The 72,089-nt window shown below is 41.7% G+C and overlaps 1 protein-coding gene across 1 annotated transcript; it reads right to left on the bottom strand.

The window, feature by feature from the left end:
- Window positions 1-21,600: 21,600 nt before the first annotated feature.
- On the bottom strand, window positions 21,601-55,494 carry LOC106575263 (inactive dipeptidyl peptidase 10). Its single transcript, XM_014151676.3, has 26 exons — window positions 55,235-55,494; window positions 47,261-47,375; window positions 46,883-46,978; window positions 41,743-41,837; window positions 38,828-38,902; window positions 36,975-37,027; window positions 36,705-36,786; window positions 35,779-35,899; window positions 34,960-35,114; window positions 32,527-32,624; window positions 31,861-31,984; window positions 31,706-31,744; window positions 31,400-31,507; window positions 31,167-31,258; window positions 30,926-30,973; window positions 30,588-30,709; window positions 30,217-30,264; window positions 29,612-29,710; window positions 29,368-29,437; window positions 28,903-29,097; window positions 28,407-28,461; window positions 28,223-28,319; window positions 27,878-27,936; window positions 24,784-24,880; window positions 24,585-24,658; window positions 21,601-24,198 (listed from the first exon to the last, which is right to left on the bottom strand). The coding sequence occupies exons 1-26, from the start codon at window positions 55,259-55,261 to the stop codon at window positions 24,058-24,060; spliced, it is 2,385 nt and encodes a 794-aa protein (XP_014007151.3). The 5' UTR covers window positions 55,262-55,494; the 3' UTR covers window positions 21,601-24,057.
- Window positions 55,495-72,089: the final 16,595 nt, after the last annotated feature.

Genomic DNA, 72,089 nt, shown 5'->3' with positions numbered 1-72,089 from the left:
ATTGTTTACTACACAAACAGGAGCACATGCAAGAAAACACACCCATACATGTTAGTTTGCATGCAATCACACATGCAAGCAGGTATACACACACACATATACATGCCATACGCAAACACATGCACGCACACACACACACACACACACACACACACACACAGAGAGAGAGAAAGAGCTGTGCATATGCACATAAGCTTACATGTTTTATATAAAATGCTATTTTCCATAAAAATAAAAATATATCTTTTAATAAAGCATCTTCTTATGGCACTTTTATCAAACCAAAATAGTTTATTCTACAAATCCAAGAGTAAGATATTTTACACATTACATTATCCATGATTACAAGTACTATCCATGATTGGAGTCATTTTTTTCACAACCAATACAGGAAATGCAATTCAATTAACTTAGACAGTAATGTTATCATTGTCTGAAAGGTATTTTTTATACACAGTATCTAGGTTTCAATTCAGATAGTTAAGAGGGTCTCAATTATAGTATCAACCAATATATAAAAATAACATAACTTATTCTGAAATACTAGTCCCTAAAAAGGAAATGCATAAAATAATATTTTCCTTATCCCGAAATACAATTTAATGCAACATACATTATTTATAATGTTGATAGTACACTGGGAAATAACAATACTATGGGATTATGGCATTATGCTTTTGCCATGTATCTAAAAACACTTACATATAAATATTTCAAGCATGCAACATTCTTAACCTATTTTTAACGCTTTGTGTTTTTTCCTCTCCCCATTTTCAATGTTTGAAATGCATTTTCAAAAGTGATAAAATGGTCATAAAAATTGGAGTAGTTTCCCTGTAGTCTACTGAGGAAGCCAGCAGTCCTCTGACCATGGGAGTGGATTACTGTTCAACATGGGCCTCAGTGTACCATTGTACATATTGGCTACAGTGATTTTGTGCCCCCTTCTGGCTGTTCATAATACACCTTTTAACAACAATACGAGAGAAATCGAAGGCCATTGAGACAAAAGTATATAAATATGATCAACATTATGCTGAATATAGATTTGGACATCACTGCATACACAAATTATTGTGTATCACAGTAGGTATACACAGACTTTACTGGGACCTTGCATTGTCTTAAGTGTAAGAATGTATTATTCTTCTACTCGTCCTATGTGTTTTAGTCTTCGAGTTTAAAAATTCTAAAGGCAATCGCACATCTGAGCTGTCTTTGTTGCAGGTGCAAGGTAACAGTTGAATAAGATGAGAACAAAAAGAAGAAACCTGCCCACTGCTCTTGCTAGTATCACTGCTCTTTAATAAGATTTACGTATCACGCCAAGCTTATTAAAGAGCAGTGATACTATCAAGTGCAGTGTGCAGTCTTCTAGTTTTGAATTGAACTCGAATGTGTCTGTTTACACACTGCAAATTATACACTGCAAAGGTCAATGAGGCGGATTCTGTCCAAAGCCTATTTTAATGTGGCATTTTAATTAAGGCACTGCAACGCCAGCCACTATCAATCTATCTATCTATCTATCTATCTATCACACACACACACACACACACACACACACACACACACACACACACACACACACACACACACACACACACACACACACACACACACACACACACACACACACACACACACCAAGGCCATTTAACTGTGAGCGCCGAAGAGGTTGTTGTGCATTGGGCCCTCCCTCCCTCAGATAACGATTCCAGCCTCCTTGACACCCTAATAGAATGCCTCTCCCCCAACGAGTGCAATTGAGCTGGGCGCTGGAGCAAAAATCATTAGGTAAGCAAGATAATCAAAACCAAATCAGCCATTATCCCCAGTGCATCTGTGTATCCTGTGCTCTGACAAGCTACCGGTCTCTTAAGTCTCCCACTCAACATTTTTCTCTCCCCTCCTTCACACCTCGACCCACCATCCACCTCTCATCCTCCCCTCGTCTTCTCAGCCTACCTGTCACATTCCCCCATATTCATTTCCGAACGAGTAAAAAAGAGATGCTGACTTTGCAGCCTGCGCAATCTGGGAATGACTATGACCCTCAGAGTGGCTGAGGAAGAGCGGCGAGCACTATCGGGGCCATAGAACTATGTTATCACCGCTATTAGGGAGCTTTAAACAGTGGCTGGGAGTGGGGAGACACAGGCGAAATTGGAAGCTTATTGTGATTGATGGGTTCCTATTAGAGGCTGTGTTATCACTATGAGGGTGGGGCGAGATGGGGAGAGAACGGGCACTGAGTTGTAACACAACAGATTACCTGAACCTCCAGTCGCTCCCGTCTCTCCCTCAAGGATGTTTAAATAAAACAGAGCGCCCTTTTTGTTTTTACCGAGACGCTCATTTTCACTCTCTCGGGCACTCAAACTACTTTACGTCAGGTGCGATTTGCCGTAGCCACTCAATAAACTGACACAGGATTCATATTTTCCATTCATTTCCTTCAGGTAACAGCTAGCCTATTTCTTCAGAGGTGTCTGTAAAATAGTCACAGCCAACAGGAATTGTGTTAGGGTCCAAGGTGCTTCACTCAGATTTTTTCTTCCCCCTTTTTCCTTATTTCTTTCAATTTTTCGGTGCACAGTTGCCAAAATGATTGATTGTGACTCGCAAACTGGGTGTCCGGCATCATCCAACAAATGACTTTGGCCCGTACCGGCAGACCTTGGCTGGACAGAAATCAATAATTCACCGTTAAAATCTATCAAAGAAGAGTTAAGGCTCCAGCTGTCTTGGCCGCTTTTTTTGCGGCACTCCGACATGAAATCCGACACTTGTAGTACATGAGTAATCAATATATAGTGGTTCACAGATCATCTGTGGTCACCTCGTAGCCAGTGATGGATGCCTTGAGTAGTAGTGATTCATTTTGTCACCGCATTAAACTGGATTCTGTCGAGTTCTTCCCCTGATTTCACTTTAGAATAGAGGCAGACGGGAAAGGAGAGAATAGAGAGCAATGCTTTCACTTTTTTCAATTTCCCTATTCCAATATGTCAGGTTATTGAGATTTTGTAGCTCACAGAGTGTGAAAATCCCATGGAGGTTCGAACAAACATGCTTTCGGAGCCTCTCACTGCATGACTTATGCTGAGTTTGAAGTTACTTATGTGAACACATTTACCTATGTACTCGCAGCGTGCCTAACCCATTCACTCTGCTCAGAAGATATACTTTTACACAGAGTAAAAATACAAGGGGGTAAATGGGTTCTAAGAGCTATACCTATTGTATATTTAAAGGTTGCTGAGTACAATTTTCACACCGAGAAGTATGCTACACTACCGCAAACTCTATCCTTCTTGTAAAACAAACATGCTCAATGTAAGACCCCATAGCATCATTTGCAGAGGGCACCGTCTGTTTAAATAAAAAATGACCACCTATTAACAACGAACGAGGAAACGACAGAAAAACAAGTGTGTTGTTGATGCAGAGGAGGACATTGGTTTCTCTCTTATTTCTCTCTTTCCCTGAGTGAGAGAGAGTGAGTTCCTTTCCACCGCTCATTTGCTTCAAGGACAGACCGTGTGTGTGTGTGTGTGTGTGTGTGTGTGTATACCTGCTTGCGCATGTGTGTGTGTCCTTCCCTGTCTGCCTCCCTGTGTTGGACCGCAGCCCAAAAACACACTGAGCGTGCTCCGTAGCTCACTGACTCAGCTACAACAAACAGCTGCTGGAGTAGTTGTCCTCCATCAGCTCACCCCATATGTTGGTCCTCAGCTGCTGCTGGTGCTGAGAGGATTATTAGGTACAACCCTTATTAAAAATGGATTTGTTTCACCCTAACTGGGGGGGCCGTGAGTGTGTGTGTGTGTAGGTGTGCGTGTGTACCCACTCTCTTTCTAGGCCCACGCCCTTTACAAAATCACCTACCCAATTCCGAACACATGTACGCTCAGCCCTGTGCATGTTGACATACTCACACATTGACACAATAGCACACATACATACTGTACAATACGCCTCAATTGACAACCTCTTTAAGTAACTGTAATTCCCCTTTGTCAGCTGAATGTTCCTCTCTAACCAGTCACGTACAGTATCCCGTCATGTAATGATGGCATAGCAGAAGCATCTCTTCTCATTGTGGAAGCACAACATGTTTAGACGGTTATGTAAATCATCCACTAGATTAATACGGTATGATGCCTGAATACGACGCTTGAATACGATGCCTGAGAATGATGCCTGAACATGATGCCTGAAAATGATGCCTGAACATGATGCCTGAAAATGATGCCTGAACATGATGCCTGAACATGATGCCTGAAAATGATGCCTGAACATGATGCCTGAAAAGGATGCCTGAACATGATGCCTTAATATGATGCCTGAGTTGAGCCCTAGAAGAGATCTGTGTGATGTTGTTGTGAGCTCAGTATGTACAAATTTATCATGACCCATTCAGTTTTTAGTACTAGATACTGTACTGGCCCAGTAATGAGTCTGCCTATCATCGTTGGCAGCTGAATAGCTACTTACAAAGATTGCTTTCAATTGAATTGTTTCTTATTAAACACATTCTTTTAATTTGTATTTCCGAAACACTTCACAATTGTGTTGTGAAAGAGATGATACCAGACAGAGTGCCAGTTTAATTCTCTAAGTAGATGCAAATGTAAACTTACCCCATTCACAACCAGCAGGAGGGCTAATGGCTTTTCTGATTTGGTCTAAATGGCAGAGACTCTGATTCAAACGAGGAAAAAAATATATAATGTTTGCAGTCAAATCTGTAGCGTGCAATACAGCTGCATCACCAGGGTTGAAATGTCATACACCAAATGTTTTTTTAAGAAAAAGAAGACAAGAGAAAGATACTCATTTCTTCAAGTACACCAAAGGTTTTAGTGCAAACACCTTCTCCTTGGCATTGACCCTCATCTACTGAAAATGATTTTGCAGAATGTCAAGAGTGAAACATGATTCATATTAACTAATAACCTGTAATAATAGACTGTTTAAGCTTTTCAAACGGTGAGCAGCAGCGTCATACCACTTACTGTATTTCACACTCCTGATGAAAATGCCTCCACAAAACAACTACCCTTGAAACTTGACACGTTATCTGCTTTTCCAAAGGGGAGAGGAGATAGGGGAAATGGAGGATTATGCCACACACAGAACAGCCCTAAATGGAGAATATTCATCTTAATTGCTTGTGGTGGTGGCAGCCAAAAGGAGGCAGGTAGCATTAATTTGCATTAGGACGGGCAGACAGAGGACAGGACACTTAGGCTGAGTCCCAAATGACACCCTATTCCCTATGTAGTGCATTGCTTTTCACCAAGGGCCCGTGGGGCTCTGGTCAGAAGTAGTGCACTGCATATGGAATAGGGTACCATTTGGGACGCAGCCTCAGTGCTGATTCATAGTCATTTAGGCTGCATGTTACTAAAGTGATAATACCGGACCTTGAATAAAAGATCAGGGGATTTATTAATCCACCTTCCAGTTAGTGTTAGAAACTGTGAATGAGTGTTTTTCATAAGCATTGGAGAGGTGACGTCACTCTATTGCGGTTTGGTTTGATTTTTTATATTTTTATTTTGCTGTGTTGGAACATGGAGGACTGAGTGTGTGTGTCACAAAGGCCAATCAGTGGACTGTGTGTGTGTGTGTCTCTGCGTATGTGTGCATGTGTCTGTTCTCACTCGCATGTGCATGAGCGTGCATGCATATATATATATGTGTGTGTGTGTGTGTGTGTGTGTGTGTGTGTGTGTGTGTGTGTGTGTGTGTGTGTGTGTGTGTGTGTGTGTGAAGCTGTGTGTGCACCGGTATCATCCAAGGTGGTATCTCTGGGTGAACTGGAGCCTGTCTGCCACACATGATGAGGGATGGGCCGATAAGGTCACACAGAGACACAATATTAATGTAATTAAAGGTAATCCACTTAGCTTAGGTTTTATCTGCTCGCAGGCTCTCGCTCAATCTAGGATTTACATAATTTACTGAGCCCCAATGTCAAAGAGCAAACTCCAGCACTATGCTGAAATTTGGCCCGGATCAACAAAAGGGATTGGGGGGGAAAGGGACAATGTCACAGTCAGAGAGAACGAGAGAGGGAGAAGAAAGAGAGAGGGAGAAGGGGGGTTGAGGGAAGTAGGGGATGGTTATTGTCATAATGTCCATATTTTGTATTATTGTATTGTTAATCAACCTTTGAATTTACGGATGATTGACATCATACAGGAAAATATCAACTACTTAATAACAGTTGAAATGTGCTAAATAAGACATAATGACGGGGACAAAAATGCTAAATCATAAGCAAAAATCACACAACACTGTCCATACTGTTGTTTTCTATTGGAAATGTTCAGCGTTTTCATCATTCAAGGTTACCCTACTTGGCTCCTTAGGGCCACTGCATTAATTTCTAAGACAGGGTCAGACTGGAGGTGAGGTGGAGTGACAGCACGGCTCTGGAAGGAGCATCAGACAGCTAGAGTAGAGCAACATGGAGGACGTTAGTCGTGGGAGGTCTGTCTGCTGCGCTGTTCTACTGGCGTTCCACAGACAGTGTTTGGCACCTGCTGAGGCTTGCCCAAAAACTGGGCTATGGATCATGGAGGAGGATCTCAAAATCCTTATTAAAAAGCACATCTTGTGTGACGTTGTTGATTAGAAATATTCAGGGTTGTCCTCACAATATTCTGCTGTCATTTTATTTGTTAGGTTTATTCTATTTATTTTTGTATTACATTTCTTAATTTAATACAAGAAAATAATCCCAATATGCTAAAATATGATGTCTTTATTATAGTGGGATTATTTTCACAGTAAGAGTTTTTTGCAGATTACGTTTCTAATGAATGATATGACTTGATTCATTGCAGCAAGAAATCAAGGCGCCAAGCGGTCAGTCTGACCACAATACCAGCCAAATTGATTACAGGGTTGGAAAAAAAAACATGCAGGCGAGCACTGGTTCACACCAAACAATACACAGAAGCATCAGATGTGTGTGTGCTAGCGTGTGTGTGTTAGCCTTCCAGTGTGAGAGCGTATGAATGTGAGTGCCCAACTGCCCATCATTTTAACTGTAACAATATCTTAACAAGGCATGGCACAATCTGCCATGGGGCAGTCTATGGAGAATGTGTCAAATACAGAGAGGCAGGACACAAGTGAGACAGTTGTGCTTTTGGATGCTACAGATGTAGAATCTTAATTTGAGCCAGTTTGCTAAAGCTGGAAAATAATCCTGCAGATACAGGAAATGTGAGTTATTACGTGGATTGTAATGAATGGACATTTTTGTTGGGGTTGACACATTTTCTGTTAGGGCAAATCAAGTATGACATTTCAAAGTGGAAATGACAAGCTTCAGAATACATTTGAAACCTCAAATACACTACAAGTTTTACATTTCCTACAAATAGGTTGATCAAATTAAGATCCTACACCTGTACACTGGCGGCATGATAAGTAGATGGGGCTCCAGCAGTCAATGTCTGACAGACAGGTGCACATTTTCTAGGCCTGTTCACAGTGGATCAGGGTGCTTGGTCCTGCTCCGCACCACTCCACACCGGCCAGGGGCTCTCCAGGGGCTCGCTACAACACCCCATGGCCAACACACTGCTGCTATTGTTGCCCCCGTCAAATGAACTGCAAACAGCTCATGATTTACCAAGCTGTCTGGCGTTGTCTAACTGCATGACTCTGGCCCTAATGGAGTTTTCAGCTTTTGGATTTCACATCTTGAGCTGAGCCAAATACTCAAGAGGATGAAAACAAGTTGGTCTCGCAAGAGTTCAGCAATATGATATTGGCACTGCAGTCCCTGTAATGTGAGAGTACAGGGCTTACAAAAAGACACGTACTGGGCAAAATAACCGTAACGTTTCAGATAGATGGGATGGCACCGTGTCCAAGGTGAGTTCTGAATACTCTAACCAGCGGTTAGACCTATATAACATGGAACAGAGTTTATGTCAGTCATGTACCAGCCTGCTCAATGTAATGTACTAGCCTGCTCAATGTAATGTACTAGCCTGCTCAATGTAATGTACTAGCCTGCTCAATGTAATGTACTAGCCTGCTCAATGTAATGTACTAGCCTGCTCAATTTAATGTACTAGCCTGCTCAATGGGGCAGTCAAGAAGAGCATCAGTAGTTGCTACATGTCTACCAGGCCCTATTGTGTGTTGTTATGACACGATGCCTGTGTCGACCGGTTGAACTTCCATCACCGCCGTGCGACTCCCTCCCGCTGCAGCTGCCCGCCAAATGCCGCCTTTGAGAAATCGATCATTTCACACCTCGTAAAGCATTTTTCCCTCCAAAAATGTGGATCAAGTCTGCAACCCCCCCCCCCCCAGCCCCCCTTAGTCCCAGTCCCTTCAAAATGCATAATCTACCCGACACCGCAGCAAATCCAAACTCATATGAGTCTCAGGCTCCCAGTAAAGTTTAGAATTGAGGTTGCCTACACAAAAGTGGCCATTCCTTTGGCGGCATCATTTCATGCATTTGGCAAATGGATACCCCTACACTTGGTAATGCAAAGTTTTACAGTGTACTGTATGCCTGACCCATAAAGTCATAGGATAAAATATTAGGAGTGTACAACTCAAAATGTGTCACATGACATGGAAATTAGATTAGCCCAAAATCGTCTGCTTTGAGCAACTCCAAATGCACTGATCCCCGTACAAGCCTCGTACCTTGTATGAGTTTCTATAAGGATTCTAAACCTTTAACCATGCACAATACACACTGTGTAATACCCTCTAAAGTATAAATGGCAAACTCTTGGAGTGACTAATTAAAGCAGGAATAAACTGCAGAGATTTCTTTAATCCACCTTGATTTTTTTTTTTTACTTAGCAGCTTAGCTTTAAATCTATTAGGCCTCATGCTTTGGTAAATCATGTGTGTTAAGTGAGTAGTTATGAGAGACTAGAGAGGAACAACAATTATCACACACACACACGTTTGTCAGGGATTCCGTGTGCTCTGCTGTAAACAAGGTAGGGCCATTCAGATTAAGTGGAGCCAGGCCCACATTCAATAAAACTGTCCCTATGCCTTTCTTTTCGGTCAATCCAAATACTGAAAATGTTCCCACTCACTGTCCTGTAAGTTGCTTGAAGTCAGATAAGAGCGCCTGCTAAGTGGCATATAATTCGTATTTCCTGGAACCCTAGGAAGAAGACCGCAAGACACAGGCTGAAAAATAGTCACGGTTGTATTGTAATGGAGGATCCATGTTCAAAGCTTTCTCATCCTCTCAACAGCACACATCATGACCTAGCTTGAGAGGCAAGTGCAATCAAATGATAATGCAGCATTTGCAATAAAGAAAGCAGAGCCCCAGGTCCTTCTCCCATATAATTACAGTGATACCGCGGCTCCTGCTCTTCAGCGGGAGGCTCAGAGGTGTTGTTCCTGTCCATATATATGAAGGGGTTATCGCTGCTTAATGGCATCATTGCTTGTAAATTAATTCAGGACTGTCAGCAGCTCACCGTGCTTATCAGTTAATGTGAACGAATAGGCTGGGGGGGCTGGCGTTCTATCTCTAGGGGATAGAGGGAGGAAAAAGGGGGATAAGGGAAAGGATGAGATGGTAGAAAGAAGGAGAGAGAGAGAGAGAGAGAGAGAGAAAGAGAGAGAGAGAGAGAAAGAGAAAGAGAGAGAGAAAGGGAGGAGGAATACAGAGTGAAGAGAATGAGATAGAGGGATAGAGGGAGAGAGAGAGAGAGAGAGAGAGAGAGAGAGAGAGAGAGAGAGAGAGAGAGAGAGAGAGAGAGAAGATGGGTGGAGGGATCCCTATTAGGGTGTCAGATGGGTTGGTAGTAGCAGTAGCCTCCTCCGGATGATAAGTGAATACGACCTGGCACCCGATTCATCATCCCGGCCGGCCCAATATTGAGGGTCCTTCAGTTATCAGCACTATTTGTCCCAGTGTCACAACCCTGGTATAAATCTTCTACCGGGGGCCCCTCTTGTTAAACTGATCCCCCCCATTATGAGTGTAGTTGCCCCCACATGATCAGCCCCCTCCAGCCCCCCCTGACCCCTCAGTTGTTTCTTATTAACCCTTCAACCTCTGCATGTAGGTTCAATTCCCTGACGAAGATAAAAAACCCTTAGCCCAGATCCCATTGACGCCGAAGCTCCGGTGACAAATTGGGGCAGACAGTGACAAATTGTTGGGAAAACACTCACTTACTCACTTCAAACACTCATTTAGCATGGTGGAGGAGCCATTGGGAATTGGATTATATGGGATAATGTTTATATAGAATACTGCAGAAAATTCAGAGATGTAAATGTGAGTTAATTAGCATTAGCTGGTATGCTTTTTTTCTTTCACAAATCAATTTACAATAAGAAGATAATATGAAAATAGATAGAGCATTACGAAGTCTTTATCAAAATGAATTTAAAGAAAACAATGTCAGAACTACTTGAAGTGACTGTCCACACACACATCTGCTTCGGTTTGGAAGCGAGGCACAAGGCACAAGTACCATATGGCCAATTGTTTTGGTTGCCTCACATCCTCAAGTATTTTGTTGTTCAATAACATTTTCCACCCTTTTTATGCAATGGAAAGTGGGAGATATATGCGATTGCCTCCAATCTCCCACAGAGTAAGGACAGACCAAGAAATCGTTCTAACTACTTGTGACAAGTTGTGGAGACCAGCTAAACATCTGCTGGGCAGCGTCTGAGCCAGGGAAGAAGCAGTGAAGGAGAAATGACAGGTCCAAATGAATAGAGAAATATGACTAATAGGACTATATCTTCCCAGGAGTCTCCAGGGGAAGCTACATGTATGCATAGACCTAATCTGATCTAGCGTCTCCTTACCCATATCTATCCTGTTAACATTGTGAAGGCACATAGAGAATGGTATTCCCTCTCTAGTCAAGGTGTTTGGTTCAGAAACCACAGACGAGACCATCTTTAGTCGAAGCGTTTACTTGAAAAATCTAAATTGTCCTCTCGTACTTCCGTAAATTGCTGTCTTTCTGTATTTAGATAATCAATGTATTCACTGCTGTGCGGGACATAGTAAATACAAATGTCCACTCAAATACATACCAACATATATGACGGTATGAATGGCTGAAATATATTCACAGCAAAACGTCAAAGACTACACAATGCTGGCTTTTTAGGCACTGTAAAGACAACAATAAGGTACTATGCATCATCCTTTGTGATGCATTCTGTGGGACCATTATATGTCACGATCATCGTACTAACATTCACACCAAAGCTCGGCATGATATGGGTTCCACATGTTTATTGAATGAAAAGCACAAAAACAGTAAAGAACGAACGAAACGTGAAGCAAATGAAGTGCTCACAGGCAACTACACATAAACAAGATCCCACCAAAACACAGTGGGGAAATGGCTGCCTAAATATGATCCCCAATCAGAGACAACAAAAAACAGCTGCCTCTGATTGGGGACCATACCAGGCCAACATAGAAATAAACAACCTAGATTACCCACCCTAGTCACACCCCGACCTAACCAAAATAGAGAATAAAAAGGCTCTATGGTCAGGGCATGACGGTAACCCCCCCAAAGATGCAGACTCCGGCCGCAAAACCTGACTCTATAGGGGAGGGTCCGGGTGGGCATCTAGCGTCGGTGGCGGCTCCGTTGCAGGTCGTAACCCCCGGGCATCATACACCAACACAACTCTCTCCGTTCACTCTCCTCCAATTTCTCCATCTTCTCCCAGACTGGCTCTGGTTCACTCCTTGGCTCCGCCGACCACCTTGGGTGCTCCCCCCCAGAAAAAGTTTGGGGCTGTTTTGGGGGATTTCGTTGTGGCCGCGAACCCCGGCGTCGTTGCTGACCTTCCTTATCTCCTTACGTCTGCTTCCAAGGAAGGCTTTCGTGTCCCTCCATGATTTCCTCCCATATCCAGGATATCTTCTCCTCCTTGATCTCCTCCCAAGCCCAGGATACCATCTCCTCCTGGGCATGCTGCTTGGTCCTGGTTTGGTGGGATCTTCTGTCACGATCGTCGTAATAACATTCACACCAAAGCTCGGCGTGATATGGGTTCGACATGTTTATTGAATGAAACGCACAAAAACAAATAAAGAACAAACGAAATGTGAAGCAAATGAAGTGCTCACAGGCAACTACACATAAACAAGATCCCACCAAAACACAGTGGGGAAATGGCTGCCTAAATATGATTCCCAATCAGAGACAACGATAAACAGCTGCCTCTGATTGGGAACCATACCAGGCCAACATAGGCATAAAACAACCTAGATAACCCACCCTAGTCACACCCTGACCTAACCAAAATAGAGAATAAAGACAGCAACCCACAAAGCATTAGAGAGAGATAATATTGGTAGTGATTTCTGCACATTCTGCTTGATTCTAAAGCAGCATTTCAGGCATGAGCAAATGAAGCCAAATGAATAAAGCAGTCAAGCTATAAATGTATAAAAACCATGCTGTTTGTTTAACATGTGGAAACCTCTGTGGATCGTCACGATTGGAGCGCTGGCCTCCTTGTGCCCCCTAGTGCTAGTGTTTGAGCACACACACGTGCACACACCTCGATTGAGAGGGAAAAACACAACACAAATCAGCTCAAATAATAAATGTCCCAGGAACAACAGCAGAAGGCCGCCACTGCAGTGGTTGCAGCCGTTTCTCCTTCTGTGTGCAGCAGGTTTTCAGAGGCCTCATCTCAGGGTTGCCTCTACTGTTTGCTGCTCTGCCAGCTTGAAACGCCTTGCTAGCCTTTTAAAGGCATTATCTGTTATGTAGTAGCACCGACTACTCCCTGAGATACGGTTATATAGACTGAGGAAAGGAAATACTTTTTTTTGTTCTGTCTACTGGCTGGCGCATTTAGGTACTACAGTCCACGCAAGCATGACCACTAGTCAGTACATTCCCCAATCTCAGTTTTCTAATTAGCCCAGACCCGTCCATTAAGAATACTGGGCAGCAGGCCGGCAGCCATACACGTATTACGAACCATACTAACCATGCTACTTAGAGCCCATGAAGGCAATACATTCTACTCTTAAAGCTACGTTCTGCCCGCCTGCACCTATAATGCTCGCTAATTGAATGAAGAAAGAGGAAGTCTGCGCGCTTGAGAATGGTGGGTTCTGATTGGCTGGCAGCGTACGAGCCTTTCGGTTTCTCCAAACTGTCAGTGTTAATCAAGTCTCATCTCTTAACACTGGGCTGGTAGTTATCAATGAGGTTGAGATTAATATTCGGGGCGAAACAGATGATAAATCATTTGTGCGTAATTAGTGCACACGGCAAGGTTACAGCTGACATGAATTTTTATCTTAATTACGTGGGAAATTTGTTCCATTAATTTAATTTGGCTTGCTCGAATGAGTCCGACACCTAACAAAGTTAATCTTACACCTGTCATTGGCAGCAGGAGAGGAAAGGGCTATGTGGGTTTGGGAGGAGGAAGGAAATAGGTTCTTCATATTGCTGGCTCTTGTAAGTGGTGTGTGTGTGTGTCTGTTTGTGTGTGTGTGCGTGCATGCGTGTGGCCATAAAAAGCCAAACAGGAGCACGTCTGCCCATCTGTTACAGTATTTCCCCCAATTCACCGACTCTTTAAGTTTACAACTAGGGCATCATGTTGTTGTTAAATTATAACTTTGATTTGTAGAACTGACGTATCGAATCCGACATTTTGCAGCGGAGGGTTAAATGAGCTCCGTTTTATGGAAGTCACAGAGTGTGACAGTACATTGAGTGTATTATTATTTCTGGTGTCACCAGACAGTGTCAAGACTGTTCATTGGCTCTCATCAGGGAGAGGAATCCTCCACAAGGCCCCTGTCATGGATAGCTGCTTCATATAATTTGCATTCTTGATTAAAAAGTAGGAATAGAACAATAACCCTGTAATTATTCAATCAGATGCCTCATTTTTCTCGGTACCTAAGAATAAGATAATGTAGTAGCAATATTGCAACAGTTTTCGTGAACATAATATATCAAAATGAGCAAAACCAGAAAACAAGACCAAATAATATGACTTCAAATCAAATCATAGTTTTAAAGTGATTGTCCTTTGGTCAGAATGTATTATTTTAAGTAGTACTAGTAGTCTATTATTGCCATAATAGCAAGTACAATAGTACTACGGGAATTAACTGAATTTAATAAACTCAAAACCATCTACCGATTAGAAGAGAAGGGGGAACCTGAAGAGAAAATCAGACATCCCACTCTCTGAGGGTGTCTCAGGAGTTGGGATATGCAAAATACCCATATTTCGAATTCACACATGCTATACTACACACTTGTGTGAAATAGGACAAATATAAGCACCCACAAAATGATTTATATTATTATCACGTTCGACATTACGCCACGATAATTACACGACCAATCCCGTGACACTGAAGGTTAACCGAACAGGAAAGCCCCGAAAGTGACGGATAAAAAAAAAAAACAAAGGGGCCTTAATCGAATTCACATGCTCCTCAGTCATTCAAACTGGCAACTCTATTACCTGGCCGTGATTCACAGTCCATGATGGCCTCCGCCATTCTAATAGAACGTCTATCCCGCTGTAATACAGACACCTCAGGCTTCGAGCCATTTGTCAAGCCTGTGATTTCACCTGGAAACTAGGTTTAACCCCACCGAGCAGCTCTCAGATCCTCAAACACTTATTTTGGCACGGAGCAGCTCTCAGCTCCTTACACGTCACTTACCTTGGCACGGAGGAGGGCGAGCTAATGATCGACCGATTCAGAAAGAGACACTCAAGAAAATAAAGGGGGAGGAGGGATTGGTAGGTTCAAGTTAACATTACTGTCTTGATATTATATCAAATATTGATGCCTAAAGGTGCTGCTGCTGGTGATGATGATGATGAGGGGGAGGAAGAGGATGCTGAGTATCACAAGTAATAGTATTGATTTGAGGTTTTTCACACATTTTACCTCAGACTGCAGCTTCAAGACACCGTGTCAGCATATAATGCCATAGGGAGTCCCCGAGCTGCTCTTTTGACCAGGTGAAGTCAGGTTGAAGCCAGGTGAAGGAGGCTCCCTGATTAGAAATAGACTACTGGAGAACATCTCCTCTCTCTTGTTCTACTTCATTGGCAGGGTGATGACCTCTAAGAGCTGGAGAGAACATCATTATGGAGCTGCCTCAGTAATAAGAAGACAGAAGGAAAAGAGAACAGAAGGATCCTAGTCTTGGCCAAGTATCCAAGGATTTCAGTCTCTGTAGGATAGTATTTTTGAAATGATTTTTTGAAATGTAACCCTTATTTAACTAGGCAGGAACACCAAACTCTGGTTTTCACAGCGGTGCTACATTATGATTATATAACATTTACAATTAATTAATAACTGCATACAAATACATGCATGTTGTTCCCTTCTGGTGAATGCATAAGGATTACATTACAATACAATTTGACTTGACACATTAGGCTATACAGCATTTAGCTGGGGCTTGGACAACAGCGCTCTCGTGTGGTGAGCCAAAAATACTCAAATGCACCTGTCCAAAACTAAAAGTTATGTTAGACCGCCACCTGCAGGTGAAAAGGAACAGTGTCCATATAATATGTTCAGTACTATAATTTCACCCTTACCTACAGTATTATTCGCTATTCTATTCAGTGTCATGCAAGACAGCATGCATGTATTGTAACACTGCACTCATATCGCTATTTCATTCATAGATTGTTCCATATTTCTAAATGTTAAGAACTTAGTTCAGTTGTTTGCAAATAACAGCAATGGTTGATGAATTCTGACTACTGAGCTGTCTATCTAAGCATCAATCCCCATCACTGTGCCCAGTTTCCACCCTGGCATTGTTCACACCATAGTTGAGGTGGCACTGGCAGATGTATCCACCATTACGGCTCTGGCTCTATAAATCCCTGGTGCCTCCATTGCTCATTAATCTAGCGGTGTGTTTAGGGTGACTGGGACACAGATGGCATTGAACTAGAGCCACTGGAGCCATGCTAGCTCTTCAGTAGGCCTGGCTAGTTCTCACCAATGGGGTGTGAAGGTGTTTAGAGCTGAGCAGACCTCCAGACCTGCATGTCCTGCAGAGTACCAGATAAGCAGCCTCTTTCTATCTCGCATTGGGGGGAGCCTGGAGGGGCTGTCTAGGCTAATTGGAGAGCCAGGAATCAGTGGTTATATTACACTCACTGTACTAACATCATATGCATAGTAAGCTGTAATCTATCAACTGGAATGAAAAGAAGGACACACCTGTATGGCAGGAACTGGCTTATAATGTTGTCTGTCTCTCATTGTAACAATGTAGTTGGAATTAATTTCTATTGAATCAACAGAATGTATTTCATGTTCAGTGGCTATTGTACTCGTGTGTTCATATACAAGCCTGATGACTGTGTAGGTCTAAATCACTCATTTGTCACACAGTTTGTGTCAGGTGGTTTGGGCTTTCAGCAGCTGAAGTACTGTTCCAAGTGGACTGTCTGGTTCTCTGTTTCTGGAATGACAAACAGTAGCAAGAGACCTGATTGGCTGACTAGAAGGAGATGGCTTGATGCAACCTGGGCATAACAGGTGCCCCACTAAACGCTGCAGCTATTCAGGACTCATGGAGGTCCCTCCCTGGTCCCTCCCTCCCTCCCCCTTCCTTCCCACCCACCCTCAGTAGCTGAGAGCAGCTGCTCCAGCATGCAGTAGAGCTGATCTGCAGTAGCCACGGCTCCAGATGTCTCTGCTGGGAGGTATTAGTGGAGGGTCATGCTCTGGAATTTACTGCAAATCTTCCCCATCCTTCACTGCTACCAGAATGTGCGGACCCCCCTGGAGTTTGGCCCTGAGACGAGTTAGGGGGAAGCATTTCAGCGCGACACCTACTGCATTTTTGTAGACCCTAGCATTAGGCCTAGGCTATATGTGTATGAGGTATGCTGAGTTAAGGGAAAGCATTGATTAATAATGGTTTACTGACCGTAGTGGCTCCCACACGTGTGACAGGTGAGGAGACAAAGTTGAGATCCGTTTTCCCCATCCAGCGGAATAAAAACCTTGTTCAAGCTCAGCTCTGTTTGCTTTTTAAAGCCAGCTGGTCATGGCAACGGCCACTTAAAGGTCAGAGGTCAGAGGGTGTGGGGCATCTATTACTCGACACTGACGTGCACTATTTCCACCACCAGGTGCGGTGAGCGCTGTGACAGCCATTGTTAATGGATGGTATGCCATTAATATGGTGCAGATGTCTTCGCATATGGTTCCCCCACCGCCACACCGTTTCATTGGAGTGAACGAATTAGGCAGGTGGCCGCGGAACGGAAACTCAGACACGACTGGAGCGTATTCATTAGGACACATCGTAGCGAAACGTTTTGCAAGGACAATGATAAATATCTTATTGGAGGTGTTCAAATAGTCCCTCCCTGTTTAAGTCCGTTTTCTACCGTTTGGTGCCTAATGAATACAACCCGGGTAATCAAAAGTGATAGGCTTACTTCCTCTCTCAGAACTGTCTGTATGGATATTCCGTGAGAGAACCTATACCAACATGCTGTTTAGAGGCGGGTCTCCATTATGGAATGTATGATTGGTTGAACAGCTGAGAAATATAGGCCTACATCAGGAACATGATTGTGTCCAAAATGGCACCCTATTCCCTATATAGTGCAATACTTTTGACCAGAGCCCTAGTCCACTACACAGGAAATAAAGTCCTATTTGGGACACAAACCTGGTTTGTGGAGCATTAGCTAATGACAAGAGCTGAGCCTTGGTCATGGTGAAAGGATGCAAATTGTTGAGTCATAAATCCTCATCTTGTCATTCTCTCGATTTGTCTTCTCTGAGATAAGAGGGTTTGCAGAGAAGCACGCCATCAGCCCCAGAGAGTTTTCATTCTCCCCCCTGTCTGGAGAGCCACAGCAATAGGACAAATTGTTATTCTGTAGGGAAGACTGATGGTGCAGCAAGTTGAGCATTGCTATCACAATATCAGAAAGGAAGATATATTGAGCAACGCATACATGTATATGACTTGGCTTTATGTCTGTACGACTTACATTTTGCTTTCGGCTTTGCTACCCCCATCTTTCCCTGAGGATGGGATTGGAAGCCTCTTCCTTATAGGAAACATATTTCTGGTCACAAAAATAACTTAATCTTTAATAGTATTAAAAACCTCTACCACAATAATACATCTGTTAGCCGTCTGCTGTAAAGCGTTATTTGTAAGGGTTATCATTGGTAGGACTATTTACTTGAGATGAGGGTACTTCAACACTAGATGGTGCTCTGGCCTTACTCTGAAGTCAAAACAAATCAACAAAGTTGATATTACTCACAAGTCTGTAATACTGAACCAACATTTTGGCACAAAGCCTGCATTTACACAGGCAGCACAATTCTGATCTTTTTTTCCTCATTTGTCTTTTGACCAATCAGATCAGCTCTTTTGCCAATAATTGGAGAAAATATCTGAATTGGCCTGCCTGTCTAATTGCACCTATAGTGACTCAGGGCTACGACTTAGTTGAAACAGGTTATTTGTATGCAGTGCAATCAGTGTAACCAATGACCATAGTGAGAGGTAATGTAATCTTAGTGGTATACTCAGTGGTTTTTAAACAATTCATATCTGGCTTCCATTTGATAATATCCAAAAGCATTTCATGAAATACCCTTTTCTGAGTGTTTATTGAGTGTGGTTTGTCTGAGGCTGAGGGAGGAATCAACACGCAGCCAACTGAGCCACATTCCCTCTCCCACTCCCCACCACAGAGTGAGACATCCAACCAGGCAGGATTACAGCCTGACAGATAGAAGCATTAGGGAAGGCTGGGGCCCTGTACACTGACATCTGAACCTTGGAAGGACATTGGGGAACTACTTGCAAGCCCATTGATCCCATTTGTTTAGATGGCAGGCTTATGAGCTCTATTTCAGCAATTTCTTCAACATAGAAACATAGCATAGGTCTATGTCAAATCCTCTTCAGTATAATGTGTGGCTTCCATAGTGTTCATACGTATTCAAGTTAAAACTCTGCAGTGAAAGGCCTTCAACACACTCTTAGAAAAAAGGGTTCCAAAAGGGGTTCTGCGGCTGTCCCCATAGGATAAACCTTTTTGGTTTCAGGTAGAACTATTTTGGGTTCCATATGGAACGTTCTGTGGAAAGGGTTCTACATGGAACCCAAAAGGGTTCTACCTTGAACCCCTTCACCTATGGCGACAGCCGAAGAACCCTTTTTGGTTTTAGATAGCACTACACTTTTAGAAAAAAAGGTGCTAACATCCTTCTTTGAGCCACGAAACCAAAACATTAGCTTACTTAGAAAAATGAAGAAATTGGTAAATGGAATGTACAGTACATAATGTTAAGTGCATGTAAACAACAATATTGTGTGTCTACTCAGATTTAGATAGTACAAAGGCCTTGGAGATATTTTCAAATGTTTTCCCCTCAAGATAATCTAGCCAATATAGACTGAATAAGCCTTTTGTATGCATGCATGTACACACTGCCAGTATAGGTTGTGTATTGTTGTACTAATTCAATTACATATCAAGATGATAGAAACAGGAGGAGGTTTTATGTGACATCAAATATACATACAGCTAATAATTTAGGGATGAGACAACATCTATTCCTAACGAGAGCTTACACAGCATGGAGATGTGTGATGTTAAGTTTTAGACTTCACATTGCACACACGGTGCAAGTGGCAAGTGAGTAGGACGCAGAGCATGGAAACAGACCCTCAGGGCCTGCAGAGGCTAAGATGGCCACAACAACCCATTATTATTTACAGCATTGATACAGGTGTAGGACCTTAATTTGATCACCTGTTGCAAGAGAACTTTCCTGCATGCAGGACATTTTCAACGTGCGGCGTATTTGAGGTTTAAAAAGGCTTCTGAATTTTGTTAATTTCCACTTAGAAATTTCAGACTTGATTTTCCCTTACAAAATGTTTTGTCAACCCCTACAAAAATAGCCGTTAATAATAATCCACATAATAATTCACATTTCCTGTTGTTGCAGGATTCATTTCCTGTTGTGGCAAACTAGTTCAAATGAAGATTTCTAGCTTTTGCTTTCTGCTCAAAATCTCTCACACAGACCTTCACCAGAACTGACAGTGGACATAGGAATATTCTCAAGGCATAGGAAGGATAGTTTCAGGACCAGGTTATTTGCCCTATCGTGCCAACTCATCGTCACTCATTGTCAAGCCAAACAAATATTTGGCTTGACAATGAAAGTAATGGAGTTGACAAGAGCACCTTCAGATCTTGGACCAGACTATGAGAAGGAGGCTTCAGGTGTAAGAATGAGAAAAGGATACATTGATGTTAGCAAGATCTTACATATGCTCCATGTACTGTATGATAAGATGTATTCTGGAGATAAGCAGCTATTTTTTTGGTTTTTAACAGTACAATAAACCAATTCAGCTAGCACAGTTTCGGCTCTTCAGTGATCCATGTGTAAACGTGTCCTCTGGCTAAGTGGCTAGGATTGCTTACTGTATAATAGGCTAACAAACCATGCAGTGCTACAGTCAATGTCAATTTGACATAGTATCATCCAGGTCGGAATTGTATTCCAACGACTTTAAAAAGACAGCAGCAACAGACAGAATGCCTAAGTGCATGAATAATTACAAAGTGCAATGCCCATCACAAGTGAATCTTTCGTGCAACAATGGGATCTCCTCATATAGAGATGGGAGAAGTGTGCTGTTGTCATTTGGCTCTGTATCCCTCCACATCGCTCAAGCTCAAGGCCTATTTTGTAGCCTGGTTAAACCAGACTGAATGCTGCGCTCACCATTGTCTCACATAATGGGGAAGCATAGAAAACTCAATGTATTAAGACACATGGCTCTGAGGCTACCTATTTTGTACTTCCCTTCTCTCAAATAGGTTCATTCGGTCAGAGGAGACGCAGTATGAAGCTGACTCACAGGACAGTGTTTAATTTGTTCCGGTAAAGTAATTAAATCTCTCTCAGTTAATGCATCCCAAATGCCACCCGATTCCCTATATAGTGCACTACTTTTAACCAGAGCCCTATGGTTCTGCATGTAGTGCACTAAAAAGGGTGCCATTCAGGATGCAAACAGTCTGTCTGTAAAATAATCACACAGGTCACTGGCTAGATCCATGGGACTACAGTAGAAAATTAGCCGGCTGGCTAATCTGGCACAGACATTTTCACACATGTTGATTAATGTGCATTGCCCCTGTCAAACACACCTAATAAAATCAAGTAAAGATGAATGGCAAACAAACACTATAACAGGGATATCATACCCAACGTGTGCATGGATTTGTATTGCATACAATAAATGAATGAGCAGCAATAACCTCAACCTGTATGCACTCATAACTTACCATCTGAACCACTGAGACACTGAGTAGACAATGGATACGTCAGCAGGATTAAAGATTCACTGTTGTTCCAGACATCTGAATGCTGTGCAGAATATATTATTTTGAGCCCTCTATTTACTTGGCTCTCAGATGGAAAAGTCAACAGAAAGTCTCTCGGTATGAGACGCAGACAGACCTGTCATGGACATTTCATTGGCAGAATACAGTTGTTGTCTAAACTTCTTTATTGTTCAATTAATCCAAAGACAATGGCTATTAATCTGAAGTGTAACAAACCCCAGCAAAAACAAAGACCGTAAACTCACACAATATTCTTATAGATCAACCCCTGCGACACATATCTCAAAAATATACACACTGTATACTGTAAACATACAGCATATCATAAAACATGAAAAATAGCACTTTATCAAATAATACTTGGTGTTATATCGTATGTACATCACCTAATATGTGCGCATGTCAGTAACTGAAAGTAAAATGTAAGCATTTTTAGAACACAGATAGGAATGGGATAAGACAGACGGAAAGCGGTAGAGTTGTGTTGATGCTTATTACAATTGGAATAATGTGGATAAACGTGGGCTTCAACAAAAGTATGCTTTCACAGTATAACGATACGGCTGATGGTAAAAGCTGTGAAGGGAGAAACCAGCGTATCACTGAGTGGAATTTAAAAAAATTGTAAAAAAATAACATTTAACCCTCAGATTTTGTCCAACCACTGTGTTCTTCTACAAATAGAAAGCCTCCATGATCTGTAGTCCTGTATTTTGCAAGCACGCACGCACGCACGCACACACAAACCAAACACACACACATCACATTACCCCACATCAGCTACAGTTGAAGTCGGAAGTTTACATACACCTCAGCCAAATACATTTAAACTCAGTTTTTCACAATTCCTGACATTTAATCCTAGTAAAAAAATCCCTGTCTTCGGTCAGTTAGGATCACCACTTTATTTTAACAATGTGAAATGTCAGAATAATAGTAGAGAGAATGATTTATTTCAGCTTTTATTTCTTTCATCACATTCCCAGTGGGTCAGAAGTTTACATACACTCAATTAGTATTTGGTAGCATTGCCTTTAAATTGTTTAACTTGGGACAAACATTTCGGGTAGCCTTCCACAAGCTTCCCACAATAAGTTGGGTGAATTTTGGCCCATTCCTCCTGACAGAGCTGGTGTAACTCAGTCAGGTTTGTAGGCCTTCTTGTTAGCATACACTTTTTCAGTTCTGCCCACAAATGTTCTACAGGATTGAGGTCGGGGCTTTGTGATGGCCACTCCAATACCTTGACTTTGTTGTCCTTAAGCCATTTTGCCACAACTTTGGAAGCATGCTTGGGGTCATTGTCCATTTAGAAGACCCATGTACGACCAAGCATTAACTTCCTGACTGATGTCTTGAGATGTTGCTTCAAAATATCCACATAATTTTCCTGCCTCATGATGCTATCTATTTTGTGAAGTGCACCAGTCCTTCCTGCAGCAAAGCACCCCCACAACATGATGCTGCCACCCCCGTGCTTCACGGTTGGGATGGTGTTCTTCGGCTTGCAAGCTTCCCCCTTTTTCCTCAAACATAATGATGGTCATTATGGCCAAATAGTTCTATTTTTGTTTCATCAGACCAGAGGACATTTCTCTAAAAAGTATGATCTTTGTCTCCATGTGCAGTTGCAAACCGTAGTCTGGCTTTTTTATGGCGGTTTTGGAGCAGTGGCTTCTTCCTTGCTGAGAGGCCTTTCAGGTTATGTCGATATAGGACTCATTTTACTGTGGATATAGATACTTTTGTACCTGTTTCCTCCAGCATCTTCACAAGGTCCTTTGCTGTTGTTTTGGGATGGATTTGCACTTTTCGCACCAAAGTACGTTCATCTCTAGGAGACAGAACGCGTCTTCTTCCTGAGCGGTATGACGGCTGCGTGGTCCTATGGTGTTTATACTTGCGTACTATTGTTTGTACAGATGAACGTGGTACCTTCAGGCATTTGGAAATTGCTCCCAAGGATGAACTAGACTTGTGGAGATCTTGGCTGATTTCTTTAGATTTTCCTATGATGTCAAGCAAAGAGGCACTGAGTTTGAAGGTAGGCTATGAAATACATCCACAGGTACACCTCCAATTGACTCATATGATGTCAATTAGCTTATCAGAAGCTTCTAAAGCCATGACATCATTTTCTGGAATTTTATAAGCTGTTTAAAGGTGCAGTCAACTTAGTGTATGTAAACTTCTGACCCACTAGATTTGTGATACAGTGAATTATAAGTGAAATAATCTGTTTGTAAACAATTGTTGGAAAAATTACTTGTGTCATGCACAAAGTAGATGTCCTAACCGACTTGCCAAAACTAACGTTTGTTAACAAGACATTTGTGTAGTGGTTGAAAAACGAGTTTTAATGACTCCAACATAAGTGTATGTAAACTTCCAACTTCAACTGTATGTCTTGCCTACATTGGACACCTAATCAACAGCAAACATCCCTCGCAAGGGCAGAGCAGTCATTGTACTGCTTCAACATAGTGATCCTAGATCCACACACGGCCCATCTGCACGTTCTCCTGTCAGTCACCATCTAAACCTAACCCTGTCAGTCATCATCTAACCCTCAACCTGTCAGTCACCATCTAACCCCAACCCTGTCAGTCATCATCCTCTTTGCCTATCTCCTCAGGTAGCGGTGTGCTGAAGTCCTGAAAACATGTTCTGAAGTAGCCAACCAGGGACTCAGACAGGTGCTTCTGGCTCTGCAGGGAAAGGAAGTGGCCCTCGTCTGGGTAGAGCTATCTCAAACAAAGGTGAAAGGTCAAACACAAGGTCAGTCAGGATAGTACTGGTACTGTCCAGCATTGGGACTGTGGATACTCCTCTATCAGTTAGAAGGAACAAGAAAGTAACTCAATGATTTTCCTGAGAGGTGTGTGTGTGTGTGTGTGTGTGGTGTGTGTGTGTGTGTGTGTGTGTGTGTGTGTGTGTGTGTGTGTGTGTGTGTGTGTGTGTGTGTGTGTGTGTGTGTGTGTGCGCGCGTGTGTGCGTGCGCATGTGTGTACGTGCAAGTGTGGTGGGTGAGAGCAAATATATCAGCTAGCAATCAAAATCACTTCAATAATCACATTATGTAATCACTCATTCAACATTTTCATTCAAATTTGTTGATCACGGCTCGTACCTGCATTGTGTAGTTCGCTCCAATTTTGATCAAGTGCTTAATCAACTCTGCTGAATGTTGGAAATGAACATTTGCTGAGAAAAGAACAAAAAAGCACCAATTGGTTTTGCAAATTGACTTTGAATACAACACCAATCACTGATTTTGACGGATTTAGGATTGTCTATTTCCCATTTCTGTTGGACAAAAGGGTAATTACCGTCAGCGGTTCCATGAATCAACAGAAAATCCGGTCCTTGCGGTCCTTTCATCATGTTTCCTTGCAACCCTTTCATATTTGGAAGCACTCTAGAAACCTGAAAGAATAGATATGGGAGACAGTGTAACCTCAGGTTTTCATTTTTTTTTAACCTTTATTTTGACAGTGAGTCATGCTGAGACCAAGGTCTTTCTCACAGATGAGCCCTGTATACACATCAATATACACTACCGGTCAAACGTTTTAGACCACATACTCATTAACAGGTTTTTCTTTAGTTTTACAATTTTCTACATTGTACAATAATAGTGAAGACATCAAAACTATGAAATAACACATATGGAATCATGGAGTAACCAAAAAATTGTTAAACAAATCAAAATATATGTTATATTTGAGATTCTTCAAATAGCCACCCTTCGCCTTGATGACAGCTTTGCACACTCTTGGCATTCTCTCAACCAGCTTCATGAGGTAGTCACCTGGAGTGTTGTGTTGGGACAAGGTAGGGTTGGTATACAGAAGATAGCCCTATTTGGTAAAAGACCAAGTCCATATTATGGCAAAAAAAAGCTCAAATAAGCAAAGAGAAATGACAGTCCATCATTAAGACATGAAGGTCAGTCAATACGAAACATTTCAAGAACTTTGAAAGTGTATTCAAGTGCAGTCGCAAAAACCATCAAGCTCTATGATGAAACTGGATCTCATGAGGACTGCCACAGGAATGGAAGACCCAGAGTTACCTCTGCTGCAGAGGATGAGTTCATTAGAGTTACCAGCCTCAGAAATTGCAGCCCAAATAAATGCTTCACGGAGATCAAGTAACAGACACATGTCAACATCAAATGTTCGGTATGGGGGTGCTTTGCTGGTGACACTGTCTGTGATTTATTTGGAATTTCATGGCACACTTAACCAGCATGGCTACCACAGCATTCTGCAGTGATATGCCATCCCATCTGGTTTGTGCTTAGTGGGACTATCACTTGTTTTTGAACAGGACAATAACACAACACACTTCCAAGCTGTGTAAGGGCTATTTGACCAAGAAGGAGAGTGATGGAGTCTTGCATCAGATGACCTGTCCTCCACAATCCCCCGACCTCAACCAAATTGAGATGGTTTGGGATGGGTTGGACCGCAGAGTTAAGGAAAAGCAGCCAACAAGTGCTCAGCATATGTGGGAACTCCTTCAAGACTGTTGGAAAAGCATTCCAGGTGAAGCTGGTTGAGAGAATGCCAAGAGTGTGTAAAGCTGTCATCAAGGCAAAGAGTGGCTATTTGAAGAATCTCAAATATAAAATATATTTTGATTTGTTTAACACTTTTTTGGTTACTACATGATTCTATATGTGTTATTTCATAGTTTTGATGTCTTCACTATTATTCTACAACGTAGAAAATAGTAAAAATAAAGAAAACCCTTGAATGAGTAGGTGCTCTAAAACGTTTGACCAATAGTGTACACTATACACATCAATATACACATCAATATTCACATCAACATACACTATACACATCAGTATATACTATACATATCAATATATATATCAATATACACCAATTTTCACGTCAATACACGAAAAGCAAAACAAAACCTCAGGTTTGAACAGAAAACAATATCTGAGGGAAAACCAACCACAGCACTGAATAAATAGTTGTGAAAAGATCACGTTAAACAACTAGCCTTGTTAAATCAGACTGCTCACTTTTTCCTTCACTTCACAAACAATGCTGAGCACAATGTTCAGTCTGGTTGAGCCAGGCTACAATACAGGACTGGATCAAACCTGTCTAACACCCCAGGGGATCCAGTGTGTTGCTTCATTATAGGTTTTGGCCTTTCTAGGGAGTTTTTCCTAGCCACCGTGCTTCTACACCTGCATTGCTTGCTGTTTGGGGTTTTAGGCTGGGTTTCTGTACAGCACTTTGAGATATCAGCTGATGTAAGAAGGGCTTTATAAATACATTTGATTTGATTCATTAGAACTCTTCTTCGGGATCGGTGTCCCTTCCACAGGACGGTTGAGCTAACATAGGCTAATGCGATTAGCATGAGGTTGTAAATAACAAGAAAATTTCCCAGGACATAGACATATTTGATATTGGCAGAAAGCTTAAATTCTTGTTAATCTAACTTCACTGTCCAAATTACAGTAGCTATTACAGTGAAATAATGCCATGCTATTGTTTGAGGAGAGTGCACAATTTTGAACATGAAAAGTTATTAATTTACAAATTAGGCGCATTTGGGCAGTTTTGATACAAGATATTGAACCGAAATGCAATGGTTCATTGGATCAGTCTAACACTTTGCACATACACTGATGCCATATAGTGGCCAAAATCTAAATTGCACCTGGGCTGGAATAATACATTATGGCCTTTCTCTTGCATTTCAAAGATGATGGTACAAAAAAAATACAAAAGAACTGTTGTTTTTTTATTTGTATTATCTTTTACCAGATCTATTGTGTTATTTTCTACTACATTCCTTTCACATTTCCATAAACTTCAAAGTGTTTCCTTTCAAATGGTACCAAGAATATGCATATCCTTGCTTCAGGGCCTGAGCTACAGGCAGTTAGATTTGCGTATGTCATTTTAGACAACATTTTAAAAAAGGGGGCTAATCCTTAACAGAACGTACATTTTTCCATCTACCTCTAAGGACTGTATGAGTGATGCCCTGCTGTTTATTTATGATCAATTTGACCTACTTCTCTGGACTAGCATAATTTACATTTTAAATGGCTGGAACTGTGTGGCCCACATATCAACAACCCACTTCCAGGGGAACATTTTCACTGATAACAGTAATCTCACACAGGAAGTTGTACAGCTTCACTAGTTATTATTCTGACTGATGAACAATACCTGGCCCATGAACATACTCACGCACATAAATTTGCGCACGTACACACACATAAATACGAACACCCAACACACACACACACACACACACACGCACACACACACACGCTTCAGTGTGACAGTTCCCGCTGTTCTCCAATCTGCTGTGATAAACTGTAGAACAACAAATAGAAAACCATTAATCACAACAACAGATGGACTGTGATAAACAACTTACTTGATATCTGTTGTCGTTCTTTGACGTCAGGCCAAAGTATCGCTCTGAAAATGCTGAAGCTTCATGTAGAGAAAGTACGCAACATTTCAAAAAAGTATTCAGTTCTTTCATCTCCAATTTCATTGATAATCAAATGTGTACAATATTTAATGTAATTTGTTGTGAGAAATGTACACACACAAAACACACAGAACCGGTTTCCCAATCCTAGATCGAGCCTAAACCTGGACTGAAAAGCTATTTCAATGGAGATGGTCCATTCAGCTTGCTTTTCAATTCAGGAGTAGGTTAAATCTCTGTCAAGGAAACTGACCTAAAGGGTAAGATCATGGAGACATTACCCACCGTAAAGTTTCCAGTCAATCACTGGGGAATTAGCAGCTGCACACTTAATCAGTGCAGTGGACCTCAGAAGCATCAAGGTGAGGTAAGCACCGTATCCCTGGAAAGAAAAGGACACCTTCACTTGTTGAACACACCCGTGAGTGTGAAGCATGGTGATCAACTGAAAAACAGCAGTTAAACTTGCCTTTCCGTAGATTCCGATACGCGCGCGGTCAATGTATGGGAGTGTCATCAAGTATCTGTAATGAGTAAATAAAAACAACCCAAAACAGAATGACTAATTATTTTTACAGACATTTCATGAGGGCTTTAACACAGATGACTGACAGGGAAGTTAAAGAGTGCACAACCATGCCATACATTTTCAATGGATTTCAATGGAAAGGGGAAAATATTGTATCGTATCATATCACATCCTGTCTTATCTTATGGTATTGTCTTATATCATATTGTATGGCATCGCACCGCACTGTATACCGCATTACATCTTATATACTGCATATCGTATCATCTAACAGTGTATATCGCATCGTATTGTATCCTATATTACATATATACATATTCTATCCATATACTGTCCATAATGTCTATACATCCCATCATATGTAAATAAACAAATATATATAGATATGATATAATATTATATATATATCATCACATGCTGGTCGGAGGTTACATACTCCAGTGCAGCTATCTGGTCCTGAACATCCACAGTACCCAGGCGCTGATGGACCTGCTGCAGGACTCTCAGGCCCCGGAAGCCTGTCCCCCTGCCGTCCAGCCTGGCCACGATCACCTCATCACAACTTACCAGCACCGAGTCCCAACCCAGCTCATACTCATCACTCACTGACTGACTGCCAGGCCCACCATCACTAAGAGAGGGGCGGAAGGGGGAGGAAGAGTGAGAAAGAGGGTAACATTCAAGCTTCTCAAACAAGTTAACTAATTTAAAGTTCCATATTATGTGAAAACATCTTCCCTTAATTAAAGAAAGCATAATCTCACATCATGGACTTGGAGTTAGAAAATCATTGTGTTTGTTCTCAAGGTAACGTATTCAGTTCTAAATGTATTTCTGAATGAAAATGTACTTAAGACTGTGTTACTATATTAGAACGCTAGGAAAGAGGAGCGATGCTTACACAATCAAAAGAAGGCCATAGAGAAGAGATTCAGAAAAGTCAAGTGGATAGGTGAGTTTCAAAGGCAGCTCTGTGAGAAGAAAATACTGAATTACAGTAGTTATTCAAATAAACAATATACTGTAGAGAGAGAGAGAGAGAGAGCGAGAAAAAAAGTGACCGACAGACTATAGAGCAGAGAGAGAGAGAGAGAGAGAGAGACAGAGAAAGAAAGAAATATACACAGAGAGAAATGGTTAGTTACCAAAGTCTTCACTTGGAATAACAGTGACATCTGATTTAGAGATCTTTTTGATTTCCAAGGCAGCTCTCAGAGGCATGTTGTTGTCCAATATAAAGTAAGCTGTGAGGATAAAGTGTGAAAGTAACCATTGACATACTGTGGGTAAAGAGACACGAGGATGCCGATTATATGGGGTATTAAAAAAAATCTATCAACATATTGTTTCACGAAGCACATTATTTAGAGTTTCACATTTTTCTAATACAGTTGGCTGACTTCACATAGGCCACTGCGTCTAAACCACATGTCATGTGATCCTTTGTTTTAAACTGTCCCCAATCACATCATTTCAGTACAATTATGCCTCATATTCAGTGTCATTGAAATGCATCCAGGCATATAAAAGACAAATAAATTCAATTTGCATTAAAAAAAAACACTTCCCAGATGCTCATTTAAACCTTGGCAGAACATTTCATTTGGACAGATGTTGAAAATGTATTTCACACGATGTGAAACAAAGCCAACAATCTCATGGCCAAATATGAAATAGGAACCATTAAAACAGACTGGAAATAGTACAGTACAGGAGAGGAAAGTTCATAGCAATACTTAGTATTACTCACTGTTTACATCATTAAAACTCTGTAGCATCACAGATGGAGCACCGGGACCTGTGGAACAGAAGATACTCTAGTAATACTACATGGCATTGTTTTGAGACTGAACAAGCGTTCAGTATGATATTCTAACATGGTTTTATAGTAGTAATGTAGCTACCCTAGCCTATGTAAGCCCAGCGACATCACCCGTGGGATATACTTATTAAAGCAGTGGTTAGGAGACCCAGGCGCCATCGGCTACTGTATCATAAAATACATAACGGCATAATTACTCCCTAACCATATCTCATACATTACCCAGAATAGGTTGGGTTTTACTACATAAAGCTGTATTTGGCTGAATGATTTCCAGAACGAAAAAACACAGACCTTACCTTTACACTGTAGAATAACATGCTGTTTGTTCGGGCTGATGTCTGCATCAAAGAACGTGCATGCTTCCTGGTTCATCTCACAGGTCAAACATCGTTGAGAGAACAGACCAATAGTAGATGCACTGAAAGAGGGATTTTTTGTCGTTGTTGCACTTCTTCACATTCTTGAGATAATTGCATTTCAACAATGTATTATATCTATGCAATACGGATGGGTAAGATAAACTGTAGCTGAATAGGGCTAACAGCTACTAGAATGAAGCTGAAATGTCTGGTGTTATTAAGAATACAGCAAGCGCATTTCTTCATGGTGAAAACGTTTTAGAATAATTTCTCACCTGTACACGTGTCTCTTTTGTGGGGAGTCTTGAGTACTGATAAAATATCTATATAGGTGAAAGCAGAATAACTTTAACTAGAGCAAGTACAAGAAACCATAGTTACAAATAGAATAGCTTCAACAGAAGAGATGTTTGAAAAGAGAAAAAAGGTCAACACTTGTTGAAGCTCATATCTGTAAGACGAAATATGATATTCAATTATTCTCATAACTGATCGGAAACGATCTGACAGACTTACATGGTTTGCTCCCCCTCATCATAAGCTAATATCTTGGTCACCTCCCAGTTGCCTGACGTCAAGTGACGGACATCATTTTGATCACTTCTGAACTGAGAAAAGACAAATTGTGATTTTTTTTTCTCGATAAAAACACGTTTAAAAAAAAAAAGACACAACGTGAGCACTGAAAAAGCCAGAGAATGACAAGATGACCAAGGTGTATTTCAGAACTGGAGTATGACAGCACCCACCGATTTGGTGAACATGGCAATATGATGGAAGTCTCCTTGTCCCCCCTGCTTCACCGGTATGGTCAGGAAAAACCTGCTCCCGTCCTTTGAAAACACTGGCTCCTGGTTCTGAGGACATTGGATTTTAAGGGACAGTCAAAGTGCATCAATTTCCTCTTTACTATTAGCATATAGATACAATACTCACTGTTTTAAAATTGCAGCACAATTTGGACCACATCAAGCCCACAGTAGCATTCAAATAAAATGATACTAGATGGAAATATGAATTTGCTAACGTTATAGAACATTTACATTTCAGCTTACCTGTCTGGTGAGCCAGAGATCTGAAGCTTCCTCATGTTTCTGAAATTCAAGTGAAGGAACATGTCTTAGATCCAACATGGAGTACGACACAGACGATGCCAATAAAACCCTTTTCTAGGGAGGACCACTTTAGCGTAGATGAAGGAAAAACCCACCTGTACACAGGATCCGATGGTAGCGTCACACACAGTGAGGAAGGACATGTTCTGGGGCCGGTTGAGCCATCGAACCGCTGCATGGGTGTTGCTGATCCACTTCACCATACTCACATAGTGTTCTCTGGGTCAACGTCAGACAAACATTCAGACGTATAGCAACTACTTCTCTGGGCCATTTGAATCATATTTCTGAATGATGGTTGTATACTAGTGAATGGCACTTGATCAAACATGCACTGTAACAATCAGGGGCGGACTGGCCTTCTGGCATTTCAGGCAAATGCCAGACGGGCTGGTTCATTTTTAGTCTATGGGCCTCTTTAGCTTGGATTTTTCACGCAAAATGATCACTTTCTGGCTAATAATGGGAGCCTCGATGGGAAAAATGGGCCAATGTGGGGGCCTTGAGGAATATAATGGACGGTGTGGGGGTTTCAGGGAAAAAATTAGCCGGTGTTTTATGAAATGACAATACCGATTTCTGGTCCAGTCTGCCCCTGGAAACAATTAAACATGCAGCCATACAGATTAAATTGTCGTATACTGGTTATAACAGTTAGTAAAGAAATAACATGCAAAGAATAACCTGACACGCCTGGTGGCACCACAACAATTACAAATTAAAAGAACTAAGGGGCTGCCAGAATGATGTGTCTTCCTCACCTTCCTCTCAGGCCATCAGGTGGTACCAGCTCCTGAGTGTGTGTGGGACCATACAGGTTCACCACCAACAGCCTGACTGTAGGGTTGGGCTGGCCAGCCTGTCAGCAAACAGATCCTCATAAGGTCAATTAGTTAGTATGCCGAGGAAAAACAAACACTGTTGCTACACTGCTTTCAAACCAAGGTGCATGAACAGTGGATATTCAGCAACTCATTATAAACTATGCAAACAATCAATGCTTCAAATGACTGCACAGGTTATTATATTCTGAACATCTTTGCTTTGCCTGGACCATTTGGATGTCTGTCCTAGATTAACATCTTTATTTTGCCTTGACCATTTGGATGTCTGTCCTAGCTTAACATCTTTGTTTTGCCTGGACCATTTGGATGTCTGTCTTAGATTAACATCTTTATTTTGCCTTGACCATTTGGATGTCTGTCCTAGATTAATATCTTTGTTTTGCCTTGACCATTTGGATGTCTGTCCTAGCTTAACATCTTTGTTTTGCCTGGACCATTTGTATGTCTGTCCTAGCTTAACATCTTTGTTTTGCCTGGACCATTTGGATGTCTGTCCTAGATTAACATCTTTATTTTGCCTTGACCATTTGGATGTCTGTCCTAGCTTAACATCTTTATTTTGCCTTGACCATTTGGATATCTGTCCTAGCTTAACATCTTTGTTTTGCCTGGACCATTTGGATGTCTGTCCTAGCTTAACATCTTTGTTTTGCCTGGACCATTTGGATGTCTGTCCTAGCTTAACATCTTTGTTTTGCCTGGACCATTTGGATGTCTGTCCTAGATTAACATCTTTGTTTTGCCTTGACCATTTGGATGTCTGTCCTAGCTTAACATCTTTGTTTTGCCTGGACCATTTGGATGTCTGTCCTAGATTAACATCTTTGTTTTGCCTTGACCATTTGGATGTCTGTCCTAGATTAACATCTTTGTTTTGCCTTGACCATTTGGATGTCTGTCCTAGCTTAACATCTTTGTTTTGCCTGGACCATTTGGATGTCTGTCCTAGATTAACATCTTTGTTTTGCCTTGACCATTTGGATGTCTGTCCTAGATTAACATCTTTGTTTTGCCTTGACCATTTGGATGTCTGTCCTAGCTTAACATCTTTGTTTTGCCTTGACCATTTGGATGTCTGTCCTAGCTTAACATCCAACGAGAGATTATCTCAGAGATGACCGAGCAAATCATCTATTTTATTTTTAAATCCCTGGAGGTATTGACTGAACTGGCAGAATATCATTGTGAATTCTTCATACAAGCAGGCTTCTTTGTTCTGGCGGATGTAGATAGAAGTAGGGCTGGCACGGTAAATCTATAATCGTGTAAACAAGGATTATCAATGAAGAACGTAATTTTTAAGTCGACAAACTTTACCTAAAAGCAATAAGTAAGAGTAAGCCTGATTCACTAACAACCAATGTAAGGAGAGATGAGAGAAGATAAAAGCTGACTGTGGACTGTAGACAGCTGACTGTACACTGTAGACAGCTGACTGTGGACTGTAGACAGCTGACTGTACACTGTAGACAGCTGACTGTAGACAGCTGACTGTAGACTGTAGACAGCTGACTGTAGACTGTAGACAGCTGACTGTAGACAGCTGACTGTAGACTGTAGACAGCTGACTGTAGACTGTAGACAGCTGACTGTGGACTGTAGACAGCTGACTGTACACTGTAGACAGCTGACTGTAGACTGTAGACAGCTGACTGTAGACTGTAGACAGCTGACTGTAGACTGTAGACAGCCGGGCATTCAAAAAGACCAGTCGCGCAGTCAGGAGCCAGAGGAGAAGATGAGCTTCTAGTTTTTTTGCTATTCGAACGGTTATACTTGTAACTATAACCGTGATCATTTGGCTGACAAATAACCGTAATCCAAAATTCCATAACCATCACAGCCTTTGTTGGAAGCGCTATTACCTCCTCCTATAAAATCCGAGCAGTGTTCTGATCATTTTGTCTAATCATTTATTCAGTTTCCAATTTCCCTTTTGTTGAGACTCCATAAATACTTGATCTATCAGAATATAAGACCTTTAACTGAGCAGTATTTCTAACCAACTCTATGCACAGGATAATCTAGATAACGGGATAGCTATAGTTGTTGTATCGACATGCCGTACATATAATACAGCGCATCAGTCGATAGCACAGAAACATGACTTCCAAAGCTCGAGTCTAGTATACTGTGTGAATCAACAAAGACATACAATAGTTATATCATCAGAACTTAAATAACTGTTCCTTCAGCCAACACTTTTTCTTGTTGTTGCTATGACCAATAGTGTTGTTTTTCCAACAAACAAGTACAATTTCACCAATGGAGGCAAAAATAATGACACAGACAAATACATACACTTTCTTCAGCAGCATGCGATCCCATTATATTGCGTCTTTCCATTACCTTGGGGTATGGGTACTCCTGTGATCTGGGGTAGGGGCTGCCAGTGAACCGAGGCAGGAACATGTTGGGTACCAGGGTATCGTTGATCATGAGGAAGGCCAGTCTCTCTCCGTCAGGTGACCACCAGTGTACTATGTGTGACTGCAGAATCTCCTCTGAAAACACAAGGACCAAACTGCCATCAATAACACACTGAACTATACTATTGTTTTTTTTTCTTCGGATCGAGTCCGACCTAATGAATATAGGCTTCTTCTGTACACCAGTACTTGAAGTTGCTATATACTGTATAAGAGCAATATGTTATTGTAAGTGAAGTTAAGAGAAAATTAGAATTTGTGCCTGCATCAAATGGAAATATGTCAAAAGGATGACAAATGAAGAACTCTTACAGTTTTTTTTATGGAACTTGTTTTGGGCTGATGTAGATAAAACACAAAAAATTGTCTTAATTAAGTCAGAGCTACAATCCATCATTAAGCTGTAAATAACTGAGCATGGAACAATGTGTGGATTATGGCCCATTCATGAGGAGACAACACAGCTGTAGTGAAATAATGACTTTCCTTCATCTATATTTAATTCACTTTGATAAAATTTCTGAGTTAGTTCTCATTTATTCAATTATTCTTCAAAAATGGGACTAATATCATTAGTAGAGTTCATTTTGAATTCTTATTCCATCCGTCCCTGAACGCGACTGAGAGCTGTTCAACTGTGAAAGTGATGAATTCCTTTGTGGCTGAACATTATTTATTTCCAATGCCTGGAATACCTTTCCTGACATTGTGTCCTTGGGTATAAGGCATTCAGACAAACCTTCATACAGCCAGTCAGCAATTCCATTAAATATGACTCCTTCCTCTCCCGACGAAGTAATCCTAAGAGAATTGCTCTGCACATCTGATTGGTAATAGATGTTGTTTTCAAAGATGTAGATCTGAAATGAGAGTAAAGAGAATTGTAGTTGTGCTTTGCACGGTGGTTATAAAACTATAGTACAGCAAAAACCAGACTCTGATTCCCATCAGTATCTACAATACAGCACCAGTTCACTGCCAGTGAAATATGGTCGTGATTTTATGACTTATTTCCATTTATGATCCATATCAGGAATGAAAGTGCACCGTAATAGGTAGTATTGATTAATGACTATATATTGCTAAACTTCAGTATTCTCTTTTTCAATCAGTTCCTTTCACATGTTCACTTTTGTTCCCTTTTAACAATCAAGTGTGCTTTGTTAGGCCGCCAGATGTTCGGCAAGACAAAAATCACATGCTGGGTTTTGTTTGTGACCAAACAAACTCTGAACAGAGTAACAGATGCTCAAATGTCTGGTCCGGGAAAAGCGTAGTCTGCATCCCCATCTGTAACAGGACCACCTGCTGTCAAAATGGCCGCCTGATATACAGCAAATGGTGCTTTCTACTCCTTCACATGAGAAACTGTACCACAACTGGTCGTCATAACAAATATAAATACGGCAAATTTGATACCAACCCCTAGTGTGACGACTGGGTTTGAAACCGGGTCTCCCGCATGCCAGAAAAGCACATTCAACACATCTTGATGAAACCCTGTACAAAATCCATCAATAATACTCACACCTATCAATTTCTTTCACATGTGTGATGAGGCATCTATGACAGTCTAGGAGCTGTGTCCATAGGTTGATTTCCGATTGGGTGAGAGAGAGTGAAAAGAGGTGTATGGCATCATAGAAGAGGAGAGGAGAGACTCACCAGCTGCTGTCCCTTCACACCCCACGCTGCATGCTGGAGCACTGCATTCTGGACCTCCGGAGGATTCAATTCCCACACCTCTCTGAAACACAAGCACGCACACAAAAGTACACAAAGACAGGCAGACAGGCATGAACAAACCCCATCTGTTCTTGAACTAGAGATGTCAAAGATTGGGTATATCATACATAATACAGTATGTTCTTCAGTGTGGGAGTATGCATGTCAATACAAGACATGAAGCATCAACCAGTCCATTCAGTCTCTTACCTTGTGTGGATATTGTAAACAATGTATGATGCAGTATAGGAATGTCTATACACCTGAAATTAAAAGTATTGACAATTAATGTTATAATAAATAATAGACAACAATAAAGCATATATGATGCAAATGAATCATGTTAGAAACCACGTGTCGGGATTCCACAATGTAACTGTTTCCGAAAATAATTCAAGACTGTGTTAGCCCGCACAGCTCAGGGAGCCAACGCACATCTTCAGTTGTCAGGCAAGGTTAATCATCACGCAAACTTGGTCGCACACCACCTTCGATACGGCATAACAATAATGCATAACACAACTAAACAACATTTGCATCAGTCCATTCTCTAGGGAATCCCATTCTGGTGCAATGCTTCCGAACCTTGATTGACAGCGATCCAGCCATTAAACAAAGAGGAAATCAATGAGAGGTGCAATCTGATTTCTGATCAGAGCCTATTTGCAGTTTGATCTCCTTCCCGGTCAGACTATGGATGAATGTCAATTGCAATTTCCTTGAATCCTCGAGTGCTCTCTCCTCAAGTCCTTCTCAAAACGCATTAAAACAGAAGAGGAGGCTAGGAATCAGGGAATAACAATTGAGACTCAGCCTATGCTTAAGGTCATGGGAAACACGGATTAATTCTGTAGCTCCATTTTTCTTTTGGTTAGCTGAAACATTTGCACTGGGTTCGTGTTTGGTTATTTATGTAATTATTTGTTTGGCTGAAAGGTGATTCATATCTCATACTGCTCTGGTGGAAGACAATTGTATTCAGTTGACTGTTAATATACTAATAATGCCCTGTGACGGTGTACTGTATGTGTTTACATGTTTATCTCTCGTAACTGTTATTTAAAAGTGTATTGGTAAATAACAAACAGCAGTCATTTAACCCTTCTGTTGTGTTCTGGTCAAATTGGACCGATTTACAAGTTCTCTCTGAAAAATGTAGTTCGTTTAATCTGATTGTCATAAGGTTCCATGACTTTGTCCACACAGGGCATCTGAGCACACAAAATACATTTTGATGATTTTCATTACATTTTGGGTGTTTTATTTAACTTTTGTACACCTGTGGTGTTCCCAGTCAAAAATGACCGGTCATTAGAAATGAATGGGTGAGACTACAATTAGTGTATAAAATTGAGTTCTGGCACATGCCCATTCATCAGATGGACACACTTCCTTTTCCAGACCCCCACATGCATGTGTGTTTGATCATACACAGACACCTCACTCCCCTTCTTGGCTTCCATGGCAACCCCCGTGGGAACCTTTCCCTAATAGAATCTTTCCCCCACGGGAACCATACCTGTTGGGATTCGCACAAACAATCGCAACATTGTTTCAATAATATATAGAACTTTTCTCGCAGCTCTGGTATATAAAGCTTTTTTGAGGCCTTGCTCACAATTCATTCTGTGGCAGCACAATGACCAAACGATATACTGTATGTGAGGCTCTTGATCATATCTTTGATCATGACACTGGTGAGGAGGAGAGAGGCCAGGAAACTGACAGTGAAGTAGTCTGTGATAAATAGCACAATGTGTTTCATCTGAGTATTTGTTATAGTCAAAATAATCCATACATTATGCTTTTTTTTTACTCAAAAACAAGTTATATGAGCTCAGGTCAATGAAGCCTACAGGTCATAAATAGCAAATAGAAGTTCAAAACTTGTAATGTTCACAAGAACTTAAGTTGATAAAAAGATCTAACACAACATTAAGTGATAATATATGTATATTATGGATTTATAATCAGCTATAATGGGGCGGTCATGGACCGTGAACACAGAATTAATTAACATGAAATGAACACAACAGGAGGCTTAACGACTATTCATATCCTACCTGTTTCACTTCGTAAGCAAATAGCACATATTTCATGTCTGGAGAGAGAGAATATTTGGCAACTTTGAAAGACACCTAGGACAAGGGAAAGACAGAAGTCACAAATAAAACATCTAAAGGTTAATACATATTGTACATAGATCTAGGAAGTATCTTGTACATAGATCTAGGAAGTATCTTGTACATAGATCTAGGAAGTATCTTGTGCACACAGTACATTCGGAAAGTATTCAGACCCCTTGACTTTTTCCACATTTTGTTACGTTACAGCCTTACTCTAAAATGTTTTTCAAAAATGTTTTTTCCCTCATTAATCTACACACAATACCCCATAAGCAAAAACAATTAATTTGTAAAAAAACAACAACAATTCATCACATTTACATAAGTATTCAGACCCTTTACTGAGTACTTTACTGAAGCACCTTCGGCAGCGATTACAGCCTTGAGTCTTCTTGGGCATGATGCTACAAGCTTGACACACATGTATTTGGGGAGTTTATTCAATTTTCTCTGCAGATCCTCTCAAGCTCTGTCAGGTTGGATGGGGAGAGTTGCTGCACAGCTATTTTCAGGTCTCTCCAGACATGATCGATTGGGTTCAAGTCCGGGCTCTGGCTGGTCCACTCAAAGACATTTAGAGATTTGTCCCGAAGCCACTCCTGCATTGTCTTGGCTGTGTGCTTAGTATTGTTGTCCTGTTGGAAAGTGAACCTTCACCCCAGTCTGAGGTCCTGAGCGCTATGAAGCAGGTTTTCATCAAGGATCTCTCTGTACTTTGCTTCGTTCATCTTTCCCTTGATCCTGACTAGTCTCCCAGTCCCTGCTGCTGAAAAACATCCCCACAGCATGATGCTGCCACCACAATGATTCAACGTAGGGATGGTTCCAGTTTTCCTCCAGGCGTGATGCTTGGCATTCAAGCCAAAGAGTTTCGTCTTGGTTTCATCCGACCAGAGAATCTTGTTTCTCATGGTCTGAGAGTCATTTAGGTGCCTTTTGGCAAATTCCAAGCTGGCTGTCATGTGCCTTATACTGAAGAGTGGCTTTCATCTGGCCACTCTACCATAAAGGCCTGATTGGTGGATTGCAGAAGAGATGGTTTTCCTTTTGGAAGGTTCTCCCATCTATACAGAGGAACTCTGGAGATCTGTCAGAGTGACCATCGGGTTCTTGGTCACCTCCCTGACCAAGGCCCTTCTCCCCCTGATTGCTTCTCAGTTTGGCCGGGAGGCCAGCTCTAGGAAGAGTCTTGGTGGTTCCAAACTTCTTCAATTTAAGAATGATGGAGGCCACTGTGTTCTTGGGGACCTTCAATGCTGCAGACATTTTTTGGTACCCTTCCCCAAATCTGTGCCTCGACACAGTCCTGTCTCAGAGCTCTACGGACAATTCCTTCGACCTCATGGCTTGGTTTTTGCTCTGACATGCACTGTCAACTGTGGGTGCTTATATAGATAGATGTGTGCCTTTCCAAATTATGTCCAATCAACTAAATGTACCACAGGTGACTCCAATCAAGTTGTAGAGACATCTCAAGGATGATCAATGGAAACAGGATGCACCTGAGCTCAATTTCAAGTCTCAGAGCAAAGGGTCTGAATACTTATGTAAATAAGGTATTTCTGTTTTTTATTTTTAATACATTTCCCCCCCAAAAAATTGATTTTTGCTTTGTCATTATGGGGCATTGTGTGTAGATTTATTGGGGGGAAAGTATTTAATCAATTTTAGAATAAGGCTATAATGTAACAAAATGTGGAAAAAGGGAAGGGGTCTGAATAATTACCGAATGCACCGTAGATCTAAGAAATAATTCAGATGATGGTAAACCAATCCACAGCTTGGGGCCACCGTACTATTACAATCACAGGCATATGACCTTTCTACCCAGAATTGTAGCTAGCATGTCTAAACATTAATCAGGGATTAATGGTGCCCTGCTTTCCGCCAGTTAGATTATTAAATGGCAAAAAGCAAGCCTGCCAATGACAGTCAAAAGCAGCTTAGCCTTATGCAACACATAAAACATGACCTGTCAGATGGGTCTTTTTTTTTTAAATCTACGATTATATCATTTTTTTCTCAAACAATAACAACCATACATAAACAAAAGACAATAAACAGACAGACACACATTTCATCAAACATAAATGACATCACACCTGCTCAGACCTACGTTCCCTCCGCAATGTCTTACAACCCCACGTCCCCTCATCCTTTATCCCCTGGAACTTTCCAGTGCCTCTCTGTAGCCCACACTTTTTCAATATTTAAATTGATTTATCACAATGCTACAGGAGGCAAATAATGACAATGTGCTCAGCTTTGATATGTGTATGTAATATCGTACTGTGTTATGAATGTTGATGGATCAATATGGTACTGTGTTATGAATGCTGATGGATCAATATGGTACTGTGTTATGAATGCTGATGGATCAATATGGTACTGTGTTATGAATGCTGATGGATCAATATGGTACTGTGTTATGAATGCTGATGGGTCAATATGGTACTGTGTTATGAATGCTGATGGATCAATATGGTACTGTGTTATGAATGCTGATGGGTCAATCTGGTACTGTGTTATGAATGCTGATGGGTCAATATGGTACTGTGTTATGAATGCTGATGGATTAATATGGTACTGTGTTATGAATGTTGATGGGTCAATATGGTACTGTGTTATGAATGCTGATGGGTCAATCTGGTACTGTGTTATGAATGCTGATGGGTCAATATGGTACTGTGTTATGAATGCTGATGGGTCAATATGGTACTGTGTTATGAATGTTGATGGGTCAATATGGTACTGTGTTATGAATGCTGATGGGTCAATATAGTACTGTGTTATGAATGCTGATCGGTCAATTGAGGTTAGAGAGGGGGACCCATAGGTGGCAAGCTACTTACAAACGTGCTATTTCTCAGGATCATTTCTGTTTCGTTTAAAGCAAAGTTGAACTTCATGACGTGGCCGTCTCGGTTCCTGTACAAAACCTCTGAATCTGTAAAATGACACAAGAAAAATGTTGTAAAATGTTCCTTGATAACCACATTTTAGATAAGATGAAAAAAATAAGCCTACACATTCTGACATTGTATAACCACTTATCAATATCAATTTCATACCTCAAAGAGAGAGAGGGAGAAGGCATTTCACTTTCCAGCAGTTCATTTCTAAGAGTGCCTCTCATCTCTCATCATTTCTACTGAGCAAAACCTTTTTGACCTGCAGTTAACCAGCCAGCCAGCCACATTATTGCAATGGCTTCCTTTTGTTCTGCATTACAAATCTCACTATCTATCTTTAGGAAGATGGCTCCCAATTCACAGTTGTTGGCCTTGGGCAGTTGCTCTGAGTAAAAATGTGATCTTAAATGCAGCTACGTAACTGGTATGCTAAATAATGCAGAACGAGTGTAAAACGGTTGGTCAGCATTATATTATGTTATATATTATAGAACGGAATTCCTCAAATAAATAAAAAAATAACAATGGAAAATGTTATACAAATCTACAAAGCCACCTAGGAATGCCCAAATGTGCCAAATGACTAGGACGTTGCAACTTTAGAACGTTAGCTTACTGCTTGTAAATACACCTTTGTGATTTCACACGAAACACCTTACAAAAAAATGCCAAAGCATGAATTATTTTGGAGGAGCAGTTCCTCAGATTGTTCCTAAAACTTGGAGGATATACATGCCTAAGTGATCCATTGTGAGGTTGATGGAGAGGAGTAGGAAGTTACATGCTTCACTGGTCCAACGTAACTGGAATATTTGAATGACACCTCAACTCGTACTTTTGACGTGATAATACAGGTAAACTATGATGATATTCCAGCAACTGTGGTGGATGTGTAACCAGGCCGGTGCAGTACAGCGTGACTGGCTCAGTAGTGTGAAAAGGGTTTCTCAAACTCGGTCCTGGGGCCCTCCCTGGGCGCACATTTTGGTTTTTGCCCTAGCACTACACAGCTGATTCAAGTAATCAAAGCTTCATGATGAGTTGGCTATTTGAATCAGCTGTGTAGTGCTAGTGCAAAAACGTAAATGTGCGCCCAGGGAGGGCCCCAGGACCGAGTTTGAGAAACCCTGGCCAACTATAGACCATTTAGCAATACTTTGATTTCAGGAGAACTAGGAATAAGACAACCAACAAGCCCAGTTCAAAGCCTGTAGCCTATGTGGTGAGTCACATTATCTAGCTGGAGCTCATGTGACACTATAACCTTTAAATGGCCCGTTCGCTTAGCCACTGCTGTCTCTGCCTCGGTGACGTCATTCGAAATATATTTTTATTCAGTTAATGAAAATTCCTCCTACGTCCACAAGGCTAGGCAATTATAATATTTAAATAGCCTTCCTCACATGACATTCAACCACTATCTATGTAGACCATAATCAGGTCAAATTAGTGTTGTGGTCCTGTGTGGCTCAGTTGACAAGAGAATGGCACTAGCAACATCAGAACTATTCGTTAGATTCCTGCTGGGGCCACCCATGAGAAAATGTATGCACTTTGGATAAAAGCGTCTGCTAAAAATACGTCTTCCAATTTGAGATACTACTACGGTATCCATGATTAATAGAAATACTGTATCAGTCACCAAAACATGGACATGAAAATATATACGAATACAGAGGTGAACATGAATGATGAATTATTACAGAGACATGTCAGAGGTTATGGAATCACATATGTTGGTAGTCATGATCATGCTGGACATGTGTATGGACCAGCTAATCGGGTATGGACTGTGGTGATGAAGTTAATACTGTGTTGAATCACTCATGACATCCCCCAGGGTATACCTATAATACACACTTCATATTCTATATGTATGGACAACCACTTCACATTCTATATGTATGGACAACCACTTCATATTCTATATGTATGGACAACCACTTCACATTCTATATGTATGGACAACCACTTCATATTCTATATGTATGGACAACCACTTCACATTCTATATGTATGGACAACCACTTCATATTCTATATGTATGGACAACCACTTCATATTCTATATGTATGGACAACCACTTCATATTCTATATGTATGGACAACCACTTCACATTCTATATGTATGGACAACCACTTCATATTCTATATGTATGGACAACCACTTCATATTCTATATGTATGGACAACCACTTCATATTCTATATGTATGGACAACCACTTCATATTCTATATGTATGGACAACCACTTCACATTCTATATGTATGGACAACCACTTCATATTCTATATGTATGGACAACCACTTCATATTCTATAGGTATGGACAACCACTTCATATTCTATATGTATGGACAACCACTTCACATTCTATATGTATGGACAACCACTTCATATTCTATATGTATGGACAACCACTTCATATTCTATATGTATGGACAACCACTTCATATTCTATATGTATGGACAACCACTTCATATTCTATATGTATGGACAACCACTTCACATTCTATATGTATGGACAACCACTTCACATTCTATATGTATGGACAACCACTTCATATTCTATATGTATGGACAACCACTTCATATTCTATATGTATGGACAACCACTTCACATTCTATATGTATGGACAACCACTTCATATTCTATATGTATGGACATCGTGTCGTCTTCCCTGATTAAAACACGTGTTCTGACTAATATGTTGTGTGAAAATGAAGGGTTACTTCTCATTTAGATAAGCCACATATGCAGTACATCCCACTGCCCAGAACAAACAGTTCTTTATCCTTCCCCATACTGTTGAGAATAATATACACCACGTACAATATATTCAGGAAATCGATAAAATAGGTATATAGTTTCCGTGGTTACACAAGTTAATTGTATGATATGAATAAATAAATGAATTGTTGGGATGCAGGCTGTTTGGAATTTCATGTAGTGTATGCACTAGAAAATAACAAGGGCCAGACTAAATATCATGATCAGCAAGAGTACGTTTACAATTACAACATTATTTACGGCATGTGAAATTAACACTAATTGATACTTTTTGGTACTTGTGTTAAAAAAAACTAAATAATTATGAACTAGAACCGACAACGTGATACACTGTTAGTGCTGATAAAAAAAAAAAAAATTCAGTTAACATGTATGCGATTGTGAACACTAGTTTTCTAATGGTAATAGTCTAAACCTGAGCAGCTTTTCTAAGGGGCTGTGTCTACTTAGGAACAGTCTGATAGTGTTGCAGCATAGCACGCTAGCAGCAGGCAGACAGACAGGGAGCACTCACCAAGATAATCCCCCAAATGTAATGAGGTCCTAGCAGGAACTGTCTCTGCAGCTGTGCCATGGCAGACAACTGCCTTTCACCATTGCATCACTGTCTGTCTGTCTCTGTCTGTCTGTCTGTCTGTCTGTCTGTCTGTCTGTCTGTCTGTCTGTCTGTCTGTCTGTCTGTCTGTCTGTCTGTCTGTCTGTCTGTCTGTCTGTCTGTCTGTCTGTCTGTCTGTCTGTCTGTCTGTCTGTCTGTCTGTCTGTCTGTCTGTCTGTCACACCACCTGATAGCTTGGCACTAATCTCATCAATATTTACCACTATAACGTAATGTCAGCTAACATGAGAGAGGTGGTGATGAAATCACTGGTCATTATATTTCTCACAGTGTTTTATGGGGGGGTGGGATAGCAACGTTTTATCACTGTGTCCTACAAAAGGAGAAACGTCAGCATGAGCGGAGGAGGGGGCGGACGATATGGCTTGATCCATCATGGAAGGCGTTGCGAAAAACGACGGGAGGCCCATAAGAGTTAATGCAGTCCATCAGGTCAACACAGTGTGCGAGAAGGCATCACACTCCAATCTCCATAATGAGAATCAACAGGCGACTGAAAAAGTCATTTGTATTTGCTACCCTTGGATGGAAAAGCTCTCCGCAGGCTACCAGGCCTCAATTTCATACGCAGGCTGGAGGAGATTCCGCTCGCTGTGGCCAAGAGGAGCGAAGAACAACCACACCAGCTCAGACAACAGAACAGACACCAGCGCTGCCACCCCAAACGGTTCTCTCACACTATTATGAAACCTGCAAGGTTTTGGAGAAAGGGGTGTTGTTCTGGATATGGGGCTGGGAGATTTGACCTGAGAGTATATCCCAGAGGGGCTCCCAGTGATGGCTTGAGATAGAGTCAACCCTGTTTTGGCAAACCGGCCAGAATAGGGTTATGACTGGGAGGCCATCTGTTTTACTGAGACTGGTCAGGAGGTGTTGCTCCCATGCCATGCTAAACTCTCAGCTGTCATTATAGCTCAAGATGAGATGAAAGCTTGCAGGAATACTCCCATGCTTGAGTTGAGAGGTTCAGAATGCTCTGCTTGTGAATGAAACAAAGTTTAAAATGTATAACAACAAACAAACAAAAATCTATGATTTAATCGTTTCTTTATGAAGAGTACTTTGGATTCTAGGATCATGTCAAGAGAATAGAATCTCTGTCACCCTCATCCAACTATCAGATAGACTGTAGCCTAATAGCTTTCAAAAACTAGCCAGGCCTGGCCACACCCTTTCTCTTATAATAGTAGCCTCCTGGGCAGACCCTTTCTCTTATAATAGTAGCCTCCTGGGCAGACCCTTTCTCTTATAATAGTAGCCTCCTGGCCACACCCTTTCTCTTATAATAGTAGCCTCCTGGGCAGACCCTTTCTCTTATAATAGTAGCTTCCTGGCCACACCCTTTCTCTTATAATAGTAGCTTCCTGGCCACACCCTTTCTCTTATAATAGTAGCCTCCTGGGCAGACCCTTTCTCTTATAATAATAGCCTCCTGGCCACACCCTTTCTCTTATAATAGTAGCCTCCTGGCCACACCCTTTCTCTTATAATAGTAGCCTCCTGGGCAAACCCTTTGTGGCACTGCTGAGGGCTTATAATCTGTTGCTTTTGGGGATGCTTTTTAATGAAATCCAACCTTTTCATGTGAGACTCAATCAGATTGAGAGTATAGGGATCAGTCTAAAGGCTTCATTAGAACAGGAATGTTAGACGGTTATCCTGAAAGTACTTACCACTTATCCACCTGGCCTCAGGATTGTGCACGGAGAACTCTGGTTTAAACAGGTCTAGCACAGTAAGTCTGGAGTTAGCCACACCAGGAAGTTCCACTGCAAATAGGATATCAGTGTTAGGCCAGTTATCAAAATACAGATATTACAGCCTGATAAGGATAAAATCACACAGGAAAATAATTGATATTCATACACACATAACAACAGTCAATATTACACTGATCATAAAACTGTTTTGAAAAACTCAGGGCTCTGACATAACCTGACCAGGAAAAATTCTGGTTCTTATATTTTGTTAGTTAGAATACAGGCGTACAGTAACTATGACCCTACAAATAAACTCCATGAGGTCTCTTGGTCCCCTGGTGGGTACAGTACCTGGTGTGAGAACAAAGACAGACATGGTGATGAGGGAGCAAACTGCCACTATGACCAGCAGGGAGATGGCTATTCCCTTGTAGTTCCTTGATTCAGGGCTTACTTGCACAAAGTCCTGGAAAAAAACACACGAAGCAAACTGAGAACCCTCTTCAACTAAATAATGTACTGTAATGATTACTACCAGACATAAATATGTTCAGTAGTAGAGGCTCCTATGAAACATAGAGGCTCCTATGGAATGAGGAAATACGGTGTTCATATGCACTTGTGGATTGTCAATAAAACAGTATTGCAAGATTATAATTCTAAATTGTAATAGAGTGGAGTCCACTTTTGGTGTCAGCAATGGGAACCAACCCCACAACTTCCTACAATATAATCCCTAATATAATTACAGTACCAGTCAGTCACTGCAAGTTTATGGTTTAATTAAATGGGATCACACTGCTGTCTATGGACATGTCATTGTCTCAAAGCAGTAGGTGTCCACCCTTTCACAATGATCATTCTGAATATGTCAAAGTGAATAGGTGTATGTCTAGCAATTTTTTTGGACTGACCAGAGCTGACATGATTAGAGCTGAGAGGTGTATAGATGAGTGTTACAGTAGACCACCTAGCCTTCCTTTCGCAGTAGAAAAGGAAGTAGGGAGGGCAGAGAGTGGGCAGAGAGTGGTGGAAACACAAACTATTGATTGCTCTCAAGAAGCTACCTCCAGAGAGAATACTCCCTGAAACCTTCAAATGTCCCTTTCATTTCTCCTCTAAAAACACTGAGTCATAGCCACTGAGTCATAGAGTTTTGTCACGGCTTGTTGCATCTATTTTTGGTATGTCTATAGTCTACACATAAATAAATGATGTCAATTGAATCTAATGTTGGTAAGCATGTAGAATTACAACTGTACACGGTTGTTTGCATTGATTTGGTTAAGAATACAGAATTACAACTGGAAAAGCACACCGGATTTATATGGTTAGTTCATAGCCTGTAACCTATGCCCAGTTAATGTCATATCTATAACAACTGTAAAACCAAACAGATTTTTGATAAATGCGCTCATACTGTAGGTGTTTTTTCATCATTTGCTAGTTTGTCATGAGTAGGTTATAACAATTCAATAAAGAAAATATTTTGGACGGCAACATCCGGCCAATCATGTTTCCAACCTGTTACATTTTGGAAACAAGACCATTCATCAGAACAATGCAAATAGACAACAAAGGATGCAAAACAGACAGCGCAAGGTAATCAACACCGTCAGTAACACCTGTCATGTGAGACACTGCTGGGCAGACAAACAAACTAACGAGGTCATGTTCCTGCCAACTGTGGCGTTACATTCATCTTTTGATTAGCACTTAGAAGCATGAGTCATGGCTCTGCGAGTCTGAACTTGTTCGTCTAGCCTACTGTGGAGAGCCTACTGTGATCTCCCAAGAAACCAGTTAAGGAGAACATTGTTTTCACCAGGAGAAGAAACTTACTAGCCTGGATTTAATGTGAATTGTTCTGCTTCACTTCACAAAATGTAAATAGATCAATTCAGTTTGGATCCAGGCTAGAAAGTACACCTGTAGATACAGTTGAAGTCGGAAGTTTACATACACCTTAGCCAAATACATTTCAACTCAGTTTTTCACAATTCCTGACATTTAATCCGAGTAAAAAATCCCTGTATTAGGTCAGTTAGGATCACCACTTTATTTTAAGAATGTGAAATGTCAGAATAATAGTAGAGAGAATGATTTATTTCAGCTTTTATTTCTTTCATCACATTCCCAGGGGGTCAGAAGTTTACATACGCTCAATTAGTATTTGGTAGAATTGCCTTTAAATTGTTTAACTTGGGTCAAACGTTTCAGGTAGCCTTCCACAAGCTTCCCCCAATAAGTTAGGTGAATTTTGGCCCATTCCTCCTGACAGAGCTGGTGTAACTGAGTCAGGTTTGTAGGCCTCCTTGCTCGCACACGCTTTTTCAGTTCTGTCCACACATTTTATATAGGATTGAGGTCAGGGCTTTGTGATGGGCACTCCAATACCTTGACTTTGTTGTCCTTAAGCCATTTTGCCACAACTTTGGAAGTATACTTGGGGTCATTGTCCATTTGGAAGACCCATTTGCGACCAAGTTTTTACATCCAGACTAATGTAAAATTTTCCTTCTTCATAATTCATTTTCTTCATAATTTTCCTGCTTCATGATGCCATCTATTTTGTGAAGTGCACCAGTCCCTCCTGCAGCAAACCACCCCCACAACATGATGCTACCACCCCCATGCTTCACGGTCGGGATGGTGTTCTTTGGCTTGTAAGCCTTCCCCTTTTTCCTCCAAACATAACGATGGTCATTATGGCCAAACAGTTCTAAATTTGTTTCATCAGACCAGTGGACATTTCTCCAAAAAGTACAATCTTTGGCCCAATGTGCAGTTGCAAACCGTAGTCTGGCTTTTTATGGCGGTTTTGGAGCAGTGGCTTCTTCCTTGCTGAGCGGCCTTTCAGGTTATGTCGATATAGGACTCGTTTTACTGTGGATATAGATACTTTTGTACCTGTTTCCTCCAGCATCTTCACAAGGCCCTTTGCTGTTGTTCTGGGATTGATTTGCACTTTTCGCACCAAAGTACGTTCATCTCTAGGAGACAGAGCGGTATGACGGCTGCGTGGTCCCATGGTGTTTATACTTGCATACTATTGTTTGTACAGATGAACGTGGTACCTTCAGGCGTTTGAAAATTGCTCCCAAGGACGAACCAGACTTGTGGAGGTCTACAATTTTTTTCCTGAGGTCTTGGCTGATTTCTTTTCATTTTCCCATGATGTCAAGCAAAGAGGCACTGAGTTTGAAGGTAGGCCTTGAAATACATCCACAGGTACACCTCCAATTGACTCAAATGAAGCCATGACATCTTCTAAAGCCATGACATAATTTTCTGGAATTTTCCAAGCTGTTTAAAGGCACAGTCAACTTAGTGTATGTACACTTCTGACCCACTGGAATTGTGATACAGTGAATTATAAGTGAAATAATCTGTCTTTAAACAATTGTTGGAAAAATTACTTGTGTCATGCACAAAGTAGATGTCCTAACCGACTTGCCAAAACTATAGTTTGTTAACAAGATATTTGTGGAGTGGTTGAAAAATGAGTTTTAATGACTCCGACCTAAGTGTATGCAAACTTCTGACTTCAACTGTATACAGTATACAGTCCTATCTAATTCTGTGCTTGACGTGAGAAATCTACTGAATACAAAACCATGTTTGCACACATCATCCAGTAGAATAGTGATTTTTGACAGAACATCTTCTCAAGGCACTGGGATTTAGGAGAGCAGTGAGTATGCTCCCAGTCACTGAGTCTCATTAACTTCCTGACTATGTGCCAGCCACTACAAACAAGTGCAATTAGGGAGAGTGAGGCCTTGCCAAGTCCTTACAGAACACATCTCCCTAGCTCTCCACTCTGCTGTCAGACTCTTCTTGTTTGTGACCACAGGGCCACCTGTCACTGTCTGGCCCCTAATGACCCCTTTTATGAGTCCCAATTCCTAACAGATATTCATGTAAAGCTCTCGTCCATGATGTTAGTGGGGCTTGCTAATGCTGAGTCTGTGAAGGAAAACACACTCACACCCAGGACCAGAGCTAATATGAATATAATATTTATAGATACGTGCCAAGAAAATAGATGGGTTTGATATCTCAAGGCCCCCTACTCAGCCTTAACTCAGTCTAACCTGTCATGAATGTATTGAATCGAACAGGCATGTGGAGTTACCCTTGGGCCGTATACACTACATACCCATAACTCCCTACTGGGCAGCTTTCAGTGAATTTTGAATTATTTAGAGGTGAGCTGTTGTAATGGTTTCATTATTTCGATCTGTTGGCAGTACATTCAGCTAGCCAGCCTCGCCATACATCAGAGCGGAGCTGTAGACAGGTATAGACTAGTAATGTCTCACTCTCTCCCTCTAGTTCATTCTATTCAGGCCATTGAAAAGAGGACCATGATGTGAGTGCAAAATAGGCAGCCTATAGGGAAGTCAGAGACCTGGCAGTGTGGTGCAAGGACAACAACCTCTCTCTCAATGTCAGCAAGACAAAGGAGCTGATCGTAAACTACAGGAAACGGAGGGGCGAGCACGCCCCCTATTCACATCAACGGGGCTGTAATGGAGCGGGTCGACAGCTTCAAGTTCATCAGTGTCCACATCACTAAGGAATTAGCGTGGTCCACACCCACCAACACAGTTGTGAAGAGGGCACGTCAGCTCTTTCCCCTCAAGAGGCTGAAAAGATTTGCCATCGGCCCTCAAATCTTTAAGAAGTTTTACAGCTTCACCATTGAGAGCATCTTGACTGGCTGCATTACCGCTTGGTACGGCAAATGCAAGCCACAAGATCGCAAGGCGCTACAGAGGGTAGTGAGTACAGCCCAGTACATCACAGGGGCCGAGCTCCCTGTCATCCAGGACCCCTTTCAAAAGACTCCAGCCACTCAAGCAGTAGACTGTTCTCTCTGCTACCGCATAGCAAGCGGTACCAGTGAAACAAGTCTGTAACCAACAGGACACTGAACAGCTTCTACTCCCCAAGCCATAAGACTGATCAAACAAATGGCTACCTAGACTACCTGCATTGACCCTTTTTGACTCTATGCACACACACTGGACACTCCCCACACACTCACACATACTTACACTGACATCCCAACCCACACATACACACACATAGCACACGCACATGTGCATACTGACACCACACACCCACGATCACACACACACATTCACACTCACCATATGTTGCTGCTGCTACTGTCTATTATCTGCATTATCCTGTATTATCTGCATTATCCTGTTGCCTAGTCACTTTACTCTTACCTAACTGAACATAGATATGAGTGATGGGGGGAAAAAAATATACAGTTACATATCAGGATCTATATTTTTTTTACATATCGTGTCGTTTTGACAAAATCTGAGTATTATTTTTGCTGTACCAGCACCAAAACTCCAGTATTTTTCCTTCAGAGCTTATTCTCCATCTTCTTTTTAAATTGGGAGCCAATTTGTTTTCAGCACTTTTATTTCCATGACTGATCAACACTTGTTTTCTCGTGGCCGTCTTGTCTCGCCGCAGCAGACATATGGTGAGCAATACGTTTGGAACATCAAATGGCAATAAAATCTAAATATTGATTTGTAATATATAGAATCGCAATACATATCGTATGGGCACCTAAGTATCGTGATCCTATCGTATCGTGAGGTCCCTGACAATTACCAGCACTAATAGCTTCCTCAATTACCTTGTACCCCTGCACATCGACTCGGTACTGGTACTCCCATGTTCCTTGTACCTGGTATTGTTATTCATTATTCACTGCGTATTTATTCCTCGTATCACTATGTACATTTTTCATTACATTTTGTATCATTATCTTAACTCTGCATTGTTGAAAAAGGACCCATAAGCAAGCATTTCGCTGTTAGTCTACACCTGTTGTTTACGAAGCATGTGACAAATAAAACATTTATTTGATTTGAAAATAGGCTACCACACTTGCCCTTTTGGATGACATCCAGTCAATGGGGGGGGGGGGGGGGGGGGGCATTCTCATGTGCCTCAGTTAAAATGTGCATCTAGGCCACACACTTACGAGGGCGGTCCTATCAATGTCAAGAGTATTCACACAAACAAGGTTGGTGTAGAGTGAGGGGAAGGGTGAGCATGTCACACACACACACACACACACACACACACACACACACACACACACACACACACACACACACACACACACACACACACACACACACACACACACACACACACACACACACACACACACACACACACACACAGAGAGATCACACACACACAAAGGGCCAGATTTTTATTCTGCTCCTAATCCAGAGAAGATTTAGAATAAATAATGTTCCTTCCTACTGAGACTACATGTCTGTCAATAGGATTTCCGCTGTACTCACCAGCTGCCTGAGCAGTCACTGCACAGCACTGGGCTTTAAAAGTCCCCGAGTATTTGTTAAACACGTATCGGAGCTATCCTTCTACTTATCAAAGCCAGATAAAGCCCAAGCAGGGTGCTGGCCAGACTCTCCTGAAACCACCTAAAAATATGTTTTAAAGCTGGAATTATTAATGAAAACCAGAGAATAAGGCCGGTAAGAACTGCAGTCCAGTGGTTTAACATAACATTTAAAAAAATCTAGATGAAACAGCAAGGGTTGGCTGAGGAACTCTACTCGTCGCAATGTGTTCGGCTAATGAAAGGATTTGTACAACAAACATACTTTGTCAGTTATGTAAGAGATCTCAGAGATTCCCTGACATTGAACCATTTGGGGGGTCTTTGGTATCTCTTCGGTTATCATGAGGAAAGCGTTTGTCAGTTCGCTGCTAAACATTTTAAACAGCGTGCCTACATTTGTATACAAAACTGACAATAGTCAGTTCCAAAATGTGCAATGAGCTAAATAATTTCCTTTGTCCCTGTAGTTGAAGTTTAACATCTTCATGGATCCCAGAGAGCTGGAGATACCACATGGCGGGGTTGGTCGGACACACACACACACACACACACACACATATTAAGAAATCTCCCTCTACTCAATAGCACTTCCTGCTCAGACAACTACAATAATAGGGAGCAGCAGTTAGCCTAGCGGTTAGAGCGTTGGGCCTAGAGCTGGGCGATTTGGACAAAAATCCATATTGCAATAAACAATTATTGCTAATTTGTGTGGTAATGATAAATAGGTTACATTTATAACATCATTATGCAGCATCCTTTAAACTATTACTATTGGTTTGATGGTTGTAGCCATTCACTGTCCCATTGGCAATCACCCATATTAGCAAACGCATTTCATTTCAAACGTCCTATTTCTCTAGTATAGGCTACTTATCATAATGAATGATATCAGTATGGTCCGTGTCGATCATTCTCGGTTTATCATCCCAGCTCTAGTTCGGCCAGTAACCAAAAGGTCACTAGTTCAAATCCCAGAGCAGACAAGGTGAAAGATCTGCCGATGTGCCCTTGAACAAGGCACTTAACCCTAATTGCTCCAGACCCTGGACCCTGGCCGCGACCCCACTCTCCAAGGGTGTCTCAGAGGGAGTTAGGCAGGGCGGATATGCAAATAAACTTGTGTTCTATTCACACATGTGTATAATGCACACTTGTACATCTGTGAAATAGGACAAATATAAGCACCCACCAAATTATTATTATTATTATTATTGTTATTAATAGGAATCACTTTCGGGTAATAAGATCTCACCTTGAAATAAGTGAATTGCCTGGGAGAATGGCTTGAATCCATGAGATGTACCTATTTAATATGAATATCAACTAAACTTGTGTTCGATTGAAGCTGCACATAACTGAATATGGGGTTTATTAACTGAGGTTGACACATCTGTAATGAGACTAAGTATATATGGCTCCTATGCATGCATGCTATACTTCTCTGGGAGTTGGCTTAACAGCGTTCATATTGGTTTGAGCATGTGCTGAACTCGAATGTCCAGGACATTGCTATTGCTGTGATAAGATGAGGCAACTTCAGAAACCTATGAAACAGTTCATCCTAGCAGTTATGGTGTAGTAGCCAGGGTCACGATGGAAAGATGTCAATGCAACACGCATCATTGGGAGTCAATGAATTAAACTACCGTGAATGGTAGGCTAAATCTGTATAAAAAGAGAGTAGATTGATTTCGTCAAAGTGTGCCTATCCGAAGAGATCAATACATCTCACGGTCTTTTCCAACAAAACGAATCCCTTGCACTATGGCATCAGTTCTGTTTTGCATGATGACGGATCTGTTGCGTCCATCACGCAGTTGACACAGACTCAACTGGAAAATAAGCACTCCATCCATACACAAATACAATGCCTCAATCAAAATCAGTATTAGCGTGTACCATCCTACCTCCTCTCCTTCCTTTGAAGCAGTCATTGCGGAATCTTGATTTTCGGACCTCCTCGGTCGGATGGACTCGATAATGTGGGCAGTGTGTGCACAGACCTTTCGGGGTAGCTGGTGTATCTACGTATCAACCTAGAGAATGGCGAGGGGCTTGACGCACAACACCATCCAGAAATGTTAACCCAAGTCAAGCAGGGGGCATCACGATTTCAAGAAATCTACCGGAGCTCGCATTTCAAAGAAGCATATATGACGAAAAGGTACCCCCCCCCCCCCCCGTGTATCGAAGAAAAGGTACCCCCCCCCCCCCGTGTATCAAATACCCCCTATCTCTTTCAAGCAGAGGAAAGCACGCAATATCCCGAGAAAGAAAGTAAACATCCACGACCACGAGTAGAAATATCCCCCGCTCTCACGACAATAAAAGAGACAAACACTTGGCAAAGGGGGCGGGAAATGATACACTTCGTGTTCATTACAAGAGTTTTCAGAGTACTGGATACAATTAGACTGGCAAGGGGTTCTATCAATAGTGTGATGTGTCTTTTCTTTGTATCACAATCCAGTTTAGTGTGAGTGTGAGTTGGAATAAATTCGTCTCGCACTTTGAAGGATACAGCGCTCAGTGTGAGCTGTCCATGGTGCTGAAGTTCCAAACTACACTACGACATCATGATGCTTTGAGAGAATGGACACTCGTACACTGAAGCAAACAAATCTAACTAACCAGAAATATTACAAGGAAAATGAGATATCACCTACATGGACATTGAGCAAATAATCTTGCCAGCCTTAAACCAGCGGCCTACAGTGCCTTTCATGCAGAGGCGTCTTGCCCATATGGGGCCCCTCAGGTTATTTCTGTAAAAAAATAAAAGTATTATAGAAAAATATTCTATCTTTTATTTAAAATAAATTGTTGTTGTTTCTTCTCTGTAGTACTACTAGCTCCTACTAATTTTATGAAGTTGGCTTTACAGTGCCTTGCAAAAGTATTCACGCCCCTTGGCATTTTTCCTATTTTGATGCCTTACAACCTGGAATTAATATGGATTTTTGGGGGGGTTAGTATCATTTGATTTACACAACATGCCTACCACTTTGAAGATGCAAAATATTTTTTATTGTGAAACAAACAAGAAATAAGACAAAAATAACAGAAAACTTGAGCGTGCATAACTATTCACCCCCCCAAAGTCAATACTTTGTAGAGACATCTTTTGCAGCAATTACAGCTGCAAGTCTCTTGGGGTATGTCTCTATAAGCTTGGCACATCTAGCCACTGGGATTTTTTCCCATTCTTCAAGGCAAAACTGCTCCAGCTCCTTCAAGTTGGATGGGTTCCGCTGATGTACAGCAATCTTTAAGTCATACCACAGATTCTCAATTGGATTGAGGTCTGGGCTTTGATTAGGCCATTCCAAGGCATTTAAATGTTTCCCCTTAAACCACTCGAGTGTTGCTTCAGCAGTATGCTTAGGGTCACTGTCCTGCTGGAAGGTGAACCTAGCACTTTCCTTGATGGCCAAAAAGCTACATTTTAGTCTCATCTGACCAGATTACCTTCTTCCATATGTTTGGAAGAAGGTACTCTCCCGCATGCCTTTTGGCAAACACTAAAAGTGTCAGACTTTTTTCTGGCCACTCTTCCGTAAAGCTCAGCTTTGTGGAGTGTACAGCTTAAAGTCATCCTATGGACAGATACTTCAATCTCCGCTGTGGAGCTTCGCAGCTCCTTCAGGGTTATCTTTGGTCACTTTGTTGCCTCTCTGATTAATGCCCTCCTTGTCTGGTCTGTGAGTTTTGGTAGGTTTGTTGTGGTGCCATATTCTTTCAATTTTTTAATAATGGAATTAATGGTGCTCCGCGGGATGTTCAAAGTTTCAGATATTTCCTTATAACCCAACCCTGATCTGTACTTCTCCACAACTTTGTCCCTGACCTGTTTGGAGAGCTCTTTGGTCTTCATTGTGCCTCTTGCTTGGTGGTACCCCTTGCTTAGTGGTGTTGCAGACTCTTGGGCCTTTCAGAACAGGTGTATATATACTGAGATCATGTGACAGATCATGTGACACTTAGATTGCACACAGGTGGACTTTATTTAACTAATTATGTGATGTATGAAGGTAATTGGTCGCACCATATCTTATTTAGGGGCTTCATAGCAAAGGGGGTGAATACATATGCACGCACAACTTTACTGCCTTTTATTTATTAGAATTTTATGAAAGATATTCTTTTTTTCATTTCACTTCACCAATTTTGACTATTTTGTGTATGTCCATTACATGAAATTCAAATAAAAATCAATTTAAATTACAGGTTGTAATGTAACAAAATTGTAAAAACGCCAAGGGGGATGAATACTTTGCAAGGCACTGTAGCTAGCCCAGATAGGGGCTAGCCCAATCTCCCAACCTCATAACTAGGTACCAAGAAGCTATTTCAGGCAAACAATCAAGTTGGAGTACCTAGCTTGTCTAACTATCTTAGGTGGCACCCCTGCTGGCAAGGTTGGTAGACTTTAGAAAAGCAAGCAAATGACTAAATGTACTAAATAAGACTCACATTCCTGTCAATCTTTTACCCAGATATTATATTTTGGACATAGAATTAAGCATGATGAGTATGGCTCTAGATTACAGGAAGATGCCGTTTCAGGTGTTTGAAAAATCTCCAGCCTGAGTTAATGATGCAGATTGCAGCGTTCCTTTATCTGCTGCACTGCCAAGCAATCATGGTCCACATAGCGGCTGTCAGAATAGCCATCCATCCCCAGTCCTGTTGAAAGACTGTGAGTCATACGCGGGCCTGCATATTCTTCACAACATCATTACTCTTCCAAATGAGTGCCATGTCCTGCAAGATTATAATTGTGATTTACAAATTGGTACAAATTCCCTGCTGCTCACAAACACAGGGCTGAGTTGTCATGGAGTTAATGTTGAAGGTGTGTGTGGGGTGTGTTTTTGGTATGGTGTGGGTGTATACCAGAGAGAGAGAATGAGAGAGAGAGAGAGAAATAGAAATAGAAGAGATTGAGAGAGAGAGAGAGAGAGAGAGAGAGGAGAGAGAGAGAGAGAGAGAAAGAGAGAAATAGACATGGAAGAGATTGAGAGACAGAGAAAGAGAGAGAGAAATAGACATAGAAGAGATTGAGAGAGAGAGAGAGAGAGAGAGAGAGAGAGAGAGAGAGAGAAATAGACATAGAAGAGATGGAGAGAGATATAGAATAGAATAGAAGAGATTGAGAGAGAGAGAGAGAGAGAGAGAGAGAGAGAGAGAGAGAGAGAGAGAGAGAGAGAGAGAGAGAGAGAGAGAGAGAGAAATACAGTACCTTTGGAAAGTATTCAGACCCCTTAAGTTTTCCACATTTTGTTACATTACAGCCTTATTCTAAAATGGATTAAATAAAAAAAATGCCCTCAGCAATCTACACGAAATACCCCATAATGACAACGCGAAAACCGGTTTTTAGCAATTTGGCAACCTGTTTGGAAAGGCATCCAACTGTCTGTATAAGGTCCTACAGTTGACAGTGCATGTCAGAGCAAAAACCAAGCCATGAGGTCGAAGAAAGTGTCCGTAGAGCTCCGAGACAGGATTGCGTCGAGGCACAGATCTGGGGAGAAAGGCCTTTGTCAGGGAGGTGTTCAAGAACCCAATGGTCACTCTAACAGAGCTCTATAGTTCCTCTGTGGAAATGGGAGAACCTTCCAGAAGGACAGCCATCTCTGCAGCACTCCACCAATAAGGCCTTTATGGTAGAGTGGCCAGATGGAAGTCACTCCTCAGTAAAAGTCACATTACAGCCTGCTTGGAGTTGCCAAGAGGCGCCTAAAGACTCTCAGACCATGAGAAACAAGATTCTTTAGTCTGATGAGACCAATAAATAACTCTTTGGCCTGAATGCTAAGCGTCACGTCTAGAGGAAACCTGGCATCATCCCTGCAGTGAAGCGTTGTGGTGGAAGTAAAGATGAACAGAGCAAAGTACAGAGAGATCCTTGATGAAAACCTGCTCCAGAGCGCTCAGGACCTCAGACTGGGGTGAAGGTTCACCTTCCAACAGGACAACAACCCTAAGCACACAGCCAAGACAGCGCAGGAGTGGCTTCGGGACAAGTCTCTGAATATCCTTGAGTGGCCCAGCCAGAGCCTGGACTTGAACCCGATCGAACATCTCTGGAGAGACCTGAAAATAGCCGTACAGCAACGCTCCCCATCCAACCTGACAGAGCTTGAGAGGATCTGCAGAGAAGAATGGGAGAAACTCCCCAAATACAGGTGTGCCAAGCTTGTAGCGTCATACACAAGAAGACTTGAGGCTGTAGTCGCTGCCAAAGGTGCTTCAACAAAGTACTGAGTAAAGGGTCTGAATACTTATGTAAATGTGATATTTAGCAAATCATTCTAAAAACCTGTTTTTGTTTGTCATAATGGGGTATTGTGTGTAGATTGATGGGGAAGGGAACTATTTAAACAATTTTAGAATAAGGCTGTAGCGTAACAAAATGTGGAAAAAGTCAAGGGGTCTGAATACTTTTCGAAGGAACTGTAGAAGAGATTGAGAGAGAGAGAGAAATAGAAAATATTGAGAGAGACAGACAGACAGAGAGAGAGAGCGAGAGCGAGAGAGAGAGAGAGAGAGAGAGAGAGAGAGAGAGAGAGAGAGAGAGAGAGAGAGAGAGAGAGTCAATACTACTGTGACAAGACATCTCTAGACCCCACTATAAGGAAAGTGATCCAACCCGCCAAATCCGCGTTTAAGTCCTCTAGCTTACAAATACGACCAATCAAAATATCACAATAACAGCCATGTTACATCAGTGATAGAACAGCAAGCGATGGGTGTGACTGAGCTTGACCTTTAGATATTATTCAAGCTCCTCTCTAAAAAATAAAAGGAGAGAGGAATGGTAGTCAACAGCCCGGGGATATTTTTCTTTAATTGGCTTTTTTTGGAGTTGGGAGATATTGTATAAGTGACATTTTTGTTTAATTATTTAACTTTTATTTATTCCCAAATCAACATGATAATTCAATAAAACAGCAAAAAAGAAACTACAACATGCAGCAGTTACAGATACACTACGTTTCAACAACACAAGTACATTATTACAGTCAACCAACACACTCGAAGACCTCAGTGAATCCATTCCTCTTCAGCATTCTAAACTGCCCTGTTGGCACCAGGGATTCAAGATGTAACGAGGTTTGTAAATTCTTCCAAACAAGGGATGCATTAAAGCTAAAGGCTGAATTTCCTAGGTTGGTAGAGACACCAGGGACCTCAAGAGTTAACCAACCGTGTGAGTGGATTTGGTGCCTATTTGTATACCTTAGTGTAGTGAGATATGTTGGACGCTTGTGCAGCATAGCTTTGTAAACAAAAAGGGAGAAATAAACTGATCTACGGGAATTTATAGAGGTCCAGACGACTTTCTGATAAAGGATGCAGTGATGAGTATTAAACCTGTCGCCTTGTGATAAAGCGAAGCACGCTATGGTACGCAGTATTCAAGGCTTTTAGAGTAGTGGCAGCTGCATTCTGATAAATGGTGTCACCATAATCAAGAGCTGGCAGGAAGGTTTCCTGTACAATCTGCTTCCTGCTGTTTAGGGAGAGGCATGATCTATTTCTATAAAATAAGCCTACTTTAGCTTCAGCTTCTTAATTAGCTCATCTGTGTGTTTTTTAAATGTCCATTTTTTGGTCAATCTAAAAGCCAAGTTATTTATAGGCGGGAACCTGCTTGATGAGAGAACCATCCAATGCATAAATGTGTAAATTATCTGAAATATTTCTATGAGAATTAGAAAACAACATAAATGTAGTTTTTCCTGCATTAAGTATACATTTTAAATCAACAAGATCTTTCTGCAAGGCAACAAAATCAGATTGCAGCTCTAACACAGCCTTGTCAGCAATAGGGGCAATAGTGTACATAACAGTTTCGTGTGCATACAGATGAATCTTACTGGTTTTTGCAGATAGACCAATATTATTTAAATAAATAGTAAAGAGGACGTGTCCCCAAATCGACCCCATATTACCTTTAGTTATATTGAGGTAACTTGACTTACAGTTCCCTGGTCGAGGCCCATTTCAGACAACCTCTGAATGAGTAGGGGATGGTCGACAGTATCAAAGGCCTTGGATAGGTCTATAAATATGGCAATTTAACACATAACTTAAGACGCTTGTCTATAACCAGACTGGTGCACATTAAGCACATAATTTGGAATGAGCAGGAGAAGCGAGAGAGAAATCAAAACCACTCTCCCATGAAATATTTAAACAGAGAAATCAGAGACTGTGTGTGTGTGTGTGTGTGTGTGTGTGTGTGTGTGTGTGTGTGTGTGTGTGTGTGTGTGTGTGTGTGTGTGTGTGTGTGTGTGTGTGTGTGTGTGTGTGTGTGTGTGTGTGTGTGTGTGTGTGTGTGTGTGTGTGTGTGTGTGTGCGTGCGTGTGTTTATATGGTCTTCGCTCTGACTCAAGGAGAGGTGTTACCTCCACTAGAGTGTTGAAGCTCAGTCATATCCTCTAGACTGGACAGAGTCCACATTGTGTTGTTCTATTCTAAATGAACATGTATAGGGAGCCTTCCTCCCTTCTCTTCTTACTCATGCCCCGACTAATCGAGACAATTTACACGGCGAACATCCGAAGAATACAATGCAAAACAATCACGTATGAATATCTTGCTGTGGCAATTTGAAACACCGTGATCATGATAGCTCAATTTGAATTGACCTTGATGTGTAGGCGACACCATTTATAGATAGTTGATGAGTAGCGTTCGTCTACAGCTCCAGGTGGTTTTCTAAGTGTGATATCCTGGTATTTTTAGCCTGGCGTGCTCTCCCAGTGGGGGGAGAGGCTGGGGTAGGGCAGGAGTCTCCTCTGTCTGTTAGGATTGTAGGTCATTGGAAACCACTCAAGCGAGAGCTTGCGAGATCCAACTCTATTTCCCAAGGGGTGTCATCACTTAGTCTCTTCTCCTTTTTTTGAAGGGCCAAGAATCTTCACGCTGATCTTTGGTTGGGCAATTTCAAAGGCATATTATCATTGTGGAGAGACAAACAGCCTATAATCTTAATTTTCATTCCTCTCTTGTAGAAGGAAAAGGACATATGCTCAATGTGGTACTCACGGCCCAGAGCTCCACTGATGTCAGTAATCAAATATTCTCATCTGAAATACTCTCAAATGGCCGACCTCCAGGGACGTGTTCCAAATAACACCCTATTCCCTATTTAGTGTGCTACTTTTGACTAGGGCTGCATAGGCTTCTGGTCAAAAGTAGTGCACTATATAAGGAATGCCATTTGGGAAGCAGCCCAGAAGTTCCTAACCGCCAGGTCCCAAATGAGAGCCTGCAAGACTGTGTTCCGGAAGACAATGCACAGACAATATTATCTCGCCGGAGGCTGTCGATCTCTCAATCTCAATTACGGCCGCAGATTATCGTCTCATAACTCAATCCTGCATTAACCAGACTAGGCCCTACACGTGGGCCTACTTCTCCACTCTGAGGCACGGTGTCAGAGTGCATCAACTACATTTACTTATTAAACAGACGCCTGCAGTATGGATCAAAACAGCAACGCTCTCAGACACCTGGACTGCAGAACAACATGAACTCTGAAACAGGTTACGTTGCCTCCTATCCAGTGGTAGACACTAGAGAGGAGGAACAAGACAAGAGTCCTCATCAAGTCATCTGTCATTATAGCAATAGACTGACCTAGCCAACGAGCCTTTCCTCTGAATACTTAAACAGGCAGTGGACATGTACTGGAAGACAATGAGCATGGTTGAGTCGGGATGTGCTGCCCACGGGCTAGCCTAGGCCTTTGAAAACCAACCCCAAATACACCAGTGTAGAGAGTCGGCGCTCGACAACAAACTGAACACACAGTGCTACAGTTACCCTGGGTGCGTCCCAATAATATCTCCTTTCTCCTGAAGTGTGCACTCGTTCACTACTTTCCAAAAATCGAAAACCCTTGTATGAGGCCGGAGGCACGGGCTAGTGGGAGATTCCACCATATTTCTTGTGTCGGCCATTTCCCTTTCAAATCAGTGAAGGGAAGTGAAGTGCACACTTCGGGAGGGAGGAGAGATAATTGGGACATAGCCTCATTTCCTCACATAAGCACTATAGTCAGTGAACCAACTCAGAAGGAGATTGTCGGAGCGCCAGCTACACCGACTATATCCCTGACTAAATCTACTGCGTGCGGTTAATGATAAGGTGTAGTGGTATACAGATAATTACACTCAAAATCATAGACAGACAGATAGAAATATGAGGAAGTTTCAATAATTCTCTACCCACTAATAAATGCACAGGTCAATTGTTTTTTGACCCAGGTTGCCCTGACCATTTTAACAAATAGCCCACCTCCACCAAACACGATTAAAGCACAGCGAACATTTAAATCAGTATACAGACCATTTAAAAGGTTAACTATTATGTGGTGATGATCTGCGGTGATTAAAGAAATCTAATGAAACAAATGAGAAAAATGGAAGAAGATTAACATGCCACTATGATTAATCTTCGCCCATAGCCAGTTGGCATAATGATGCATTATAACAGGGAACTGAATTAAGGCTAACCAACATCAAACATAATGGCCAAAGTAGCTGAAGTACACAACTGGCAAAGGTACATCAATAGCATAGTGATAATCCCTTCAAACATTACATTTACATTGCAGTCATTTAGCAGATGCTCTTCTCCAGTGCGACTTACAGTAGTGAGTGCATACATTTTCATATTTCTTTTCCATACTGGTCCCCCATTGGACATTGACGTCTACATAGAATATAAAGGCATATTGGTGTTCAACAGCTGTCTATGTATGTCAGTGCAGGGAGACAATTATCTCTGGGATAGAACAAGTACAGCACTGACACACTTCAGATCCCTCAGGGTCTGTCTATATTTCACATGGCCTGTCTCTCCCCTCAGGGTCTGTCTATAATTCTCATGGCCTGTCTCTCCCGGGGATACATACCAGCCACAGGGTCTGTGTCTATAATTCTCATGGCCTGTCTCTCCCAGGGATACATGCCAGCCACAGGGTCTGTGTCTATAATTCTCATGGCCCTCTCTCTCTTCCAGGGATCCATAACAGCCACAGGGTCTGTGTCTATATTTCTCATGGACCTCTCTTTCTCCTGGGGAACCATTACAGCCACAGGGTCTATGTCTATATTTTTCATGGCCCTCTCTCTCCCAGGGATCCATCCAAGCCCCAGGGTCTGTCTATATTTCCTATGGCCCTCTCTCTCATAGGGATCCATGCCAGCCACAGGGCCTGTGTCAATGTTCCTCATGGCCCTCTCTCTTCCAGGGATCCATACCAGCCAGGCCCTGGAGTCTTACTCTTCACATCCCCTCCCCCTGTCCTCCTCCTCTGTCCTGCTCTTAATCCAGCATCCCTCCAGGGACTTCAGCCTATGTGGTAGAAAGACTGTTTTCTCATAAGCAACCACTCTCTAAACTCCCTTCTGACATACCGGGGAAGAGGGGGTGGGAGAGGGAGTCAGTGGGGTGTTGAGATCCGTCATACACACTTCACCTCTGTAAAGTCCTCCTCAGCCATCTTTGGACGCGTTGTCGAAATATTTCCCCCATTCAAATCATCCTATCAGGGCGTCTTTTTCTTAGATGCCGTGACTCTTGACAGGACAGGATATATGCTGATTTCCGCTCCCCTGTCCGGTGTGGATTTACCTCTAGCACTGAGCTGTTTCGCCTTCACGGGTGAGTAATTTGTCCAGAGGATAACACAGCCAGTAATGCAGTGCAATTTGTTTCAGTGCGATTCCAAACATTGCATCAGCGCCACTAATCTAGCCTGCACGTGTCACAGGGAGGAGCCCTGGCTTGGCCTCTTGATTTTTATTTACATACACAGAAAGAATCCAGTACCTCAATGTACATTAGGACAAGACAACCAACCATCAAATCTCCTTTCTATTCCGTTTACAAACATACAGTAGAAGTAAGATTGATTATAATTCCATTGTGTTCTTCCACATCAAATTATTGAAATTGTCCATATCACAATGTCCTGGTCTGGACACTGATCCTCCTCTCCACTCCTAACTTCCCTTTCACAGTAAAACGAACAGGAACAAGGATGACTAATAGCAGCATCTCAAAAGATGAATCTTATGGGGGAAGGTCTTTGCCCCCACTGAACCCTCCCTTGTTCAAGCTCCAAAAATAGCCCCCCTTCTCTCTCTGCTCCTGGAGTGACATCACGGATCATGGAGGGCTCTACTTGTTTGGACAAAGCTTTACTAATGAGGAATACACAGCAAAGGCAGCCAGGCAACATTGTATGTCCTATAGTGATGCTCTGCGGCTGGTTGCACCAGTTGGGCTTACACCTGGCCCTGTTTATACTGACCTGACAGAATGGGGGAACAGAGTGGGGAAGCTATGGGCAACTCCTAAACATATAATGTCCCCAATATTCACATAACACTTATTCCTATACTGTAAACTACAATGTTATGGATGGAACAAAATAAGGATTATTGATTAATTGACAGAACACCAACAAACACCAACAAATCGATTTCGAGATTTACTTAGTTTACAATTCAAGGAGTCATCTTCTGTTGGCCCGCAGTTTCTCAACTCCCTTGAATTTATCTCTTGGAACAGAGACATCATGAACACCCAAAACCTTTGTGAAACTTACAGTAGGTAACCTTGTACATTAATTAAATCCAGTTGGATTTGAATAGACGTTATGAGGCACATTCTGACTCAGCCCAAATCTACGGACAATGACAATAACACAAACAAACAGGAAGTATAGGTCAATCTAAGGTGAAGATTTACATATTCCTACATATAGTCTATTACAGCCAATGTTTACACAGAGTTCTAGGTTTATTGCAGCCAGAAAACTGGTACTGTATATAAAGTTTAAGGTTGACATAACAGTCTGGTACTCCAGTCTATCCGCACACTATTCACAGAGCATTCCTTTCTGTTCCAGAACATCTTGAAGAACTGATGGATACCGCCTACTGTCATAACTCAGTGGAATAACTGTATAACAACTCACAAAGATGTCCATTTATTCAACAAGAGCACCTAGCTGGGGGCCTTACATTTTCTCACAGATTGCTGTGAAATTGTCCATGTCTTGTTGGACTGTCTAGAAAGAGAACTTGGGTTACTTCAGCCTTTGATGTTCTCCACAAGGATTTCATGAGCAGGGATGTTGGATAGCCACAGGACATTTCACATTTTTGTTTGCCCCTAAAGAGTACTCTTAACCTTGTATCCCTTCCGTACCCTGTCCCTGGCCTGTACACTCTGAAATTACATAACTATCCTCCTCAATGTTGGGTTAGATTCATTTACTTCAGCCAAAGATGTAGTTCACTTTGATGGCAGTATAAATAAGATAGCGTTACCCTCTAGTGGTCAAGCATGAGATGTGCATTCATACAGCAAGGATGACTTCAATATAATGCATTACCACTAGGTGACAGTATTATCTGCCTTTCTCTCTACATTTTCACTCTGTCTGATCGAAGCGACATGGTCTGTGGAGCTGTACAGTGTGTCAACTGTTGAGGTGTGAAGCACGCTATGATACACAGCTTTTTAATGGGCTCCTGAGTGGCGCAGCGGTCTAAGGCACTGCATCTCAGTGCTAAAGGTGTCACTACAGTCCCTGGTTCAATTACAGGCAGTATCACATTCGGCTGTGCTTGGGAGTCCCATGGGGCGGTGTGTAATTGGCCCAGCGTCGTCCGGGTTTGGCTGGGGTAGGCCGTCATTGTAAATAAGAATTTGATCTTAACTAACTTGCCTAGGTAAAAAAAAAAAATCTTGCTGTCACCTGTTAAATCCACTTCAATCAGTGTAGCGAAGGGGAGGAGACAGGTTAAAGAATGTTTTTTAAACCTTGAGGTAATTGAGACATGGATTGTGTATGTGTGCCATTCAGAGGGTGAATGGGCAAGACAAAAGACTTGAGTGCCTTTGAACGAGGGTATTGTAGTAGCTGTCAGGTGCACGCACTGGTTTGAGTGTGTCAAGAACTGCAACGCTGCTGTGTTTTTCACTCTCAACAGTTTCCTTTGTGAATCATAAGCGGTCCACCAGCCAAAGGACATCCGGCCAACTTGACACAACTGTAAGAAGTATTGGAGTCAACACGGGCCAGCATCCCTGTGGAACACTTTTGGCACCATGTAGAGTCCATACCCCGATGAATTTAGGCATTTCTGAGGGCTAAAGAGGGTGCAACTCAATGTCCCTAATGTTTTGTACACTCAGTGTACATACTGAGTAGATGAAACAAACTTGTGAGCAGGGTGTTAATCTGTGAATTTGAAATCATGTTACAAGCAATATCCGAATTACATAATTTCTCATTTTGAGAAAGGTCTTTGTTACTGAAGTGTCAACACTAAAACAAACACAAATTAGTTGCTGCCAATATTGCAGTAAATCTACCCTCCAAAACCTGCTGTAGTCCACATTAGCATTTCTAGAGCAGAATTCTGAACAAGAATTCACACCATAAATCCTGCATTTAAATGAGGCGATTAAAACCTGCCTGTCACACTCAGAGACAGCTTCACTGCATAGAATAAACACTTCCTTGGGCAAATCCTAATGCCACAGCTCTTTTGAGTATTATAGTTTTCCTTCCAGTTTTACTTGTCACATGCACAAGCACAGTGAAATGCTTAACTTGTAAGCTCTAGCACACAGTACAGTATTCAATATAACAAATATATATACATATAAACACACACACACACGCACACGCACACACACACACACACACACACACACACACACACACACACACCCCCCCCCCCCCCCCCCCCTACCGTTCAAAAGTTTGTGGTCACTTAGAAATTTCAATTTTTTTGTCCATTAAAATAACATCAAATTGATCAGAAATACAGTGTAGACATTGTTAATGTTGTAAATGAATTTTGTAGCTGGAAACGGCTGATTTTTAATGGGATATCTACATAGGCGTGCAGAGGCCCATTATCAGCAACCATCACTCCTGTGTTCCAATGGCACATTGTGTTAGCTAATCCAAGTTTATCATTTTAAAAGGCTCATTAGGATCATCAGAAAACCCTTTAAAATGATGTTAGCACAGCTGAAAACTGTTGTTCTGATTAAGGAAGCAATAAAACTTGCCTTCTACAGACTAGTTGAGTATCTGGAGCATCAGTATTTGTGGGTTCAAATCAAATCAGAATCAAATCAAATTATATTAGTCACACACACATGGTTAGCAGGTGTTAATGCAAGTGTAGCGAAATGCTTGTGCTTCTAGTTCTGACCATGCAGTAATATATAACAAGTAATATAACCTAACAATTTCACAACAACTACCTTATACACACAAGTGTAAAGGAATGAATACGAATATGTACATAAAAATATATAAATGAGTGATGGCCGAATGGCATAGGCAAGATGCAGTAGATGGTATAGCGTACAGTATATACATATGAGATGAGTAATGCAGGGAATGAAAACATTATATGAAGTGACATTGCTTAAAGTGGCTAATGATACATTACATCAAGATGGCAAGATGCAGTAGATGGTAGAGCGTACAGTATATACATATGAGATTAGCAATGTAGTGTATGAGAACATTATATAAAGTGGCATAGTTTAAAGTGGCTAGTGATACATTGAATTACATCAGATGGCAAGATGCAGTAGATGGTATAGCGTACAGTATATACATAAGAGATGAGTAATGTAAAGTAAGTAAACATTATATAATAAAAAGTGTCTAGTGATAAATTGATTACATCAATTTTACCATTATTAAAGTGGGTGGAGTTGAGTCAGTATGTTGGCAGCAGCCACTCAATGTTAGTGATGGCTGTTTAACAGTCTGATGGCCTTGAGATAGAAGCTGTTTTTCAGTCTCTCGGTCCCCGCTTTGATGCACCTGTACTGACCTCGCCTTCTGGATGATAGCGGGGTGAACAGGCAGTGGCTCGGGTGGTTGTTGTCCTTGATGATCTTTTTGGCCTTCCTGTGACATCGGGTGGTGTAGGTGTCCTGGAGGGCACGTAGTTTGCACCCGGTGATGCATTGTGCAGACCTCACTACCCTCTGGAGAGCCTTCCGGTTATGGGCGGAGCAGCTGCCGTACCGCTGATACAGCCTGACAGGATGCTCTCGATTGTGCATCTGTAAAAGTTTGTGAGTGTTTTTGGTGACAAGCTGAATTTCTTCAGCCTCCTGAGGTTGAAGAGGCGCTGCTGCGCCTTCGTCACCACGCTGTCTGTGTGGGTGGGCCATTTCAGTTTGTCCGTGATGTGTACGCCAAGGACCTTAACTTTCCACCTTCTCCACTACTCTCCCGTCGATGTGGATAGGGGGGTGCTCTCTCTGCTGTTTCCTGAAGTCCACGATCATCTCTTTTGTTTTGTTGACATTGAGTGTGAGGTTATTTTCCTGAAACCACACTCCGAGGGCCCTCACCTCCTCCCTGTAGGCCGTCTCGTCGTTGTTGGTAATCAAGCCTACCACTGTAGTGTCATCTGCAAACTTGATGATTGAGTTGGAGGCGTGCATGGCCACGCAGTCATGGGTGAACAGGGAGTACAGTAGAGGGCTGAGAACGCACCCTTGTGGGGACCCAGTGTTGAGGATCAGCGGGGTGGAGATGTTGTTACCTACCCTCACCACCTGGGGGCGGCCAGTCAGGAAGTCCAGGACCCAGTTGCACAGGGCGGGGTCGAGACACAGGGTCTCGAGCTTAATGACGAGTTTGGAGGGTACTATGGTGTTAAATGCTGAGCTGTAATCGATGAACAGCATTCTTACATAGGTATTCCTCTTGTCCAGATGGGTTAGGGCACTGTGCAGTGTGATGGCGATTGCGTCGTCTGTGGACCTATTGTGGCGGTAAGCAAATTGGAGTGGGTCTAGGGTGTCAGGTAGGGTGATATGGTCCTTGACTAGTCTCTCAAAGCACTTCATGATGACGGAAGTGAGTGCTACAGGGCGGTAGTCATTTAGCTCAGTTACCTTAGCTTTCGATTACAGGCTCAAAATAGCCAGAAACAAAGAACTTTCTTCTGAAACTCATCAGTCTATTCTTGTTCTGAGAAATGAAGGCTATTCCATGCGAGAAATTGCCATGAAACGGAAGATCTCGTACAATGCTGTGTACTACTCCCTTCAAAGAACCGCGCAAACTGTCTCTAACCAGAATAGAAAGGGGAGTGGGAGGCCCCGGTGCAAAAGTGAGCAAGAGGACAAGTACATTAGAGTGTCTGGTTTGAGAAACAGACGCCTCACAAGTCTTCAACTGACAGCTTCATTTAATAGTACCCACAAAACACCAGTCTCAACGTCAACAGTGAAGAGGCGACTCCGGGATGCTAGACGAAAAATGTGCTTTTCTTTAAAAAACAAGGACATTTCTAAGTGATCCCAAACTTTTGAATGGTAGTGTATATGTATATATAAAGAAAACACACGAGAAATAAGAAATAAGAGAGGAAGCTATATGTGGGGTCAGTGCCAGTACCAAATTTACAATGTGCAGAGATACTGGAGTATTGAGGTAAATATGTATTTTTGTGGAACGATCCTCAAAATGTTCTTAAATTTGTTGTTTGGAGGGCACTATGGTGTAGTCGATGAACAGAATTCTCACATAGGCATCCCTCTTTTCCAGGTGGGAGAGGACAGAGTGGAGTGCAAATTCTGGCGGTATGCAAATTGGAGTGGGTCCAGGATGTCTGGGATGATAGAGTTGATGTGTAATGATCAGCCTTTCAAAGCACTTACAGATGTGAGTGCTACAGGGTCATTGTGGCAGGATGCCTTAAAGTTTTCGGGAACAGGAATGATGGTAGTCAGCTTGAAACGTGGGGATTACAGACTTGGACAAGGAGAGTTTGGAATTGTCAGTGAAGACGCCTGCCAGCTGGTCTGCACATGCCCTGAGGACATGCCCTGGAATGTCGTCTGGCCCTGCAATCTTACGAGTATTGACCTGTTTAAAAACCTGACAAATGTCAGCCTCAGATAGAAAGCTCTAATGTCCCCATACCCATTCCAATATCACAGATGTACAGTATATCTGTGCCAAATATGTTCTATATCATTCAGAGGTGAAGATAAACCAAAGCAATATATATATATATATATATATACAGTTGAAGTCGGAAGTTTACATACACCTTAGCCAAATACATTTAAACTCAATTTTTCACAATTCCTGACATTTAATCCTAGTAAAAATTCCCTGTTTTAGGTCAGTTAGGATCACCACTTTATTTTAAGAATGTGAAATGTCAGAATAATAGTAGAGAGAATTATTTATTTCCGCTTTTATTTCTTTCATAACATTCCCAGTGGGTTAGAAGTTTACATACACTCAATTAGTATTTGGTAGCATTGCCTTTGAAATTGTTTAACTTGGGTCAAACATTTTGGGTAGCCTTCTACAAGCTGCCCACAATAAGTTGGGTGAATTTTGGCCCATTCCTCCTGACAGAGCTGGTGTAACTCAGTCAGGTTTGTATGCCTCCTTACTCGCACACACTTTTTCAGTTCTGCCGACAACTTTTCTATAGGATTGAGGTCAGGGCTTTGTGATGGCCACTCCAATATCTTGACTTTGTTGTCGTTAAGCCATTTTGTCACAACTTTGGAAGTATGCTTGGGGTCATTGTACATTTGGAAGACCCATTTGCAACCAAGCTTTCACTTCCTGACTGATGTCTTGAGATGTTGCTTCAATAAATCCACATAATTTGGATGTCATTCATTTTGTGAAGTGCACCAGTCCCTCCTGCA

Source organism: Salmo salar, chromosome 17, assembly GCF_965601325.2.
Source record: "Salmo salar chromosome 17, fSalSal1, whole genome shotgun sequence".
Lineage (NCBI taxonomy): Eukaryota > Metazoa > Chordata > Actinopteri > Salmoniformes > Salmonidae > Salmo > Salmo salar.
Note: the sequence above shows the minus strand (reverse complement) of the source record. Positions and strands in the feature narration are given on the sequence as shown.

Excerpts from the sequence above, each read along its gene's own strand:
- LOC106575263 (XM_014151676.3), bottom strand. The coding sequence starts at position 55,261 with ATGACTGCTTCAAAGGAAGGAGAGGAG. Across the intron at positions 36,787-36,974 it reads GTTTACAATATCCACACAAG|AGAGGTGTGGGAATTGAATC; the intron begins GTAAGAGACTGA and ends CTTGTGTTTCAG. Across the intron at positions 35,115-35,778 it reads TGCTGACTGGCTGTATGAAG|AGGAGATTCTGCAGTCACAC; the intron begins GTTTGTCTGAAT and ends TTGTGTTTTCAG.